General features: G+C 42.5%; 6 protein-coding genes, 1 long non-coding RNA gene and 1 other non-coding gene across 8 annotated transcripts in view; 2 read left to right on the forward strand and 6 right to left on the reverse strand.

Moving 5' to 3' along the window:
* Window positions 1–3526: 3526 nt before the first annotated feature.
* Window positions 3527–3633, forward strand: LOC131226552 (small nucleolar RNA R71). Its single transcript, XR_009161926.1, has one exon. It is a non-coding gene; the product is annotated as a small nucleolar RNA R71 (small nucleolar RNA).
* Window positions 3634–11613: 7980 nt separating this feature from the next.
* Window positions 11614–12880, reverse strand: LOC131225982 (peroxidase 5-like). The gene is made up of 2 exons (XM_058221611.1): window positions 12671–12880; window positions 11614–12581 (listed from the first exon to the last, which is right to left on the reverse strand). The coding sequence occupies exons 1-2, from the start codon at window positions 12878–12880 to the stop codon at window positions 11805–11807; spliced, it is 987 nt and encodes a 328-aa protein (XP_058077594.1). The 3' UTR covers window positions 11614–11804.
* Window positions 12881–18313: 5433 nt separating this feature from the next.
* Window positions 18314–19402, reverse strand: LOC131225985 (peroxidase 5-like). The gene is made up of 2 exons (XM_058221617.1): window positions 19180–19402; window positions 18314–19090 (listed from the first exon to the last, which is right to left on the reverse strand). The coding sequence occupies exons 1-2, from the start codon at window positions 19387–19389 to the stop codon at window positions 18314–18316; spliced, it is 987 nt and encodes a 328-aa protein (XP_058077600.1). The 5' UTR covers window positions 19390–19402.
* Window positions 19403–30041: 10639 nt separating this feature from the next.
* LOC131225986 (serine/arginine-rich splicing factor SC35-like) lies at window positions 30042–30554 on the reverse strand. The gene has a single exon (XM_058221618.1). It carries the CDS (start codon window positions 30552–30554, stop codon window positions 30042–30044), a length of 513 nt encoding a protein of 170 aa, XP_058077601.1.
* A 1891-nt stretch (window positions 30555–32445) lies between these two features.
* Window positions 32446–33601, reverse strand: LOC131225987 (peroxidase 5-like). The gene is made up of 2 exons (XM_058221619.1): window positions 33392–33601; window positions 32446–33302 (listed from the first exon to the last, which is right to left on the reverse strand). The coding sequence occupies exons 1-2, from the start codon at window positions 33599–33601 to the stop codon at window positions 32526–32528; spliced, it is 987 nt and encodes a 328-aa protein (XP_058077602.1). The 3' UTR covers window positions 32446–32525.
* A 16181-nt stretch (window positions 33602–49782) lies between these two features.
* LOC131225988 (peroxidase 5-like) lies at window positions 49783–50858 on the reverse strand. Its single transcript, XM_058221621.1, has 2 exons — window positions 50649–50858; window positions 49783–50559 (listed from the first exon to the last, which is right to left on the reverse strand). Exons 1-2 carry the CDS (start codon window positions 50856–50858, stop codon window positions 49783–49785), a joined length of 987 nt encoding a protein of 328 aa, XP_058077604.1.
* Window positions 50859–59935: 9077 nt separating this feature from the next.
* LOC131225431 (ubiquitin-ribosomal protein eS31 fusion protein-like) lies at window positions 59936–60711 on the forward strand. Its single transcript, XM_058220966.1, has one exon. It carries the CDS (start codon window positions 60017–60019, stop codon window positions 60485–60487), a length of 471 nt encoding a protein of 156 aa, XP_058076949.1. The 5' UTR covers window positions 59936–60016; the 3' UTR covers window positions 60488–60711.
* A 4912-nt stretch (window positions 60712–65623) lies between these two features.
* The window catches only part of LOC131226250 (uncharacterized), a 9079-nt gene continuing 3366 nt past the window's right edge, over window positions 65624–71336 (reverse strand). The window contains exon 2 of the long non-coding RNA XR_009161699.1: window positions 65624–67159. This is a non-coding gene — a long non-coding RNA (uncharacterized LOC131226250). The remainder of the gene's footprint in view (window positions 67160–71336) is intronic.

The following is a 71336-nucleotide window of genomic DNA, read 5'->3' on the forward strand; positions in this document are numbered from 1 at the left end:
CAATATTTAAATAAGTAAGGATCATCCTGAAAAGTTGCGCACCTCGGTGAAAAATTTCTTCTTATCTTCCACAGTCCAATGTGTCGGTGTGGCCCTGTGACAAGATAATTAGCAATATCAAGAACCAAGGTGAATGGGAGACTCGAAACAATTGCTCATCGTGGAACATGTCATTGATATGGGTCGCCTCAAGGAAATCGAGGTATTAAGGCGAGAAAGGTGATCACCACTACGTTCTCTACTCCCTTTTTATCTTTAATTTCCAAATCAAATTCTTGGAGTAGAAGGATCCATCTTATCAATCGGGGCTTAGAATCATTCTTAGAAAGAAGATACTTCAGTGCCGCATGATCTGTATATATAATGATCTTGGATCCGATCGGTAGGACCTAAATTTGTCCAAGGCGAACACTACGGCTAAGAGTTCCTTTTCCGTAGTCGAGTAGTTCACTTGGGCAGATTTAGAGTCCTACTTGCGTAGTGAATGACGTAGGGCTTCTTGTCTTGTCTCTGGCTAAGACCGCCCCAAGAGCATAATCAAGCGTCGCACATAAGCTCAAAAGGAAGGTTCCAATGGGTGGTCGCATGATAGGTGCAGAGGGGTTAATGTGCCTTTAAGCTTGGTGAAAGCTTCCTCGCATTGCTCAGTCCACTCATACGGAACATCCTTTTGAAGAAGATTACATAATGGACGAGAGAGGAGACTAAAGTCCTTTATGAATCGCCTGTAAAATCCTGCGTGTCCTAAGAAGGATCGCACGTCTCTGATGTTCTTGGGTGGAGGTAGGTTAGAGATAAGATCGATTTTTGCCTTATCTACCGCGATTCCTTTGGACGAGATGATATGCCCAAGGACAATTCCCTTCTGAACCATGAAATGGCACTTCTCCCAATTAAGTACCATGTTCTTTTCTTCACATCTTTTCAGCACACATTTAAGACTTTCCAAGCACTTGCTGAAAGATGGACCGTAAACAGAGAAATCGTCCATGAAGACCTCTAGATATTGCCCCACCATATTAGAAAAGATACTAAGCATACATCGCTGAAAGGTGGCAGGGGCATTACATAGTCCGAATGGCATCCTTCGATAGGCAAAGGTGCCGTAGGGACATGTAAATGTGGTCTTTTCCTGGTCTTCAGGGGCTATCTCTATCTGGTTGTAGCCTGAGTACCCGTCAAGGAAACTGTAATAGGAATGACCAGCTAACCTTTCAAGGATCTGATCAATGAATGGTAAAGGAAAGTGGTCTTTCCTCGTGACGGTATTCAACTTCCTGTAGTCAATGCACATTCTCCAACCAGTAGTGACTCTAGTTGGCACGAGTTCATTATTAGCATTGGCTACGATGGTGATTCCAGACTTCTTAGGAACCACTTGAGTTGCACTCACCCATTGACTATCAGATATAGGGTATATAATACCCACATCCAATAGTTTAAGAACCTCGGCCTTAACCACTTCCTTCATGTTGGGATTTAGTCTACGTTGTGGTTGCCGAGCGGTTTTTGCATTATCCTCAAGGTATATGTGATGAGTACAAATCGAGGGATCGATTCCTTTGAGGTCCGCTATCGTCCATCCCAGGGCTCCTTTATGCTCAATGAGAGTAGATATAAGCATACTCTCCTGTTCTTTCTCCAGGTGGGCAGAGATCACCACCGGGTATGTCTCATCTTGACCTAAATATGCATATTTCAAATCAGAGGGCAAAGGTTTTAGGTCAAGCTTCGGCGGCTTGAGGTTAGACGGTAAAGGCACTACATCAGTTTGTGGTAATTCTTCAAATTGTGGCCTCCATCGGTTAACTTCAAGTACCGGTGCAGTATCAAGCAAGGCGCACGTCTCCCTAATCATGTCATCATCAAAGTCATGGGAGTGGGCCAGGCACGTCTCTAGATGGTCAGAGGATAAGGTCAGAGGTGTCGTATCTTCCACGAAAGAGTCAATCATGTTAATGTCGTGGAAATCGTCATCATCCTCTGAGTTGCTGCCGTTATTGAAAAAATGTTTGACTCCAATGTCAAATTTCCAAAAGACATAGTCATGATACCATTCCTGCAATTGATAATTGCATTTGACGTGGCAAGGAATGGGCGACCAAGAATGACAGGAATCTGAGTGCTCATGTTATTGATGGATTCAGTGTCCAGGATGATAAAGTCTACAGGGTAGTAAAATCTATCAACTTGGACCAACACATCCTCAATTATCCCTCTTGGTACACGAACAGAGCGATCAGCAAGTTGTAGTGTGGTTAGGGTGGGTTTTAATTCACCCAAACCTAACTGTTTGTATACCGAGTAGGGAATCAAATTGACGCTCGCTCCTAAGTCAAGAAGTGCGTGATCAATTCGATGGTTCCCGATTACACATGATATGGTTGGGCTACCGGGATCCTTGAATTTCTGCGGCACGTCTTGCTTCAGGATGGCACTCACTTTCTCAGTCAAGAAGATTTTCTTTTGAATAATTTTCCGTCGCTTGGTCGTGCATAAGTCTTTTAGGAATTTGGCATATGAAGGTATCTGTTTAATGACATCAAGCAGAGGAATGTTGACTTTCACCTGTTTCAACACCTCTAGAATATCCTGAGAGTTAGAGAGAGGTTTTGGTGAAACCAACCGTTGGGGGAATGGAGCAAATGGCTTCTCTAGAAGTTCCGGTTCCACTTTTTGTGGGACATCACTGGATCCATCATTGTTGTCCTCTTTTGGTTCTTGAGGCTTTTCGGGCCTAACCGGAAGAGTTTTATCAATGATCTTCCCACTCCTAAGAGTGGTGATAGATTTAGCATGTCCCATCTGATTTGAAGAGCTGGGATCATTATTCTCGTACTGCGGTTTAGGATTGGGGAGAGGTTGTGCAGGAAGCATCCCCTTTTCTATAACCGTCATACGAGAATCTATTTTTTGCATAAAATCTGTGATTCCCCGCATTGCCTGAGCCAGCTCTTGTATGGGATTTTGAACCGGTTCCTCTTGAGGTTTCACTTGATTTGGATTTTGATTGAAGAAACCTGGAGGAGTCGCCGTTTGTCCATTCCTCCAACTAAAGTTTGGATGATTTTTCCAGCCAGGATTGTATGTGTTGGAGTTAGGTCCAGTAAAAGGTCTTTGATAGTTATTTACGGCATTGGCTTGTTCATTCAACACTCCTCGAAAGGCAGGTATTGTAGGATAGTTTTCAGTTGTGTGAATGTTGCAATCACAGATGCCGCAAACACTTTCATTGACCTTATCCTTCTTTCCTTCCATGGCCTCAACTTTCCTTATGAGCGTAGTCACTTTACACTTGAGATCATCCTATAATCCACCTTTCTCCTTTAATTGAGTCGGCCTAGACGTGGTGTTTGATTTTGGGTAATAGTCCCAAGATTGTGTTTTTTCAGCCAAACTGTCGAGGTAGTCCCATACCTCGTCGATATCTTTATTAATGAACTCTCCATTACACATTGTCTCGACCATTTGGCGCATGGAAGATGTCAGTCCATCATAGAAAAAATTTGTAATGCGCCACGTTTCAAATCCGTGTTGTGGGCATGAACTGACCAAATCTTTGAACCTTTCCCAACATTGGAAGAATGTTTCATCTTCCTTTTGGGCAAAGTTCATGATCGCTTTTCTGAGGGTAATCGTTTTATGATGGGGGAAGAATTTTTTTATGAATTCCCTCTGCATATCGTTCCATGTGCCAATGGATCTAGGACGCAGTGAATGTAACCACGTCTTAGCTTTCTCTTTTAAGGAAAAGGGAAAGAGTTTCAGCCTAATTGTATCCTCAGATACATTAGGAAAACATAATGTAGCTATAATCTCATCGAACTCTTTCAAGTTAAATATGGACTTTCTGATTCAAGTCCATGGAATTTGGGAAGGAGTTGGATAACTCCTGGCTTGATGTCCATTTGTCCTGTATTTTCAGGAAAAATCATGCATGAGGGCATACTCACTCCCGCCGGTTGTAGATAATCTCGTAAAGTACGAGGCGGGGGTGCCTGTTGCACCTCATTCTCATCTTAGGTATCCTCCACCCTGGGTGGAAGTAGAGGAGGTTGGTCTTCAGCCATAACCTCAGTTAACTCAGGGGATTTCGAGCGGTGTCTAGTCCTGCGATGGATAGTCAACCCCTCAACCAATCCTCCTTCAGTCAAGAGACGTCGAGTGTCGTCACGGGCCCACTTGGGCATGAAAAACACTCGCAGCCCTCAATTAAAAACCTAATCCTAAGAAAGGAAAAGAAAATCTAGAAAGAAAGAGAGAGTTGGAAAGAAATTACCAAATTGGAGTCCTAAGTTAAAAACCTGCAAAATAAAACAAAAATAAGTTAGATTCTTAAAAAGAGAAGAATGATACTTTAAAAGAAAAATAACAGTAACTTAATTTCTAAAAGAAGGTATTCTTTAAAGAAAAGCAGAAATTTCTAAAGTAAACTAGGAAAGTCCTATACTAGAAAGCAAATTACTAAAAAAAACTGGAAAATAGAAAGTAGGGAAGGAGTGTACCGAATTAGAGATTTCTATCTTAAAGGCCTACAAAATAGGAAGGTTAGTTTCTAAACAAAAATTCTAAAAATAAATTAAGAAACAAAATTAAATTCTAAAAGTGTTAGAATTAGAAAGTTACTAAAATAAAACAAAAATAGAAAGTTGATTTCTAAGAAGTGAAAGAAATAACAAAAACTCTAAAAATAAACTATTTCCTACAGAAGGGAGGATACTAGAATTAGAAAATTTCTAAAATTTAAACCCTAATTCTAAAAATATGAAAAAGTAGAGAGATTAGGAAGGAATTACCAATTTAGAAACTTATGTCCAGATCCTATAAAACAGGAAACAAGTTAAGTTCTAAAAATAGAATAAAGTAAAATAAAAACTTCTATCCGAAAGTAAGTAAAATCCTAATCCTAACTTAATTCTAAAACTAATTAATTTCAAAAAAACGTAACCGTCAGTCCCCGGCAACGGCGCCAAAAACTTGTTCACTCCCCAAGTATAGGGTTGTGATGTAGTAATAACTCGGTAAGACCGAGGTCGAATCCACAGGGACTGATACCTGTACGTTATCTGAAACCAAGTAGAACTAGAACTAGACTAAGATGTGATCTAAACCAAATAGAATTTAAGAAATAATTGTGGAAGAATTATCTAAGACTTTAAGGAATTCAGAGAAAGGGACTAGGGATTCAGAGGATCCACTTGTAGGGATCAGGGAGATCGTATGCCAGGATCACAAATTATGGAAATTTACTGAACTGCCATTGATATAGGTTTCAAGAGATGAAAGGTGTATATGAATTAGAATGGATTCCATCACCAAACCATGCCCAGGAGACAAAGCAAACAACAGAATTAATCTAATTATCAATCAATCAACATGCCATGAAGGTCAGGAAAGTACTGTCATCCTACCATGCCCATGGGACAATGATGAACAACAGGGCTTCCTGACTTCATAAATATAAAAAGAGGAAAGGAATATTTAAAGCCATTGCAAGCCCATTGTAATTTCAGTCACAACATGCCATTAAAAACTAAAAATATTCCCATAAAATTAAGTCAAAAATAATCTCTTCAATCTTAATCAAAGGGCACCAGCAACATCTCTCCCATCAGGCTACAAGCTTCACCCCTTAGCCCTAGCTAAGAGGTTTAGCCGAGCATGATATGGGTTAAATTCCAACTAAAAAGAAGAAGAAGGAAAAAAAACATTAAAGGAAAATAAAAGAAAAAGGAAAACCTCTTTCTTCCACTCTCCTCAACCGGCTCCTCTTTTCCTCTCCCAAGCTCTCTCCGAAAAGCCAAGCTCCTCTCCACGCTGCTTCACGTCTCAGCCACGTCCAGCAGAAAATCCACAGCCGCTGTTTCTCTCCAGCAGCCTTAGCAAAGAGAACCAGCTGCTGCTGTCTAGCCTCAAAACTCAGCCTCCTTGAACGCTCCAACCTTCAAAACCGAGCATCCACGCTGCCAGCTCTCACGTCCCCAGCCGAAGAGACGTCCTCCCCCGTTTATAGAACTGTCCTCTCGCGAGCTCCTGCAGAGTCCTACCAGAAACAGGTTGCGGCGACAGTCCTCTCGCGGCCAGCTATTCAAATCGCGTTTGTATGCGTAGTGAAACGCAAAACATCTTGTGTTTGGATCGAGATTTTGGACGACTGATCGTCCAAAATCAGAATCGGACTCCTTGGAGGTGGTCACGGCTCCCTGTTGATGAGAATGAACGATTTGGATTGCTGATCCGATCACCGTCCTGATCACCGAACATCCTGGAAGTCCCGGTTGCGCATAACAGGGCATGCGCGGTTCTTGCACTGGGATGTTGGTGGAGGCCATGAACGATGCTGGAGAGCAAATCCACTCCGTCAGTTGAATTCGCCTCGGAATTCCGGTCGGAGATGGACGGTTTTGGTTGTCCGTTGATGCGGCCCATTGAATTGCAACTCAGCCGTCCATCCTGCGTTTAAACAGAGACCCACGCACATATGCGTGTATGGGTTTGAAGAAACCCCTCTTGTACGGTCGGTTGGCTCCTCTGGAATGACTGGACGGTCCGGATTATCGAAATGAGGCGCGAGTGGGGCCCACATCGAGCGCCCGTCGAAACAGTATCGGTCGATGTTTCCTTTCGCAACAGGGACTTCGGTCAGCGAGTGTTTTGACCGGACTCTCCGTCCGGTGCATGGCTCGTGCACCTGTACCCGATGTACATGCAATGTACATCTGGGTCCATCGTAATGTTCGAGAGACATCTGTACCGTCCATCCATTCTGTCATATTCTATAAACCGTCCATACCAATTTTGAAGTATATTCAGATATCAGGCGGGCCCCACATAATGATTAAAGGAGCTGATCTGTCCGTTGGGCTACTTCCACAGTGATCCAGGAGCTGAAATTTAACGTGTACGGTTCATTTATGGTCTTCAGGCCACGTATGAAGTTTCGAACTGATCAGATGGTGGGAACCCTATGATCTTGCATTCTGGACACTTTTCAGGCCACTTGAGCTTCACTTCCTTGATTTTCTTGGGTCCCTGATGTGTAATTCTTTTGATCTTGAGTCTCTGGAGTCCGTCCCACGTTTTGGTGTCATTAGAGCATTAAGTCCATGCTTTAAGTACCCATTTCGGTCCAGGTTCGTACATACACTCTGCATTATAAACACGATTAATCAGGCCATTAAGCAGTATCATGCGTGTAAATCTATGCAATAAATGGGTCTGATATGCAATATTTGACCCTCAACACCATCAACGGTTGGAAGTAAGAGCACCGGTTTCTGCCGATGATCATAGGAACGCCTAGATAAGAGAATGGGGCGGAGGAACCACGAATGCCGAGGATTCCTTCGATCTGTCTTGTTCTGCAAGGAGGGAGAGAGTGAGCATGGTAGAAGCAGCTCTTTGAGAGGTTTATCTTTTGGCCAGAAGTGGATTGGTAGGCTGAAAGGAAAGCATTTGTAGCCATAATAGAAGATCTACCCCCATTTAGGAAGAGCACCATATCGTCGGCATAAAGGAGATGTGTAACTTGTTTGCATCCTCGTTTCAGCTTGAAAGGGGAGCATGCGCTAGTAGAAACCAGATGGGAGAAACCTCTGCCAAGGACTTCCGCAACAATTATGAAGAGGTTGGGGGAAAAGGGGTCCCCCTGACGCAAACCCCTAGAAGATTTGAAGAACCCAACACCTTCCCCGTTAATCAAGACAGACATCCATACATTGTTCCAACATTTCTCCACCATCCTAATCTAAGAATTCCCGGACCCGAAACGTTTAAGGACCCAAATCAGGAAATCTCATTCAATTCTATCGTTTGCCTTTTCCATATCAAGTTTAAGGATGATGTTGCCTCCTCGAACTTTACGACCTATATCCCAGTAGATCTCCTGCCCCAATGCAATACTCTCTGCAGCGATCGATCTACCTTTAACGAAGGCCCCTTGTTCCGTCAAAATTAACCTTGGGAGCAGAGCGGCAAGTCTTGTGGCAATGACCTTGGCAAAGATTTTATAGACACAGTTGCATAAACTAATTGGTCTAAAATCTGAGAATCTCTTCGGGCCGCTACCTTTGGGATCAAGCAAATGAGAGTAGTGGTGAATGCTCAAGGGAAAAAGCCCCCCCTGAAACAGATCACTAATAGCTAGGAGAATGTCCTCACCCATACTATCCCAGCTACCAGCGAAAAAGGCACCAGAGATCCCATAGGACCAGGGGCGCCATCAGCCAGGATAGCCATGATGGCGTCCTTGACCTCTTCCAACGTGGGTAGGCTCATCAGGAAGTCGTTGTCTGTGGGAGTTAGCAAGGAAGGGATGTTTGCCAGGAGGTGATCATTGTGGGTGTGATACTCGAACTGAAAGAGCTTTGAGAAATGCTTAATTTCAGCGAACTTGATCACAGCAAGGTCTGACGCGGAAGACTGAGGATCGAGCAAGATGAAGGGACACACAGGTTTCAATGTTGTGTACATATCAACCAAGCAATTCATTAGGTGAGCCCCACTCGGGATGAAGGGACACACAGGTTTCAATTTTAGATATTATTAATGTACATAACTCCTCCTATTGTCCCAACTGAATTTTGGATCAAGATGCTTCTTAATCATTATGGTGTGTACATGAGAGGAGTCGCACCAAATTCGTGGTTTGGATTCCAAATACACATCACGTGTAGTCTCCACACATCTCGAACGCACAAGATCATTGACACCTTTTAAACATATCCAAGGCCAAGTTCTAAAGGCTATTGAGCATATCCTTGTTGAGGGTCGACTATTGCATATTAGACCCCAATTACTACCTGAATTTATGAACATAACATCGCTTAACGGTTTATTTTAATCGTGTTTGTGATGCAAGGTGAATTAAGGAGCGTGGACTGGAAAGGATGCTAAAAGCATGGATTTAACGCTTAGGCATCACCAAGGCATTGGACGGGCTCCATGGGACCAAGATCGAGGATTTACACGCCGTAGATTAGAGAAATTCCAGCCACTCATCTTAAACAGGCCTAAAAGACGTCCAGAATGTAAGATCATAGGGTTCCCACTATCTGATCGGCTTGAAACTCAATATGTGGCCTGAAGACCATAAATGAACCGTACAAGTCGAATTTCAGCTCCTAGATCACTGTGAAAGTGGCCCAACTGACAGATCAGCCACCAAAACAGTGATATGGGGCCCACCTGTTATCTGGATATGCTTCAAAGTTAGTCTTGACAGTTTAAATGATATGACAGAATGGATGGACGGAGCGGATTTCATGAAAACATCAAGGTGGGACCCAGTTCACGTGAGTGAGAGTGCAAACTGTCGGTGCACTCACATTGCACCGAGTCAACAAAGCAGTCGACCGAAATTTCCACCCGATCCCGTGTCCATTGCTGCAAACGGAGAACAGAGGATCGCTGTATGATCCCTGTGGGCCACCATGTGGACCTATAAGCTTAATCTGAGCCGTCCATCGAATCCCAACGGGTCGTCTGAGCCAAGAACAAGAGGAAAATCCAAAAGAAACGCAGAAGGAGAAAATCCAACTCTCCAAACGGAAGATTGACGGTTTTAAGAAAATCCTGTGGTCCTCATCAACAGAAGGCAAAAAAAAAATACATATTTCTAACCGAAATTCCGAGATGAATCTGGTGGCCGATGTGGATTTCCTAAAAGTCAGCTGAAGTGGGCCCCACCATCAACACAACGCAAGAAATTGCGCAAGCCTCTGCGTCCGTGAAAACTGACGTCGGTGGGGCATTATTCGATCTTGGCGGTGATCGGATTAGCAATCTAGACCGTCCATCATGCTACTGGGATGATTTCGATCAGATCCCCAGGCTTTCCACCGTGGAGCAGGTTGTATCTTCAACCATAAGACGGGTCGACAGGGGCTGGGGTAGATTTAACTCCACATTGTAAGATGGGTCGTAAATGGAGATTCAGGCCGATCAAGGCCGTTCAACCCTGAGCAAGGAGGGGACTGACCACTCCCAAGAAAGCTGATTAGTAGATTTAGTCGGCACAAGTATGGATTTCAGTTCGGGCGCAAGTTCCTTTCGGGAAATTACTGCGCCAAAAAAACGCAGTGCGTAGAGCGTTCTAGAAGGTGCGCTGCACCTTATAAAAAAGCCTGGCCAACCATAGAATAGGGGATTGAAAAGGAGGCATCAGATCGAAGCTGGGAACTTTCTGACGTGCATCAAAAGGAGGAGAGAGAGTAGAGGAGAGAGTTTGTTTCTGATTGCTTTCTTTTTGTTCAAGTTCTAGCCCTTTCATGGCTAGCTAAACCTCTTAGCTAGGGCTAAGAGGTGAAGCTTGTAGCATGATGGGAAGACTCTATGGCTTTGATTCATTACTAAACTGATGTTGATCTTGGTTTGATTTTAAGGAATACCTTTAGTTTTAATGGTTTGTTGTGACTGAAATTACAATAGATCTGCAACGGCTTTGAGTATTTCCTTTTCATTATTGTGATTATGCAGTTAGGAAACCTTGTTGTTCACCATCGCCCCTTGGACATGGTTGGATGATGGAACTCTTCCTAACATTCATACATCACTCAGATTGGCTGTGAATTGGTTTAATTCTGTTGTTTGCTTTGTCTCATGGGCATGGTTTTGTGATGGAATACATTCTAATTTACACCCGTTTGATCTCTTGAAACTTAGATCAAATAAAGTTAAGAATTGATTTTCAGGTTACACCTTCCAACTGGATGAAGATGGGACTCGAAGTCCAGTTGAGTTCATGAATCGACCGTAGATCTCCCTGATCTCTACAAGTGGATCCTCTGAATCCCTAGTTTCTTACCTCTGAATTCTTTAAGTTTTATATTAATCTTTCTCCATTATTCATCAATTTATATTTGATTTAGATTTCATCTTAGGCTAGTTCTATTTCTACCTAGTTTCAGATTACGTACAGGTATCAGTCCCTTGGGATTCGACCTCGGTCTCATCGAGTTTATTACTACATCACAACCACATACTTGGGGAGTGAACAATCCTTCGAATAGTCAAAGAGAGAGAAAGTCGGTCGCTAATTTGTTCATGGCTAAGATGGATCGAAAAAAAGAAGGCAAGAAGAATCAAATACACTTCCACCATGATTTTTAGAAATTTAGAATTTTCACTTGAAGTTTTCTGCCTGTTTCGACAGGTCCACAAGATCTGATCAACCGGTTGAAATCTAGTTCAACAAGTTGACAGATCGAAAATCACCAAATTTTCAGTTTAAATCTTTAAACACTTTTTAGTTGTTTCGACCTGTCAACTCGATTGGTCGACAACAAGTCAACTGAAGCAAAAAATTTACACGATTTTCTGAATTTATTTCCTAATTTGATTAACCCCTTGATTGCATTTTTAAGATTTGTTTAGAGTTATTTAAAGGTGTTAAACTCATTTTTATCAAAAATTCAATCAATAAACCTCTTAGAAATTATCTTATTTCTCTCTTGGATTCGAGAAATCTCTTATGGATTCAAGAGAGCCTTGCAGATTCAAGGCGTGTATCACTCGAGGAAGACAATGCTCGACCTCATCGCTTCCTCCCCTGAGAGAGAGAGAGAGAGAGAGAGAGAGAGAGAGAGAGAGAGAGAGAGAGATTTGCTTATAAAAATTCAATTCCATAGAAAAACAAGAAACAAGACACAACTTGGATTACATGAAAAACAAATGCTCCATGTGGATCTTACCAACTAATTTACACTTGGATTCTCTTTTAACAAATCAAAGATATATTCAAAAGAATGAAAGAATAGTAAACAATATTTCAATTCAAATTCAGCAATTCCAATCTTTGGAATGACTCAAAAGTTCACAGCCCTACAGTTCATCCTGATCTCTCCTTGGTAGCCGGTCAGCACGTCGATGGACCCCATGTGCACCATGGCCGCTGCAAATTTTGTAGCCCATGCTGACTGATGCTTCAAATTGTTCCTCACCATTCTCGATGTTGAGGGGCTAGTAAGTAGTGTTTGATCTGACTCCAATACTCCTCTATGGTGCTTCAAATTCTGGTAGTACTTGTTATCCAGGCGATTCGGTGTTGCCATGTCAAGCTGCACAGTAGGATCTTGACCGTTTCTAGTAGTTGAAGGGGGACACCTGGTTTTTAAGTAGGCTGCGAACTTGCGGTCCATTGAAGGATCTTGTGGGTGTGTTGCATTGAAGGAGTAGAGGCGATTCACGAAGGAAGAACAATGAGAAACACCGATGGAGTGGGCCCCAGAGAGTGTCACCATTTCATCCAGAGACAACCCTTTTCTCTCAAAATTCTCCTTGAGTTGCTGGGCATTGAAGGAAGGTGGGGGAACATTTTGACCGACTTCAGCTTCAATAGAGACTCTTCCATCGCGGCGGCCTGCTGGCACGGCATAGTCAATGCCACCAAGCTTGTAGGCACTATCACGAGCCGCAAAGGCAATGATGTCGGAGCAGGAGACAGTATGTGGGCATTGAGCCTCAATCCTAGCCTTTGCTTCATCGATCACTTCGAATCCACGTAGGCTTGGATTGTTGGCCGGATGCTGTTTCTCAGAAGGGTTTCCAGGCGTCGAATCGAGTAGGACCGAACCATCACAGCCCTGTAACAAATAGAGTACAAATACACAAGGTTGGTACCACCTCCATAACAGTAACAACAACATCTCTTAGCTCTGAAAAGAACACTTACCCTAACAAAGCAATCATGGAAATGCATCCTAATTAGGCCGGCGCCAAGTCCCGGGTTCTGCATAATGGCTTTGCTTACTGTTTGTCGGACGATCGCCTCCGCTGACGGGCATGTATATTGGTAGTGGTTCACTTTCAATGATGCTGATGAGATATGGGTCATGGCCAAGATAGCAAGGAAGAAGAAGAGGCAAGTATTCAACATGGCCATTTGGAGAGAGAGAGAGAGAGAGAGAGAGAGAGAGAGAGAGAGAGAGAGAGGTGTAGATGGCTCAAAAGCTCACGGGGAGAGAGAGAGACAGAGAGAGGTGTGGATGACTGTAGAGAGAGAGAGAGAAAGAGGTGTGGATGGCTCAAAAGCTCACGGGGGGTTCGGTTTTATAAGCAGTAGGAAATGAAGTGCGTCAAGGCTGACTTGGTAAATGACAAGCGGTCGCATTGCTTACTCGTTCTTCAGTATGCATTGCGGAGGTTTACTACTTCCGCACGCTTGTATATCCGTACATGAGGTTTGATAATTCCTCGTGCGTGTAGATCCATACACGTTCAAGCTACACTAAGCATGCAGATGTGAAATATATACGTGTATAAAATCTGAGCTTTCTTTGGGATTGGAAATAATTCTTTGATATTGTGATTTAAAAAATAAGATAATTTCACTCTTCTAGTGGGCCAGCCACGAATAAAAACCTTTTCTCAGCCATTCATTTGTTTTGATAAGATTTGGCCCACTGGAGGTGTGAAATGATTTGATTTTTACGCTAGATGAAATTTATAGCTCGCCTTGTGATACAGAATCTCGCGTGTGCATATGTTGGGCTCTACACGCGTGTAGTATTAAAAAACCCCGTATTCATGACCTTTTGGCATTAATACTTTAATGAATACTTTAATGTACTCAAGACTTCAGTGATAGTTTGAGTTTGTGACCATCTTTAGATGTGGGTCGCACGAGTCAATCCAGACCATCCAAGTTGTAGGGCCCATCGTAGATGGATTATTGCTTAAAAGTTACATTGATTAAACGAAACTGGCCTGACTATGGAAGGGGCTGTTAAAAACGTAATTGTTCATCCAAACTTATATCTAAAATTCAGATGGTTAAGCTCGTTAGATCAAGGATATTTTTGGCCTATGCTACACATGGAGTATATATAACTATTCCTGACGGTTTGGATTACTGGAAATGCATGCCACGTATCCGTTGGATGTATTACTTCTATTTCTTTTTAAAATGTGGTGAACCATATATCATCGAATTCCCACTGATTCAGAGACAGTGCGTTGCACACAGTCTGAATATTATAACAGTGTCGCAGAGGATAGCAAAGGCAGTTGAAAATGTCTCCATTGAGGGTAGCTAAATTTTGGTTTGCAATGCGAATGTTGCACGTTACCCATTCATTATAAGCGGGGTACACATATACATCAATCCAGGCCGTCCAAATCATACGTCCAGTTGTGGATGGAGGATGGCCCCAAAATCAGAATAATTTGATTTCTTAGCCATCTTATGCCTCCCATTGAATTTGGACTCTTTATGTTTTCCTCAATATTTGTCCACTTGAAGACCATAAATTGGACAGTGAGGATCAAAAGATCATTGAAATTTTGGTCTATGGTCATTTCATGGGTGGATCATGTTCTGAAAATAGCACTGTAGAAATAGACCAGCGTCTTTTCTCCCGTTGCACTTGCCACCAGCTTTTCCTATCTATTTCCTCATTTGCTAGTCTTCTATTAGACAGGACCACCATCACCATGTGGACCATACTTATGAGGGTGGATCTTCCATAGTCTGCGACATTTGTATGGAATCAAGCCCGTTTAAAAGGGTTGGTCAATTATGAAAGTAGGGCACACCAAACGTCAGATCAATCCAACAAGCACTTGCCCCACCACCAAAATTTGAAAGTTTTTGATGGTTATTCATTATTTTCTATAGTGTGGCCCACCTTATGATTTAATAGGCCTGATTATTGTCACAAGTCCTATTATCATGGTGGGGCTCACTCATTATAAAGATTGGATCATGTACGAATGACACATTGGGCAACACCACAGAAAACATTAATGAAAAGCTGCCCAGAAAACCTCTAATTAGAGCAGCTTGAGTTTTGAAGCATCTCAATTTCAATGGACAAAGATCCTTTCTGGATGTCATGAATATATCAAAGTCGGCCCATCCAATAGTTGTAAAATAAGCTTATTCCACAGACCTTCTACAATGCAAACCATAGTATGCAGACTGAGTCTTGTGCTCCAAAACAGTGATTGTATTTTATTACTAGAAAAACAGCAACAGGTAAACCTTATCATTGTCCATCAACATCGATGGTGATAGGGTGATGGCCCAACTTTGACTTTTAAAGTGTTCAGTTGAATCGAGTGGGGTGACTCAGTCATGTTGATTTCTCCGTTCGTTCAGCCTGGAAGTTACTAAGATATTCCTCCCCACCGACCCACTGAGCTAAATGGATCTAGCTTCACAACCTCCCTCCGAAATTCACCATCTTCATGCGGAGGGCCTTTCACAAGGCTTTATCCGTTGACACCAGAGTCCAAGAGAAAGGCATTGCCATGGCTTTTAGATGCAGATGCTATCTGCAAGGTATGAATGTGTATCCCCATCAGGAATCACTCCCCCACCTCTTCCTTTTTGGCCGTCATGCGTAGGCTCTATGGACGATATGCGGCTCGATGTGTGGAATCCCTCCCTTGATCCAAAGCTCGATTTTTGGCAAATTGTGCCATTGGAGGAATGCTTCAGCTCCTGGAGCAACATCCAGATCGTTCAGATGTCTGTTGCCCATCCTCATTCTGTGGGAGATATGGCGTGCCAGAAATGAAGCTGTCTATGAAAATTCCGCAATGATATTGACTACTTCAGTGGCCCGTGTCAGATGGTGGGGTAAACTAGTCCTGGGCACAGATTTAATGGTAGCTAGCAGCTGCAATTTCGGGGTGAGCTCCATAAAATCGTCTATTGGTCTTAATCGTTGTGACGTCACTCTGGTGAAGTGCAGTCAAATTAAATGTAGATGGGTCGGCGAGGGGTAATCCAGGTCATTCGGGAGGGGGTGGCATTTGCAGGAATGAAAACGGTTCCTTTGTGTTCAGCTTCTCCATAGGCTACGGGGTTAGATCTAATAACTTGGCTGAACTCCGCGCTATTCATGACGGGATGGTGCTCTGCTTGGGAAAAGGCTTCGACATAGTTATGGTTGAATCTGACTCAAAATTGGCTATTCAAAGTCTCACTAATCCCGCCAAGATCCCTTGGAAATGGAATCTTTGGCTGGCTCGTATTAATCATCTACGTCAGCTCGGTAATTTTGTATTCTCCCACATTCTCAGAGAAGGCAATGGGCCGGCTGATAGTTTGGCTCGGGAAGGGAGTCTCCTCCAACAGCCTGCGATCTATCTCTAATCCAGGCGTCTTCCTCCTACTGTCCGTGGTTTGATCTTTTTGGATAAGGTCGGATTAGGTGCGCTTAGACCGAATGCTTAACGTCAGATTTTTTTTTCTTCTTCTTTCTGGCACTGCGTGTAGATATGAGGTCGTTGTTCCTCTGTTTCATTCGGTCCTCACGTCCTTTTTGCCATGTGGGGCTGTTATAGCATGTGCAGATCGCTGTATAGCCTTTTCTTTTGAGAAATGAAAGTTCAGTTTTTAAAAAAAAAAAAAAAGCTGAGAATGAACCAAGTCTTGTGATATCACACAACTTCTGAAACCATACCACCTTTGCTTAGGTTTTCTTAGTCCAGATGTATGTATCAGTCATCTCATCTATAGTCCGGCTCATGCGCTAGAATGCAACACGTGCTTGAGAACCATGCCATCCTTCCAGCGGTTCTCATTGATTCAATGCTCTGGCCCGATCAAAAATCAGGCCGTCAACTCATCTCGTGGGACACAATCTAAAAGAGAAATTGACAGATGAAAAAACTTTGACCATGTTTTTTTTTTTTTTTTCCTGATTCTCATAGCTTCGGCTTAACATAGTGGCACACCTGTCGATCAAACCAACTTGATTTGCAGGTCAGGGAATCTGCACGGTGGGACCCACATGGTAGAGAGCTTAGATCCAACATGAGGTCAGGTTGTACCAATTTGTGAGGTGGGCCGCAAACGTACATTTAAGTCAAATCTTGATTAAGATGGTGTAGTCCGCCAGAAAATGCACATCTCAGTTTTCGCCCTAGGTCATGATCTATATGATGCATCCTACCCATTTTGCATGGCTCAGACGCCATTTGCAAGTGATGCACCGTCAAGAAAGGAGATGTTGTATCATGAGAATTGTGAAAGTTCAAATGCAACGCTGCATAGTTAAATGGATCCGTTTTAAAAAGATTGACAACATTTGTTCCGACATGTGTGGGCCCAACCATATTGTATGAGTGCCATCCAACCCATCCATTTTATGATTGGCCTATATGGGAAAATTCTGCCTGATCCATAACCCAGGTGGGGCACACAAAAGGGAACGATGGGATAATAGGGAGGTGGATGCCCTCCATAGAAACGTCCAATGAAATGTGGGGTTCACCATGTTGTGTATATATCAACCAAGCAATTCATTAGGTGAGCCCCACCCGGGATGAAGGAACACGCAGGTTTCAATTTTAGCCATTATTGTACGTAACTCCTCGTGTTGTCCCAACTGAATTTTGGATCAAGATGCTTCTTAATCTTTATGGCATACACAAGAGGAGTCGCACCAAATTTGTGGTTTGGATTCCAAATACACATCACGTGTAGTCTCCACAAATCTCAAACACACAAGATCATTGACACCTTTTAAACATATCCAAGGCCAAGTTCTAGAGGCTATTGAGCATATCCTTCGAATAGTCAAAGAGAGAGAAAGCGGGTCGCTAATTTGTTCACGGCTAAGATGGATTGAAAAAAAGAAGGCAAGAAGAATCAAATACACTTCCACCATAATTTTCAGAAATTTAGAATTTTCACTTGAAGTTTTCTGCATATTTCGACTGGTCCACAAGATCTGATCGACCGGTCAAAATCTAGTTCAACAGGTTGACAGATCGAAAATCACCAAATTTTCAGTTTAAATCTATAAACACTTTTTAGTTGTTTAGACCTGTCAAATCGATTGGTCGACAACAAGTCAACTGAAGCAAAAAAATCTACACGATTTTCTGAATATATTTCCCAATTTGATTAACCCCTTGATTGCATTTTCTAAGATTTGTTTAGAGTTATTTAAAGGTGTTAAACTCATTTTTATCAAAAATTCAATCAATAAACTTCTTAGAAATTATCTTATTTCTCTCTTAGATTCGAGAAATCTCTTATGGATTCAAAAGAGCCTTGCAGATTCAAGGCTGTATCACTCAAGGAAGACAATGCTCGACCTCATTGCTTCCTCCCCTTCGTGAGAGAGAGAGAGAGAGAGAGAGAGAGAGAGAGAGATTTGCTTATAAAAATTAAATTCCATGGAAAAACAAGAAACAAGACACAACTTGGATTACTTGAAAAACAAATGCTCCATGTGGATCTTACCAACTAATGTACACTTGGATTCTCTTTTTACAAATCAAAGATATATTCAAAAGAATGAAAGAATAGTAAACAATATTTCAATTCAATTTCAGCAATTCCAATCTTTGGAATGACTCAAAAGTTCACAGCCCTACAGTTCATCCTGATCTCTCCTTGGTGGCCGGTCAGCACGTCGATGGACCCCATGTGCACCATGGCCGCTGCAAATTTTGCAGCCCATGCTGACTGATGCTTCACATTGTTCCTCACCATTCTCGATGTCGAGGAGCTAGTAAGTAGTGTTTGATCTGACTCCAATACTCCTCTATGGTGCTTCAAATTCTGGTAGTACTTGTTATCCAGGCGATTCGGTGTTGCCATGTCAAGCTGCACAGTAGGATCTTGACCGTTTCTAGTAGTTGAAGGGGGACACCTGGTTTTTAAGTAGGCTGCGAACTTGCTGTCCATTGAAGCATCTTGTGGGTGTGTTGCATTGAAGGAGTAGAGGCGATTCACGAAGGAAGAACAATGAGAAACGCCGATGGAGTGGGCCCCAGAGAGTGTCACCATTTCATCCAGAGACAACCCTTTTCGCTCAAAGTTCTCCTTGAGTTGCTGGGCATTGAAGGAAGGTGGGGGGAGATTTTGACCGACTTCAGCTTCAACAGAGACTCTTCCATCGCAGCGGCCCGCCGGCACGGCGTAGTCAATGCCACCAAGCTTGTAGGCACTATCACGAGCCGCGAAGGCAATGATGTCAGAGCAGGAGACAGTATGCGGGCATTGAGCTTCAATCCAAGCCTTCGCTTCGTCGATCACTTCAAAACCACGTAGGCTTGGATTGTTGGCCGGATGCTGTTTCTCAGAAGGGTTTCCAGGCGTCGAATCGAGTAGGACCGAACCATCACAGCCCTGTAACACATAGAATACAAATACACAAGGTTGGTACCACCTCCATAACAATAACAACAACATCTCTAAGCTCTTTAAAGAAAACTTACCCTAACAAAGCAATCATGGAAATGCATCCTAATTAGGCTGGCGCCAAGTCCCGGGTTCCGAGCAACAGCTTTGCTCACTGTCTGTCGTACAATCGCCTCCGCAGATGGGCATGTATATCGGTAGTGGCCCACTTTCAGTGATGCTGATGAGATATGGGTCATGGCCAAGATAGCAAGTAAGAAGAAGAGGCAAGTGTTCAACATGGCCATTTGGAGAGAGAGAGAGAGAGAGAGAGAGAGAGAGAGGTGTGGATGGCTCAAAAGATCATGGGGTTGGGTTTTATAAGCCATAGGAAATGAAATGCGTGAAGGTTTACTCGGTAAACCAAAAGCGGTCGCAATGTTTACTCGTTCTTCAGAGCATGCCGAAGTCTTCCACCATGCGAAGGACGAAAGAAGCAGACATTGCTGAGGTTTACTACTTCCGCACGCTTGTATATCCGTACATGAGGTTTGATAATTCCCATGCGTATAAACCCGTACACGTACGTTCAAGCTACATTACGCATGCATATGTGAAATACGTGTATAAAATCTGAGCTTTCTTTAGGGTTGGAAATAATTCTTTGATATTTTGATTTAAAAAATAAGATAATTTTACTGTTTTGTGGGCGACGGATAAAAGCCTTTTCCTAGCCATTCATTTGTTTTGATAAGATTTGGCCCACTTGGGGCGTGAAATGATTTAATTTTTAAGCTAGATTATCTAGAAATTTATAACTCACCTGATGGAAAGCTCCGATCTCTAAGACATGTCGCCTTGTGATACAGAATCCCTCGTGTGCATATATATAAGGAACCACACACGTGTAGTATTAGCAAACCCCTGTATTTCATGACTTTTTGGCATTAATACTTAAATGTACAGAAGGCTACAGTGATAGTTTGTGACCATCTTAGATGTGGGCCACACGAGTCAATCCAGACTATCCGAGTTGTAGGGCCCATCGTAGATGGAGTGTAGCTTAAAAATTATATTGATTAAACAAAACTGGCCCGACTATAGAAGGGGCTGTTAAAAACGTAATTGTTCATCTAAACTCATCTCTAAATTGCAGATGGTTAAGCTCGTTCGATCAAGTAGATTTTAGCTCTATGATACACCTGGAGTATATAGAACTATTCCGACGGTTTGGATTACTGGAAATGCGTGCCATGTATACGTTAGAAGTATTACTTTCATTTCTTTTTAAAATGTGGTGAACTATCATCGAAATCCCTCGGATTCGGAGACAGTGCATCGCACACTGTCTGAATAGAGGATCCCGACTCGTCTGAATATTATTTATACAATGTCGTGCGGAGGATAGCCAAGGTAGTTGAAAATGTCTCCGTTGAGGTTAGCTAGATTTTGGTTTGCAATGCAACTGTTGCACGCTATCCATTCATTATAAGTGAGGTACATATTTACATCAATCCAGACCGTCCAAATCATACCTCCAGCTGTGGATGGAGGATAGCCTCAAAATCAAAATAATTTGATTTCTTAGCCATCTGATGCCTTCCATTGAATTTGGACTCTTTATGTTTTCCTCAATAGCTGTCGACTTGAAGATGACAAATTGGACGGTGAGGATCCAAAGATTATTGCGATTTTGGTTTAAGTCCCATCTACATTGGTCTTTTGAGAATGAGATATAGGCATGCCAGGGTGGCTGAGTTGTCTTTCTGGTCGGGACGACCGGTTCTCTAGTGGTCCGGTCGAAACCGTGTAATTTTATTGAGAAATTTCCAACTGTACAACCAGTATATAGCGCACAACCTTTTTAACCCCACCTGCTTTTTACCTTCCAAGAATAATCCCCAGCTGTACGGCCCATTTATCAGGTCGAAAATGCCCCTGCTTTCCTTCCCGAGGCGGATCGCCTGGTGCTCGATGACGAGCGCTTACGCACCTCGAACTCCGAGTTGTACGAACGGTTCAAAAGATATCAAAGTTACATGGGCCCCACAGTTATGTATTTATTATATCCACAACGTTCATCCATATTTCGAGATCATTTCGGAGCATTATCAAAAAAAAAAAAATCATACCCAAAGATCAACTGGACCACACCACAGCGAGCAGCGGGAAAATTGATTTTCATCGTTAAAAATTTTGTAGGGCCCACCATAACATATATTCTCCATCCAATCTATTCAGAAGGTCACAAAGACCTGTACGAAGAGGAAAAACAAATTTCATAATGATCCAAAACTTCTATGACCCATGAAAGGATTTCAATGGTAGACGTTCAATCCTCCACTACCTTTTACGGTGTGGTCCACTTAGCTACATCAGACTTATTTTTCGTCTCAAGCCTTAATACGAGTTCGCCAAATAGATGGACGGTTTGGATATAACACATACATCATAATGGGACCATAAACAGCGATAGGATTGCAACAGGGAAAAAGAAAAATAACAACCTGACCCGGTCGACTCGCTGTTCCACCAACCCGTTCGACCCCAACTCACTGTTTCACCTTTGAACTTTTTTATATTTTTATTTTTTTTTTACAAGGAGAACATTTTCTCTCCTACATTTTTCTCTAATATACATTTATATAAATATGTGTATATAAGCATATAAAAAAAAAAAATTCTCTCTTTTTATTCATTTCGTTCTTTACTCATTTAATAAACATATCTCTTAAACCAGAATGAGTTACTTGACATACCATATAGGATTTGGGGGTAGGAGATGCTACTTTATCTAACCAACCTACTTATTTTCCAAGATTCCATTAGGTCAATGGTCGAAAATTCATTTCATTTACTTCGTGGCCAATTTCAATCAGTTCGTAGTCAATTTCATTCATTTCATTTCACGTTCAATTCCATGCATTTCACGGTCAACTCCCTTCACTTTCACGGTCAATTCGCTTCAGTTCACGATCAATTCCATTCATATCACAGTCAATTCACTTCACTTCACGGTCAATTCCATGCATTTCACGGTCAATTCCCTTCACTTCACAGTCATTTCCATGCATTTCACGGTCATTCCCATCGATTCCATGTTGATTCACGGTCATTTCCACGCATTTCACGGTCAATTCCCTTCGCTTCATGGTCATTTCCACGCATTTCACGGTCAATTCACTTCACTTCACGGTCATTTCCATGCATTTCACGATCATTCCCGTCAATTTCGTGTTGATTCACGATCATTTCCATGCATTTCACGGTCAATTCCCTTCACTTCACGGTCATTTCCACGTATTTCACGATCAATTCACTTCACTTCACGGTCATTTCCATGCATTTCACGGACATTCCCGGTGATTCCGTGTTAATTCACGATCATTTCCCTTCACTTCACGGTCAATTCTCTTCACTTCACGGTCAATTCGCTTCACTTCACGGTCATTTTCATGCATTTCACGGTCATTCCCGGCGATTCCGTGTTGATTCATGGTCATTTCCACGCATTTCACGGTCAATTCCCTTCACTTCATTGTCATTTCCATGCATTTCACGGTCAATTCGCTTCAATTTACGGTCATTTCAATGCATTTCACTGTCATTCCAAACAATTCCGTGTTGATTCATGGTCATTTCCACGCATTTCACGGTCAATTCCCTTCACTTCACGGTCATTTCCATGCATTTCACGGTCATTTCGCTTCAATTCACGGTCATTTCCATGCATTTCACGGTCATTCCAAACAATTTCGTATTGATTCACGGTCATTTCCACGCATTTCACGGTCATTTTCCTTCACTTCACGGTCATTTCCATGCATTTCATGGTCAATTCGCTTTAATTCACGGTCATTTCAATGCATTTCACGGTCATTCCAAACAATTTCATGTTGATTCATGGTCATTTTCACGCATTTCACGGTCAATTCCCTTCACTTCACGGTCATTTCCATGCATTTCATGGTCAATTCGCTTCAATTCACGGTCATTTCCATGCATTTCACGGTCATTCCAAACAATTCCATGTTGATTCACGGTCATTTCCACGCATTTCACGGTCAATTCCCTTCACTTCACGATCATTTCCATGCATTTCACGGTCATTTCGCTTCAATTCACAGTCATTCCAAACAATTATGTGTTGATTCACGGTCATTTCCATGCATTTCACGGTCAATTCCCTTCACTTCACGGTCATTTCCACGCATTTCACGGTCAATTCGCTTCACTTCATGGTCATTTCCATTAATTTCACGGTCATTCCGGTGATTCCATGTTGATTCACGGTCAATTCCCTTCGCTTCACGGTCATTTCCACGCATTTCACGGTCATTTCGCTTCACTTCACGATCCATTCCGTTGATTCCACGTCACTTCGCGGTTTGTGGTTTCTCCTTGCGACCCAAGTTCTTCGATCTGCAGATGATGGCCCACCTTATCGCGTACTCTCATCCATTAACATCTCCTGCACCCCCATCTATATGTAAATTAGGCTCCTTGCTAGGCAGATGATGGCCCACCTCTTCCACTTGGAATCCTTCACCAGAACATGATGGCGACTCTTTATCTTTGAATCGATGGAGTGACATACGCTCCAATACATTACCATTTTCTTCTGCCCCTTCAAGAAAATCAAGACTCTTAATTGGTGGAATAACATGTCCTCTAAATCACTACCGTCTCCCTCCCCCCTTCATGTAAATAGAGATTCTCAATTGGAAGATGGCAGCCTACCTCCTCTACTTCAGATCTTCCACCAGATGATGAAACTGGCCCTTTCTCTATTGATGAAAATGATGTCTCCAAATTGGCATGGAAATAAGAAGCTTAAGTGGGCTACATGATAGAAAACAGTGGAGATTGAATGCCATCACAATGGAAAACAGTCGAGGTTGACCGGGTATAACCCGGTCGACCAGGTTGTGACCCAGTTGACCCCATTTATGTGAATTTTATGTAAATGGGGTCGACCGGTAACTGTCCAGCGAGTTTGGGTCGACCGGGTCAGACCCGGTCGACCCCGACTGTTTTCCATGGTGATGGCATTCAATCTCTACTGTTTTCTATCATGTGGCCCATTGAGCTTTGGATCTACATCATTTTTGGGTACATAAGAGTGAAGTGAAGGGAATTGACCGCGAAATGCATTGAATTGGCCGTGAAGTGAAGCGAAATGACCGTGAAATGAAGCGAATTGATTCCTTAACCACTTTATCATAACATTCTTTTAGCTAAGCTTAGATTCTTTTAGCTAAGTTTAACCACAACATTCTGTGGCTAAGTTAAAGAAGTTTATGCTTTTAGCTAAGCATCCAAAATAGCTCACAAGAACCATCTATTCCACCTGACCTTGTATATTTATCGAAGTCATTAATACGGAGGAAACCATCATGAATGGGTCATGTCTGAGAAATCTCCCCAATTAGTCAATTCTAACCTCATTGTTGTGTTCATATAAAACAGCATGGTTAAGAATGATTTGGTGGCTAAGATCTTATAATTTAGGAGATTTAGAGGGCGTGATCCATCCATGGTGAGAACGTTCACATCAATGGCTTGGATAAACCAACCATGGCCCCAGTTCTACAATCTCGGTGACGAATTTTATCATTCACCACAATGACCGTGAAATGCATGGAATTAACCGTGAAGTGAAGAGACTTAACTGTTCAATTCACGGACATTTCCATTCACTTCACTTCACGATCATTTCCATGCATTTCACGGTCATTTCGCTTCAATTCACAGTCATTTCCATGCATTTCACGGTCATTCCAAACAACTCCATGTTGATTCACGGTCATTTCCACGCATTTCACGGTCAATTCCCTTCACTTCACGCTCATTTCCATGCATTTCACGGTCAATTCGCTTCAATTCACGGTCATTTTCATGCATTTCACGGTCATTCCAAACAATTCTGTGTTGACTCACGGTCATTTCCACGCATTTCACGGTAAATTCCCTTCACATCACGGTCATTTCCATGCATTTCACGGTCATTCCCGGCGATTCTGTGTTGATTCACGGTCATTTCCATGCATTTCACGGTCATTCCCGGTGATTCCGTGTTGATTCACGGTCATTTCCATGCATTTCACAGTCAATTCCCTTCACGATCATTTCACGGTCAATTCGCTTCACTTCACGGTCATTTTCATGCATTTCACGATCATTCCCGTCGATTCTGTGTTGATTCACGGTCATTTCCACGCATTTCACGGTCATTTCCCTTCACTTCACGGTCATTTCCACGAATTTCACGGTCAATTCGCTTCACTTCACGGTCATTTCCATGCATTTCATGGTCATTCCTTGTGATTCCGTGTTGATTCACGATCATTTCCATGCATTTCACGGTCATTCCTAGCGATTTCATGTTGATTCACGGTCATTTACATGCATTTCACGGTCAATTCCCTTCACTTCACGGTCATTTCCATGCATTTCACGGTCATTCCCGGCAATGCCGTGTTAATTCACGGTCATTTCTACGCACTTCACGGTCAATTCCCTTCACTTCACGGTCAATTCGCTTCACTTCACGACCATTTCCATGCATTTCACGGTCATTCCCGGCGATTCTGTGTTGATTCACGGTCATTTCCACGCATTTCACGGTCAATTCCCTTCACTTCACGGTCATTTCCATGCATTTAATGGTCATTCCCGGTGATTTGATGTTGATTCATGGTCATTTCCACGCATTTCACGATCAATTCCCTTCACTTCACGGTCATTTCCATGCATTTCACGGTCATTCCCGGTGATTCCGTGTTGATTCACGGTCATTTCCATTAGGGCTGAAAGTTGGGCGGGTTCAACTCGACCAACCCGTGACCGACCCGACATTAGGTTAGACTCGGGCAGGATGTATCGGGTCCGATCTCAAGCTTGGGCTATACAAACACCAACCCGATAAAACTTGGGTCGGGCTCGGGTTGAGGTCTCGGGTTGCCCGACCCAACCCGAACCCAATCAATATATAAGTTACTTATAAATTATAATTGAGTGTGGATCATTTGTGTCAAAGGCACACTAGTAATGTCGGGTCTCATTTGTCCACGTCATTTCCAATGACTCAAGCGAATAAGATATGCCAGATTTCTCTTTTTCTAAATAGATTGCATGCTATGCTAGATGATTTTTAAAGGAGTAGTTGTCCTATATTGAAATACAATAAACTAATGTAATAAAGAAAATATTAGCACATATACACCCGACCAACCCGATCAACCCGACCGAGTCCACTTGGGTTGGGCTTGGGTTGAGAATTCCCAACCCGAGGTTGGGTTGGGTTGGGTTAGGGTTGAGTACCAACTCGACCGAACCCGCCCGACTTTCAGCCCTAATTTCAATGCATTTCACGATCAATTTCCTTCACTCACGGTCAATTCGCTTCACTTCACGGTCATTTCCATGCATTTCACAGTCATTCCCGGCGATTCCGTGTTGATTCACGGTCATTTTCACGCATTTCACGGTCAATTCCCTTCACTTCACAATCATTTCCACGCATTTCACGGTCAATTCGCTTCACTTCACGATCATTTCCATGCATTTCACAGTCATTCCCGACAATTCCGTGTTGATTCACGGTCATTTCCACGCATTTCACAGTCAATTCCCTTCACTTCACAGTCATTTCCACGCATCGCGGGGAATGACCGTGAAATGCATGGAAATGACCGTGAAGTGAAGGGAATTGACCGTGAAATGCGTGGAAATGATCGTGAATCAACACGAAATCGCCAAGAATGACCGTGAAATGCATGGAAATGACCGTGAAGTGAAGCGAATTGACCGTGAAATGCGTGGAAATGACCGTGAATCAACACAGAATCGCCGGGAATGACCGTGAAATGCATGGAAATGACCGTGAAGTGAAGCGAATTGACCGTGAAGTGAAGGGAATTGACCGTGAAATGCATGGAAATGACCGTGAATCAACACGGAATCGCCGGGAATGACCGTGAAATGCATGGAAATGACTGTGAAGTGAAGCGAATTGATCGTGAAATGCGTGGAAATGACCGTGAAGGGAATTGACCGTGAAATGCGTGGAAATGACCGTGAATCAACACGGAATGGCCAGGAATGACCGTGAAATGCATGGAAATGACCGTGAAGTGAAGCGAATTGACCGCGAAATGCATGGAAATGACCGTGAATCAACACAGAATCACCGGGAATGACCGTGAAGTAAAAGGAATTGACTGTGAAGTGAAGGGAATTAACCGTGAAATGCATGGAAATGACCGTGAATCAACACAGAATCGCCGGGAATGACCGTGAAATACATGAAAATGACCGTGAAGTGAAGGGAATTGACCGTGAAATGCATGGAAATGACTGTGAATCAACCCGAAATCACCGGGAATGACCATGAAATGCATGGAAATGACCGTGAAGTGAAGCAAATCGACCGTGAAGTGAAGGGAATTGACCGTGAATTGCATGGAATTGACCATGAAGTGAAGCGAATTAACCATGAAATGAATGGAATTGATCATGAACTGAAGCGAATTGACTGTGAAAGTGAAGGGAATTGACCCTGAAATGAAATGAATGAAATTGACCATGAACTGATTTAAATTGGCCACAAAGTGAATGAAATGAATGAAATTGACCACGAACTGATTTAAATTGGCCACGAAGTGAATGAAATGAATTTTTGACCATCAACCTGATGGAATCTTGGAAAATAAGTAGGTTGGTTAGCTAAAGTAGCATCTCCTACCCCCAAATCCTATGGAACGTCAAATAACTCATTCTGGTTTAAGAGATATGTTTATTAAATGAATAAAGAATGAAATGAATAAAAAGAGAGAAAAAAAAATTTATATGTTTATATATACATATTTATATAAATATGTATTAGAGAAAAATGTAGGAGAGAAAAAGTTCTCCTTGTAAAAAAAAAAATTTAAGTACAAAGGTGGAACAGCGAGTTGGGGTCGACTGGGTTAGGACCCGGTCGACCAGGTCAGTTGGACAGTGACTTGGGGTCGACCCCAACTCGCAGTCCACCCTTTTGCAATTGGCGGTTTATGGCTATGGCTATAGCTACGGTTATAATTTGTAGCCAAAGGTAGCCCCAGCTTTCACAAATCAAAAGGCTGAAAAAGCAGGGGTATTTTCGACCTGAGAAATGGGGCCGTACAGCTGGGGCTTATTCTTGGGAGGTAAAAAGCGAGTGGGCTTCAAAAGGTTGATGGGCCATATATGGGCCATACAGTTGGAAATTTCTCAATTTTATTTTATTGTTGGGAAATTTGGGGAGGGGATTGGGTAACGGTCCTGTTAGGGGCTCTCTGGGGGCCACCATGATGTATTTGTTTTATCCATTCCATCCATTCATTTTGAAAAATTATTTTATTTGATAAGACCAAAAATGATTAAGATTCAATTCTCAAATGGATCACATCATAAGAAGCTGTGAAGATTATATGCCTACAGCTCAAAACCTCTTAAGGACCCGGAAGTTTTAGATCAAGCTAATATTTATATTTTCCCTTCATCCAGGTCTATGTGACCTTAAGAATATGTTGGATGGCAAATAAATATCATGGTGGGGCCAAGGAAGGTCTCAACGTTAGGGTCACTGTCACCACTGTATGAGGAGCATAAGCCACTCGAGCTAAGCTTGGACAGCCCTCTACTTAAAACTTCAGAAGCAAGGATGAAAAAGCTCGGCGATAAAGGATCTCCTTGTCTTAGACCGTGCGTAGAATGGAAGAAACCGCAACTGACTCCGTTGACAAGAACCGAGAACTAGTTGTTCTCCCAACAAGATTGAACTAAATTCACCCAGGAAGCAGAAAAACCAAATTTCAGCAGGACGTGTCACAAAAAATTTCATTTCACCCTGTCGTACGCTTTCTCCATGTCGAGTTTCAGGACAATGTTCCCACCCCTCACTTTACGGTCCAAATCTCTAAAAAGTTTTTGAGCAAGCGCAATGTTCTCAACAATAGAATGGCCCTACACAAAGGCCCCCTGCTCCTGGGATATCACCTTTGGGAGGATAGAACTGAGCCGGCTCGAAATAATAGAGGAAAAAATCTTGTACACTACGTTACACAGACTGATCGGCCTGTAGTCTGAGAAGGATTTGGCTCCCAATTTTTTTGGCACAAGGAAGATCGGCGTGGCAGAGAAGGCCCTAGGAAGCTCGGACCCTTGAAAGAAAGCTTCCGCAGCCGCAAGAAGATCTTTCCCTATGGTGTTCCAACAACCCGAGAAGAAAGTCCAGAGAGGCCGTCAGGCCCAAGCGCGTTGTCTTTAGGGAGCTTGTTGACAACCAGTTTAACTTCCTTAAGAGAAGGCTTCTTCATGAGGGCCATGTTGTCCGCTTCTGTGATAATGTGGGGGATGCATTCCAGAAGTTCTTGATAGTCAGCTGAGGAAGGAGCTACATTCTCAGAGGAAAGCAAGGACTGCATAAACATCACAGCAACACTTTAAATGGCCAGTTGATCCATTAGGAGCGTGCCATCACCATATTAGATCTCCCGAATCCCCAACCTTCTGACCCGTTCAGTAGCCTGAAGATGAAAGTACTTTGTGTTTTTATCACCCTCCTCCAACCAGGAATTTCTGGACTTCTGCTTCCAAAAAATTTCTTCTGCAAGCTCTGTCTTGGCTAGGTGGTGAAGGGCCTACACTATCTCCGCTGCAGGGACCATAGGATCTGAGAATGCTCTAGATTCCAAAGAAGCTAATGACTGTTCAGCAAGCTGGATTTTCTGGAAAATATTACCAAAAACCTCTCGGTTGCAAGTGCGCAGAGCACGTTTGACTGCTTTTAGTTTCAACAGTAAATTAATCATGGGCTGGGTGGAGAGATCAATCACCCAGACACTATCAATCACTTGGGAAAAGGAGGCATCAAGCATCCACATCCGTTAAAACCTGAAAGGTTTTAGACCGGGGATGGGAACTGAGGGGAAAGTCAATAAAAGAGGGGCATGATCAGAGTTGAGTCTGGGGAGGTGCTTGACATGGAAACTGAAAGAGGGATGGGATGAGGAAGATGAGAGAAACCCTTATCTTTGATGTGCTCTGTTTGCTGAGGTTGAGAGATCTGTGGGCCGGAAGCATTGCTGATGGAGGAACGCGGAATGGGTTTCGAACGGGCATTCTTTACCGTGACCTCCCTGCCATCGATCCTTTTTCCATGGAGAACACCCATTGCAGCCTTTGCATCATCTTCATAGCAGAAGCGAACGAATCCATATCCCCTGGGCTTGGACGTGCCTGGGAAAAACGGAAGGTAAACCTCAACAACCCACCGGTATCTTTGAAAGATCTTTAGCACATCTTCCGTAGAACAGCTGAATGGCAGGTTACCAACAAATAAACATTTAGGGTCTGGGAGATTTCTCCGACGGACATCGATGGAGGATAGTTCCCCACTTCGGTAGGATTTCTCCCCTCTACGGGAGGGGCCGCGGCGCCCTCGCATGCCCACCGTTGTGAGCCAATCTATGTTGGGAATGAACCAAGTCATGATATCACACAACTTCTGAAACCATACCACCTTTGCTTAGGTTTTCTTAGTCCAGATGTATGTATCGGGCGTCTCATCTATAGTCCGGCACATGCGCTAGAATGCAACACGTGCTTGAGAACCATGCCATCCTTCCAGCGATTCTCATTGATTCAATGCTCTGGCCCGAAAATTAGGCCGTCTACTCATCTCGTGGGACACAATCTAAAAGAGAAATTGACAGATGAAAAAACTGAGCATGTTTTTTTTTTTTTTTTTTTCTGATTCTTATAGCTTCGGCTTAACATAGTGGCACACCTGTCGATCAAACCAACTTGATTTGCAGGTCAGGTAATCTGCATGGTGGGACCCACATGGTAGAGAGCTTTGATCCAACATGAGGTCAGGTTGTACCAATTTGTGAGGTGGGCCGCAAACGTACATTTAAGTCAAATCTTGATTAAGATGGTGTAGTCCGCCAGAAAATGCACATCTCAGTTTTCGCCCTAGGTGATGATCTATATGATGCATCCTACCCATTTTGCATGGCTCAGACGCCATTTGCAAGTGATGCACCGTCAAGAAAGGAGATGTTGTATCATGAGAATTGTGAAAGTTCAAATGCAACGCTGCATAGTTAAATGGATCCGTTTTAAAAAGATTGACAACATTTGTTCCGACATGTGTGGGCCCAACCATATTGTATGAGTGCCATCCAACCCATCCATTTTATGATTGGCCTGTATGGGAAAATTCTGCCTGATCCATAACCCAGGTGGGCCACACAAAAGGGAACGATGGGATAATGGGGAGGTGGATGCCCTCTATAGAAACGTCCAATGAAATGTGGGGTTCACCATGTTGTGTATATATCAACCAAGCAATTCATTAGGTGAGCCCCACCCGGGATGAAGGAACACGCAGGTTTCAATTTTAGCCATTATTGTACGTAACTCCTCGTGTTGTCCCAACTGAATTTTGGATCAAGATGCTTCTTAATCTTTATGGCATGCACAAGAGGAGTCGCACCAAATTTGTGGTTTGGATTCCAAATACACATCACGTGTAGTCTCCACACATCTCGAACGCACAAGATCATTGACACCTTTTAAACATATCCACGGCCAAGTTCTAGAGGCTATTGAGCATATCCTTCGAATAGTCAAAGAGAGAGAAAGCGGGTCGCTAATTTGTTCACGGCTAAGATGGATCGAAAAAAAGAAGGCAAGAAGAATCAAATACACTTCCACCATAATTTTCAGAAATTTAGAATTTTCACTTGCAGATTTCTGCCTATTTCGACAGGTCCACAAGATCTCATCGACCGGTTGAAATCTAGTTCAACAGGTTGACAGGTCAAAAATCACCAAATTTTCAATTTAAATCTCTAAACACTTTTTAGTTGTTTCGACCTGTCGACTCAATTGGTTGACAACAAGTCAACTGAAGCAAAAAATTTACATGATTTTCTGAATTTATTTCCTAATTTGATTAACCCCTTGATTGCATTTTTAAGATTTGTTTAGAGTTATTTAAAGCTGTTAAACTCATTTTTATCAAAAATTCAATCAACAAACTTCTTAGAAATTATCTTATTTCTCTCTTAGATTCGAGAAATCTCTTATGGATTCAAGAGAGCCTTGCATATTCAAGGCGTGTATCACTCGAGGAAGACAATGCTCGACCTCATCGCTTCCTCCCCTGAGAGAGAGAGAGAGAGAGAGAGAGAGAGAGAGAGAGAGATTTGCCTATAAAAATTCAATTCCATAGAAAAACAAGAAACATGACACAACTTGGATTACTTGAAAAACAAATGATCCATGTGGATCTTGCCAACTAATTTACACTCGGATTCTCTTTTAACAAATCAAAGATATATTCAAAAGAATGAAAGAATAGTAAACAATATTTCAATTCAATTTCAGCAATTCCAATCTTTGGAATGACTCAAAAGTTCACAGCCCTACAGTTCATCCTGATCTCTCCTTGGTAGCCGGTCAGCACATCGATGGACCCCATGTGCACCATGGCCGCTGCAAATTTTGCAGCCCATGCTGACTGATGCTTCACATTGTTCCTCACCATTCTCGATGTCGAGGGGCTAGTAAGTAGTGTTTGATCTGACTCCAATACTCCTCTATGGTGCTTCAAATTCTGGTAGTACTTGTTATCCAGGCGATTCGGTGTTGCCATGTCAAGCTGCACAGTAGGATCTTGACCGTTTCTAGTAGTTGAAGGGGGACACCTGGTTTTTAAGTAGGCTGCAAACTTGCGGTCCATTGAAGGATCTTGTGGGTGTGTTGCATTGAAGGAGTAGAGGCGATTCACGAAGGAAGAACAATGAGAAACGCCGATGGAGTGGGCCCCAGAGAGTGTCACCATTTCATCCAGAGACAACCCTTTTCGCTCAAAGTTCTCCTTGAGTTGCCGGGCATTGAAGGAAGGTGGGGGAACATTTTGACCGACTTCAGCTTCAATAGAGACTCTTCCATCGCGGCGGCCTGCTGGCACGGCGTAATCAATGCCACCAAGCTTGTAGGCACTATCACGAGCCGCAAAGGCAATGATGTCGGAGCAGGAGACAGTATGTGGGCATTGAGCCTCAATCCTAGCCTTTGCTTCATCGATCACTTCGAATCCACGTAAGCTTGGATTGTTGGCCGGATGCTGTTTCTCAGAAGGGTTTCCAGGCGTAGAATCGAGTAGGACCGAACCATCACAGCCCTGTAACAAATAGAGTACAAATACACAAGGTTGGTACCACCTCCATAACAGTAACAACAACATCTCTTAGCTCTGCAAAGAACACTTACCCTAACAAAGCAATCATGGAAATGCATCCTAATTAGGCCGGCGCCAAGTCCTGGGTTCCGCGTAACAGCTTTGCTTACTGTCTGTCGGACGATCGCCTCCGCTGACGGGCATGTATATTGGTAGTGGCCCACTTTCAATGATGCTGATGAGATATGGGTCATGGCCAAGATAGCAAGGAAGAAGAAGAGGCAAGTATTCAACATGGCCATTTGGAGAGAGAGAGAGAGAGAGAGAGAGAGAGAGAGAGAGAGAGAGAGGTGTGGATGGCTCAAAAGCTCACGGGGGGTTGGGTTTTATAAGCAATAGGAAATGAAGTGCGTGAAGGCTGACTTGGTAAATCACAAGCGGTCGCATTGCTTACTCGTTCTTCAGTATGCATTGCGGAGGTTTACTACTTCCGCACGCTTGTATATCCGCACATGAGGTTAGATAATTCCTCATGCGCGTAGATCCATACACGTTCAAGCTACATTAAGCATGCAGATGTGAAATACGTGTATAAAATCTGAGCTTTCTTTGGGGTTGGAAATAATTCTTTGATATTGTGATTTAAAAAATAAGATAATTTCACTCTTCTAGTGGGCCGGCCAAGAATAAAAGCCGTTTCTTAGCCATTCATTTGTTTTGATAAGATTTGGCCCACTGGAGGCGTGAAATGATTTGATTTTTAGGCTAGATGATCTAGAAATTTATAGCTCGCCTGATGGAAAGATCCGATCTCTAACACGTCACCATATGTTAGGCTCTACACGCGTATAGTATTAAAAAAACCCAGTATTCATGTTGTCGGGTCAATCGTAGATGGATTATTGCTTAAAAGTTACATTGATTAAACGAAACTGGCCCGACTATGGACGGGGCTGTTAAAAACGTAATTGTTCATCTAAACTTATATCTAAAATTCAGATGGTTAAGCTAGTTAGATCAAGGATATATTTGGCCTATGCTACACATGGAGTATATATAACTATTCCGACGGTTTGGATTACTGGAAATGCATGCCACGTATACGTTGGATGTGTTACTTCTATTTCTTTTTAAAATGTGGTGAACTATATACCATCGAATTCCCACTGATTCAGAGACAGTGCATTGCACACTGTCTGAATATTATAACAGTGTCGCAGAGGATCACGACTCCAGTTTTGAAAATGTGTCCATTGAGGTTAGCTAAATTTTGGTTTGCAATGCAAATGTTGCACGTTACCCATTCATTATAAGCGGGGTACACATATACATCAATCCAGGCCGTCCAAATCATATGTCTAGTTGTGGATGGAGGATGGCCCCGAAATCAGAATAATTTGATTTCTTAGCCATCTTATGCCTCCCATTGAATTTGGACTCTTTATGTTTTCCTCAATAGCTGTCCACTTGAAGACCATAAATTGGACAGTGAGGATCAAAAGATCATTGAAATTTTGGTCTATGGTCATTCCATGGGTGGATAATGTTCTGAAAATAGCACTGTAGTAATAGACCAGCGTCATTTCTCCTGTTGCACTTGCCACCAGCTTTTCCTATCTATTTCCTCATTTGCTGGTCTTCTATTAGACGGGACCAACCATCAGCATGTGGACCATACTTATGAGGGTGGATCTTCCATAGTCTGCGACATTTGTATGGAATCAAGCCCGTTTAAAAGGGTTGGTCAATTATGAAAGTAGGGCACACCAAACGTCAGATCAATCCAACAAGTACGTGCCCCACCACCAAAATTTGAAAGTTTTTGGTGGTTATCCATTATTTTCTATAGTGTGGCCTACCTTATGATTTAATAGGCCTGATTATTGTCACAAGTCCTATTATCATGGTGGGGCTCACTCGTTATAAAGATTGGATCATGTATGAATAACACAATGGGCAACACCACAGAAAACATTAATGAAAAGCTGCCCAGAAAACCTCTAATTAGAGCAGGTTGAGTTTTGAAGCATCTCAATTTCAATGGAGAAAGATCCTTTCTAGAAGTCATGAATATATAAAAGTGGGCCCATGCAATAGTTGTAAAATAAGCTTATTCCACAGACCTTCTACAATGCAAACCATAGTATGCAGACTGAGTCTTGTGCTCCAAACCAGTGATTGTATTTTATTACTAGAAAAACAGCAACAGGTAAACCTTATCATTGTCCATCAACATCGATGGTGATAGGGTGATGGCCCAACTCTGACTTTTAAAGTGTTCAGTTGGATCGAGTGGGGTGACTCAGTCATGTTGATTGTTTGTTTGTAAGCTGAGAATGAACCAAATCATGATATCACGCAACTTCTGAAACCATACCACCTTTGCTTAGGTTTTCTTAGTCCAGATGTATGTATCAGTCATCTCATCTATAGTCCGGCACATGCGCTAGAATGCAACACGTGCTTGAGAACCATGCCATCCTTCCAGCGGTTCTCATTGATTCAATGCTCTGGCCCGAAAATCAGGCCGTCTACTCATCTCGTGGGACACAATCTAAAAGAGAAATTGACAGATGAAAAAACTTTGACCATGTTTTTTTTTTTTTCTGATTCTTATAGCTTCGGCTTATTTCTAACATAGTGGCACACCTGTCGATCAAACCAACTTGATTTGCAGGTCAGGGAATCTGCATGGTGGGACCCACATGGTAGAGAGCTTTGATCCAACATGAGGTCAGGTTACCAACTTGTGAGGTGGGCCACACACGTACATTTAAGTCAAATCTTGATTAAGATGGTGTAGTCCGCCAGAAAATGCACATCTCAGTTTTTGCCCTAGGTCATGATCTATGTTGATGCAAAAATCTGGTCCACCCTCTTTAGACCTTCGAGTACCTGCACAGGAAGAAGACAAAGGAGACCCTGGCTAGAGCAAGGGACCCTCCGATGCCAAAGTCAGTGACTGGACAGTGTAGGAAAGGTTTTTTAGAAGGATTTTTCTACGTACCTTTGATCTTAGAGGCGTCCTTCTTTTATAGGAGTGGGAGGTCCTGCCGTGCAGGGATTCTCTCCTCAATCTTAGGAGATTTGATTTGATTGCAATCTGCTTACGGATGCTTCCCGATCCCAAGATTATCGGAGTCGGGAATCCTTTCACAAGATTTTCGGGACGGTATTCATGCTTACACCGTCTCTTCCTTGCTCGGCTCAGCCTTGACCGACTCTGGCAATAGATGAGTCTTGGCTGGCTGTAAGGACAGGACTTCTTATCTTCTATCGGATGAAACAGAGTCGGCTTATAACCGATACTCCTTATTCCGATAACCGACACTACAACCGACTTAATATGAGTCGGTCTTCTGATCGATCGGGCGACTTCTAGCCTTTGGACCTTAGTTGATCCCCTTTAGACGTTGCTGGCTCGTTATCCAAGACAACTTTATGTGTCTTATATATCCGGTATATGGCTCTTGACTCTTTATCTCTCAGTCGGAATTTATTTTCTGCGATCCGAGTTAAGTCTCTCCTTTAGGCTTTACTGTATTACCTCAGTCGGACCCGTTACCTCGGATCCTCAGGCTGTGTTAATAGAGATGGTCCATTCCATAACCGGGTTTCCGGACTTGTCGTATTTTTTCCCAACAATAAGCCCCCTTACTCCTTGTGTCAGCCGTGTTGACGCTAAGGAGTAACGAGTTTTTGAGTTGGTTTGCATCGAAGACCGAGGTTATGATGGAACATTTAATGCTTCTTATGTCATCCCTAACAGGCTTCGATTCGATGCTCGAGGTCGCACGAGCGGACAGTCGTCAGAACGTTTCGTCTGCTTATGAGCATCGGACGCGTGGCGACGGCGTTACTTGCGTTAGTCGGCATGCGCCACGTGTCGGGTGGGGTAATCGAAACAGGCATCGATTTGATTCCTCCTTAAATGCCTCTGCAACGTGGCAAGGCTTTAAAAGGAGGAACGGGATGCCTTTTCCCTATTTTTCCGCGTCTGCTCCTTCTTCTCACGTTTTCTCTTCTTCGTTGTTGCCGTTTTCTCCGTTATTTCCATTCTCCTTTCCCTTTTAGCTTCTCCGTCTGTGTGTTTCGCCTCTCCGGTGAGTCTTAACTCTCTCTCCCTTTCCTTTTCAATCTTAATGACAATGCGTGGTCCTTCAAGTCCCTGGGAAGGGATTTCCGGTGATGAGGACGAAGCGAGACATCTCTGGAATGTATCAAAATTACCCTCATTGCTGACGGAGATGACGATTGGTGCCAATGAAACTTTCCAGTTCTCTGAAAGAGTCTCTGGAACTTCAGCGGAACATCCTGCTTCGGTAGGTCCTTCCAGCAGTGGCGTGTCACTGTCGACTACCCCTAAGAGACCTAATCCTCCTGGGGATGACTTGGAGGAAGAGGATGAGGAATTTGAGGAAACCACTGAGTCGGTTCCTCTTAGGAGATCGGCTCGGGTCGTTGAGTTGGCAGACGAGGAAGGGGAGGCTGCCGAGGGAGGGGTGACTAAAGATGAACCGAGGGGTCCGGTCCCTTCAGTATTAACTGAGGCGGACTTGGACAGAATCCGAGTAGGGTATCATGTCCCCGACTCAGTTATTCTACGTCTTTCCCTCCCGAGTGAATTACCCGACCGTCCCCCTGCTGGGATGGTCGCGATTTTCCAAGTCACCATGCAATGCGGCTTACGTCTGCCCCTTCAACCCATTGCTCGAGATTTTCTTTCCCGACTCCAGATCACTCCCGGGCAGATAGTTCTGAATGGGTGGAGGAACTTGTTCGGGTGTTCGGTACTATGAGCTGAGACAGAACAGCCCTTACTGACTATCGACGAGTTCTTCTATCTGTACCAAGTATGTCCAAACCCTCAACAGCCTGGCTGGTACTTCCTATGCGCTTGGCGGAACAATGGCAGTCCTTTGATAACCGACCCTCCTACCTCTAACAAGCACTGGAGAGAGAGATGGTTTTGGGCATGCGGTCACTGAGAGACTGCCGAGTCTAGGCTCTTTGAATCTCGTGTTCCTCTGGTGTTCTCTGAAGCAGGTGACTCAGCATGTCCTTTCTCTGTATTTTCTTGCTGTGATACTTTTGAATCTAATCGCGTGCGCTTTGCAGATATCCCCAAGAAGAGACCAAAGCTAGACGCCGGCGCCCTAGCTCAGATCAAGGCTCTGTGGGCGCTAAGTAAAGAGGATCGGTCTTGGAAGACACTTCTTCAACCGGAGCATCTTCTTCTGTCGGGGTTAGACTCGGTCATGATAGGTACTCTCTAGTTGTTTTGGACACACTTCTTTTGACTTTTTATCTAATTTTGTACTTCTCCTGATGCAGATATGGCTAAGGCTCGGCCCCTTCTTAAGCCAGCTTCCAAGATGAAGGCTCCTCCGAGGTCGGCGCTTCTGTCGGAGACTCGGCCTTCGAAGAAGCCGAAGACAGCTTCAAAGGCTAGGGAGCCATCTGCCCCAGTCGCCTCTGCCCCGGTTGCTTCTGCCTCAACGTTGTCATACTCTCTGACCCATAAGAGAGGGCGGAAGAGGTGGACGCGGTTCCTGCCGAGTCTCAGGTGGCTCCCGAGTTAGGACCCGTTGCAGAGCGGGTGTCGGAACCAAGAGAGGAGACCTCGGGGGGGAGATGACTTAACAGGAGCCCTCTCCCCTTCTGCGAGATGTGTCGGCTATGGTCCCTGTTCACTCCCCAAGTATAGGGTTGTGATGTAGTAATAAACTCGGTAAGACCGAGGTCGAATCCACAAGGACTGATACCTGTACGTTTCCTGAAACTAGGTAGAAATAGAACTAGTCTAGGATGCGATCTAAACCAAATAGAATTTAAGAAATAATTGTGGAATAATTATCTAAAACTTTAAGAAATTCAGAGGAAGGAAACTAGGGATTCAGAGGATCCACTTGTAGAGATCAGGGAGAAATTATGCCTGCTTCAGAAATCATGGAATTTAACTCGACTTCCTTTGATATAGTTTTCAAGAGGTGAATGGTATATGAATTAGAATGGATTCCATCATCTAACCATGCCCAGGAGACAAAGCCAACAACAGGATTAAACTAATTACCAACCAATCAACAATGTATGAGGATCAGGAAGGGTACTGTCATCCTACCATGCCCATGGAGCAATGATGAACAACAGGGCTTCCTGACTTCATAAACATAAAAAGGGGAAAGAAATATTCAGAGCCATTGCAAACCCATTGTAATTTCAGTCACAACAGACCATTAAAGACTAAGAAAAATATTCCTTATAATCATCACTAAATCAAATTCAGTTTATGAAATTTAAAGGCACAAAGTAGAATCTCCCATCACGCCACAAGCTTCACCCCTTAGCCCTAGCTAAGGGGTTTAGCCACACATGAATGGGCTAAAATAAATAACTAAACAAAAGAAAAGGAAGCAAAGAATTTTAAAGAAAAAAAGCAGCAAGGAATTTAAAGAAAGAAAAAGAAAAAAAAAACTTCTCTTCAAACTTCTCTTCTCTTCCTCTCACGTTCCAGCTTCCAGCACTCCCTTTTTTCTCTTTCTTCTCTCTCTTTATAGGTGCCAGGGGCTGTGCAGGAGAGGCCTGGCCGGATTGCGAAATCCTTCGCGGCAGATTCCTTGCGGAACTCTGCTCCTGCAACAGGAAACGCTTAACTGATTACGTTTGGACTCAGTTTGAGAGGAGGAGTCTTCCCCTCTTTGAAATCTGCCAGCGTGGCGAGTGTAAGCACCCCTTGTATGATCAAATGGACGGCTTGGATCGCTGATCCGTTCACGGACGGCGGCCCACAACTTCCCGCAACTTCCGGTTTTCCCGGACGCGCGTAAGGCGTACGCAAAGGCGCTGACGTGTTCGGTGGGCCCCACAGAGATATTTTCGGAGAAATCCACCCCGTCCATTAGATTCAGGACGAAATTTCAGTCAAGAATGGGTGGTTTTGAACATCCATTGACGCGGCCCAGAGAAGAAATCACCTCAAAAATCGTTTTGAACGTCGCAGGACCGCCTGTTTGTGGCCTCTGTATCGCGCACGTGTGCTTGCATGGGTCTAAAAATTCAGCAAGGTTTTGTAGTAGTCGAGGCCCTCTACACGATGGACGGTTTGGATTATCCGGACAGGCCATGGGTGGGGCCCACTAGCGTCCGTAAAAACGGACAGCGTCCGTCCGTTATACAAGCTGAAACGGAAGCCTTTTTAGGAAGAAGGTGCGGGTCAGCAGCGCTGACCCGCCTTACACGGTTCGGTGCGGCTCGGGACATGTGTACCTCATGTACACACGTTGTATATACGGGGCCCATTGTGATGTTCTATCAAAATCCAAACCATCCATTTGTTTCCTCATCTTATTTACCCCGCCGAGACCAAAGTTGAGACAGTTCCAGATATCAGGTGGGCCCAGAATCAACGGTTTATGGGCTGATCTGTCAGTTGGGGCACTTGCATAGTGATCCGAGGGCTGAAATTTGATATGTACGGTTAATTTATGGCCCTCAGGCCATGTATGAAGTTTTGAGCCAATCAGATGGCGAGAACTATGTGATCTTGCATTCTTCACCAATTTCGGGCCTCTTTAACGTGAATAGCTTGATTTCCTCGGATCCTCGGCATGTAAATTCTTCAGTCTTGGTTCTCTGAAGTGCGTCCCTTGTTCTGGTAACTTTGGAGTGTCAAATCCACGCTTTTAGTGCTATTTTTCAGTCCACGCTCCTGATTACACTCTGCATCACAAACACGATTAAATCAGGCTATTAAACGGTATCAATGATTGTAAATCCATGCAATAACTGGGTCTGATATGCAATATTTGACCCTCAACAGTCCCATGGGCCATCTCTCATGAAGGGGAGAAGGACTATGCCGGCCTCTACGGCTCTCCTTCGAGGCGGCTTCTTGCTCATGCAGCGAAGGTGCTGCTCGAGGTAAGGTCTTTGATCTTTGTCATCTTAAGTGGTTTCCCTTTTGTCTCGGCGACTTAGTTCTGACCTCAAGTTTTCTTTTTGTAGTTTGCCCCTTGCACTCTCAGAGTAAGTTCGGAGTTTGCTGATACTGAGAAATGAGTTGCGAAGTTAGAGACGCAGCTCGAAGGCGCTCTGACTCGGGCTGGCATATTGTTGAGCGACTTGGGTCTTGCTAGAAAAGCTGCTGAGGATGCCAAGGTTGAGTGTGCCCGTGTAGCCTTGCTGCTGAAAGAGGTTCAGGATGAGAGTCGGCAACTTCGTATGGCTCATGCTCCTTGTGAAGATAGGCTGAAGCGGGTTAAGGCTGAGGCCAAGGCAGCCATTGAGCAGGCCAAAGATCAAGCCGTAAAGGCTTTCCTCGAGTCCCAAGAGTTTTCAAATGAGAGGGATCGCTTGTATCAGAGTGGGTACACAGCTTATATCCAGGTGATGAAGCAATCTTTTCCCAACCTTGATCTATTGGGATTCGATGATGGTGCCGCTAGTTCTGAAGGTCCGGAGGTCAAGGCTGCCGAGTCTGCTGATGCTACGGCTGGTATCGAGGTCGAGTTCGAGGCAGCTCCTGAGGTTGCTGAGGTTACTCCAAGCGGTGGTAGCTGAGTCTGAACCACCTCCTGAGTTAGCCCCTAATGATCATTGGAGCTTCATTTTTGGCACTCACACCAGCATCCCATTTTTGGCACTCACACTAGCACTTCGAACTCCGGGGTAGGCCCGAGGGTATCTACAACCGAGGAAGAAGCTTGCACGTTATTGCCGAACTTTCTTTTGTCCTTAACCTTTTTACTCCATCAATGTAATGCTGACGTAAAATGTAACTCGATGTAACAAACATACTGATGAATGAATATAACTTTAGTTTTCTTTTATTCATTTTGATTCAGTTTACATGCTTGTTATCTTTGAGTTTTCCCCAACGTTTAACTAATCCGAGCTAAGGGTAGTAGATTTTTAGATGCTCGGTATTCCAGGGACGAGGCAGTAACTGCCCATTTAGATTTTTCAACTGATACATTCTATGTCGGATGGTACTTGCTCTTTCCCTTTGTTCGTCCACAAGATCGAGTCTGAGGGATACGAGTTCTTCATTATCCTCCTCATTAAATGAACTAACTCGGGCTGAGGGCAATCCGATCTCGACTGGGGTGACGGCTTCCAAGCCATAAGCAAGGGAGAAGGGAGTCTCTCCCGTAGCAGTTCGAGCCATGGTTTGGTATGCCCACAAGATCTTCGGGAGCGCGTAAGCCCATGTTCCTTTGGCTCGGTCGAGCTTGGTTCGAAGATGCTGCTTGATGATCTTATTGACTGCCTCAACTTGTCCGTTGGTCTGAGGATGATGGGGCGATGAGTACATATTTCTAATCCCAAGATTATCACACATCTCTCGATAGTTCTTATTGTCGAACTGCTTACCGTTGTTAGTAATAATAGTCCGAAATATTCCGAACTGACAGACAATATTTTTCCATACAAAGTTTGTGATCTTCTATTCGATTATCTTCGCCAACGGCTCTGTCTCGGCCAACTTTGTGAAGTAGTCCACTACTACAACAGCAAACTTGGTCTAACCTTTTCCCCTAGGGAGTGGTTCAATGATGTCGATTTCCCATTGCGCAAAGAGCTAGGGACCGGTCATAGGAGTCAGCTCCTCCGGGGGTTGCCTTAGAATGGCCGTGAACCGTTGGCACTTGTCGCATCTCTAGACGAGCTTACAAGCATCGTGCTGGATGGTCGGCCAGTAGTACCCCTGACGTAAGATCTTGTGCGCAAGTGATCGTTCTCCTGAGTGATTTCCGCAAATACTTTCATGGATCTCCCGTGATACATAATTAGCTTCGTTGGGATTCAGGCATCGTAGAAGGGGAGTGAAAATTCCTTTTTTATACAATACTCCATTGAGTATGGTATAACGAGAGGTTCGGATCTTCAGCCGACGGGCTTCGTCACGATCGTCGGGCAACTCTCCACTGCTGAGATACAGAATGATCGGGTCAAGCCAATATGGTTCTGAATTGATTGCATGTACGGTCGAACAAACCAGCTCCTCGACACTCGGTTTCGCAACGTACTCGATCGGGATGGACCTGGGTATGTCGTCCTCGTCAGCAGAGGTAAGATTTGCAAGCAGATCAGCTTTAGCATTTTCTGTCCGAGGGATCTGAGTAACCACACACTATTGAAATCCACCGATTAATTCTTTGGCTTTCTCCATGTAAGCTTTCAATTGCTCTTTACGTGTCTGATATACATCGGTAACTTGATTGACGACCAATTGTGAATCGCTGAAAACGTTAAGATGAGTAACACCCAAACTGGTTGCAAGTCGAAGGCCGAGTAATAAAGCTTCATATTCCGCTGTATTGTTCAAGGCTTGAAATCCAAGTCTTAAGGCATACTGCATGTAGATTTGATCAGGAGTTTTCAAGACGACCCCTGCCCCGCTTACCTTAGAGTTGGAAAAGTCGTTGATATACGGCTTCCAGGGGATTGGGTCGGGCGATGACTCGGGAGAAACTGTCATCAATTCCTTAATAAGCTTAGTAGCATGCTCGGTCATTGGATCAACTTGTGGTGTTACTTCAACGATGAAGTCAGCCACAGCTTGCCCTTTGATTGATACTCTCGGCTTGTAGTGAATATCGAATTCGCTAAGTTCGATCACCGACTTCGTAAGTCGGCCTGATGCTTCTGGTTTTTGAAGCATCTGACGCAGTGGGAGGTCGGTCATAACGATAATGGTATGGGCTTGAAAGTATGGTCGAAGTCGTCGCGAAGATACTACTAGGACTAAGGCCACTTTTTTCAGGAGTGGATACCTTGTTTCCGCCGGTAAAAGTGTCTTGCTGACGTAATAAACTGGTAGCTGATTTCCTTCATGCTCCCGTATCAGAGCCGAGCTGACTGCTGCATCGGACACTACGAGATATAACAGCAGAGTTTTTCCTAATTCGGGCTTTGACAAGAGAGGTGGAGATCTGAGATAAGACTTCAATTGCTGGAACGCTGCTTCGCACTCTTCCGTCCAATTCATCGTTTATTGTCCCTTCAATTATTTGAAGAAAGATAGGCATTTATCGGTAGCTCGAGAGAGGAAGCGGTTAAGTGCGACTACTCGTCCGGTCAGCTTTGTATGTCTTTGATTATTTTCAGAGACTCCATGTCGAGCAATGTCTTAATCTTTTCCGGATTTGCCTCGATCCCTTATTGGCTGACCAGGAATCCGAGGAACTTTCCCGAGCTTACGCCAAAGGCACATTTGCTCGGATTCAACTTCATTTGGAACTTGCGTAAGATTAGAAACATTTCTTCTAAGTCGGCTATATGATCGGCCACATGTATACTTTTAACAAGCATGTCGTCAATATATACTTCCATGATTTGGCCGATTTGCAGAGCGAATATTTTGTTTACTAATCTTTGATAAGTCGCCCCAGCGTTTTCAAACCAAACGGCATCACTCGGTAACAATAAAGACCTTTGTCGGTGACAAAGGTAGTCTTAGATTTATCAGATTGATACATTATAATTTGATTATACCCTAAATAAACATCCATAAAACTAAGAAGTTCGTGCCCCGCAGTGCTATCCACCAACTGATCAATCCTCGAAAGATGAAAGTTGTCCTTTAGGCAGGCTTTGTTTAGGTCGGTATAGTCAATACAGACTCGTCACTTCCCACTGGCTTTCTTTACGAGTACAACATTAGCTACCCATTCCAGATAGTATATCTCTTCTATGAATTTGGCCTTGATGAGCTTACTGACCTCTTCTTCAATGATTACGTACCTTTCAGGGCTAAGCAGACGTCACTTCTGTCGGATCGACCGATAGGTCAGATTAATGTTGAATTAGTGAGTCATAACCGAAGGATTGATCCCTAGCATGTCCTCATGACTCCATGCAAATACATCAGCGTAGCGTCGGAGCAAGGCTATCAAATTATCTTTCAGAGGTGATTGTAGAGACGAGCCAATTTACACCGTTCTGGACTCATCCGTCTTGACCAAAAGTACCGAGATAAGGTCTTCCACCGGTTGTGACCCGAGGGTCCAGTGACTCGATCACGGATACCTCGACTGGAGCCTTTACGGCTGTCGCGTAGCAGCGTCATGCATCTTGCTGATCTCCTTTGACGACTCCCACTCCCGACTCAGTCGAAAATTTCATGGAAAGGTGGTATGTGGAAACCACAGCTTAGAGGAGACTCAGAGAGGGTCGACCGAGTATAGCATTATAGACGAATGACTGATCGACTATCAAAAAGTCGACCATTACTGTCGTCTGATACGGAGGGTTTCCATCAGTAAGTGGCAGTGAGATGATTCCTTTTGGGAGTATCTGTCCTCCTGAGAATCCGACCAGTGGGGTACGAACAGGCCGCAACGCCGATCGTTCAACACCCATTTTATCAAATGCCTAAGTGAACGGCACGTCAGCAAACGATCATGTGTCGACGAGTATGTGGAATACCTTACGGTTTGCAATGGTGAGAGTGATAACTAACGCTTCATCATGGGGATGGTGAATGCCTCGAGCATATTCATCGGTGAACGAGATACAGTACTTTTTCATCTTCTTTTCTTTCGACGGCCAGGCTATAATCAGGATCTCAGACTCAGGTCGACTGATGCTCTAATGTGATTTTTTCGAGCATTGTTTGAGTCACCTCCACCTTGGGGACCACCGACAATAGTCCGAATTTTCTCCATGGGTTAGTTGTTACCTAGGCATTCTTCCGTTGTCCCAGTTCTTTTGACGTGTTCTCTGAGTCGGCCTTCTCAGATAAGCCTTTCGATCTCTTCCTCCAAGTGATAAAAATCACTCGTACTGTGGCCATGATCACGATGGTAATGGCAATATTTATCCTTATTCAGCCAGTTCGGATTACTTCAAAGCTTATTCGGCCAACTGACAAATCCTTCACCCTTGATCTCCATCAACACCTGCTCCTGTGATTTATTTAGCGGAGTGTATACCAAGAACTTCCGGTTTGGTCATTTTCCTGGCTTACGTTCATCACGCGTTTAATCATCCTTGCGCTTCTTCCTTCTAGCCGAGTCAACTTTCTTTTTAGCTGACTTTGGCCGGGGTTTTTACATTCTGGGCGGCTTCAGGCAAGTTCCGTGTTTCCTCGGTGTCCCCGTATTTATTCAACCGAGTCATGAACTCAGCCAGAGTCATAGGCGGATTCTTGTCCAGGGATGCCAGAAACGGCTTGTCCCTGACGCCTTGCATGATTGAATTGAGTTTGTCTCCTCTGAATGTTTCTGAACCTGAAGCGACTCAAAATTGAAACGCTTGATGTAGTCTTTCAGTAGCTCTCCCTCCTTCTGAACTATGTTGTTCAGATGCGCAAGGAGCTTCAACTTCTTCTTCCCTCTAATGAAATTAGTAAGAAATGCATCACTGAGCTCTGCAAACTAGCTAATGGACTTTGGTTAATTTCAGCTATTTGAACCAAAGTCGAGCTACATCGGCTAAGGTGAGGGAAAAAGCTGGGCACATCACGGCATTCGAGACATCATGTAATTTCATGTATATTCGAAAGCATTCGATGTGTTCAATTGGGTCAGTTTTACCGGTGAAAGGTGTAATCTGTGGAAGACGAAACCGTTCCGGTAGCCGAGCCTGCATTACTTCCTCTACAAATGGGGATGCCTTTATCTCGGGCCTATTTTGATGTGCATCCCGACTCTGCTTCATGTCCGCAATCTCTTCCCGTACTTCTTTCCTGAAGTCTTGGAGGTCGGCTTTCCAAGGCTCGTCGCTTTTTGTCATCCCTTCAACTAGAAGCCGACTGCGCCTCCGCCGATCTATCTTGTGTCGGAGATTAGTGGGGGGCAGCACGGCAGTGGTGGAATGAGCGGGCGCTGGCTCGGACGGACCGTGGGGCTGACTTCGCTGAGGGACTGATCGCGGAGCGATAGGCTCAGGGTCAGCTACTTGTTGTGGGATGTTCGTTGTCTAACCATAGGGCTAAACTTGCTGCCGATGTATCTGTTCCAACATTTGTTTCATGACGTTTATGTCGGATTTGAGTTCCTGGACCTTTTTATCTAATCTCTCATTGCCTCGGTTCCGTTGGGTATTTCTTGTCACAGCAGAGGCCGCCGGATGAGCAGCGGAATCTCAGCGATTGTCGGGTTGATTTTAAGTTCCTTGGGCTACGCTCACACCCGGCGGTCCAGTGATAGCGGCTTCATTCGGCTCTTCTTGGACCGTTCTTCTAGTTATCACCATTATAACGCGTCCACAGTTTCTGGGTAGAGCATGAAAAATGACTTTTTATACAGTTTCCCACAGACGGCGCCAAACTGTTGATACAAAAATCCGGTCCACCCTCTTTAGACCTTCAAGTACCTGCACAGGAAGAAGACAAAGGAGACCCTGGCTAGAGTAAGGGACCCTCCGATGCCAAAGTCAGTGACTGGACAGTGTAGGAAGGGTTTTTTAGAAGAGTTTTTCTGCGTACCTTTGATCTTAGAGGCGTCCTTCTTTTATAGGAGTGAGAGGTCCTGCCGTGTAAGGATTCTCTCCCCAATCTTAGGAGATTTGATTTGATTGCAATCTGCTTACGGATGTTTCCCGATCCCGAGATTATCGGGGTTGGGAATCCTTTCACAAGATTTTCGGGACGGTATTCATGCTTACACCGTCTCTTCCTTGCTCGGCTTGGCCTTGACCGACTCTAGTAATAGATAAGTCTTGGCTGGCTACAAGGACAGGGCTTCTTATCTTCTATCGGATGAAACAGAGTCGGCTCATAACTAATACTCCTTATTCCGATAACCAACACTATAACCGACTTAATATGAGTCGGTCTTCTGATCGATCGGGCGACTTCTAGCCTTTGGACCTTAGTTGATACCTTTTAGACGTTGCTGGCTCGTTATCCGAGACAACTTTATATGGCTTATATATCCGGTATATGGTTCTTGACTCTTTATCTCTCGATCGGAATTTATTTTCTGCGATCCGAGTTAAGTCTCTCCTTTAGGCTTTACTGTCTTACCTTGGACGAACCCATTACCTCGGATCCTCGGGCTGTGTTAGTAGAGTTGGTCCATTCCATAACCAGGTTTCTGGACTTGTCGTATTTTTTCCCAACAATCTACATGATGCATCCTATCCATTTTGCATGGCTCAAACGCCATTGCAAGTGATGCACCAGCAAGAAAGGAGATGTTGCATGAGAATTGTGAAAGTTCAAATGCAACGCTGCATAGTTAAATGGATCCGTTTAAAAAAGATTGATAACATTTGTTCCGACATGTGTGGGCCCAACCATATTGTATGAGTGCCATCCAACCCATCCATTTTATGATTGGCCTGTATGGGAAAATTCTACTTGATCCATAAACCAGGTGGGCCACACAAAAGGGAATGATGGGATAATGGGGAGGTGGATGCCCTCCATAGAAACGCCCAATGAAATGTGGGGTTCACCATGTTGTGTATATATCAACCAAGCAATTCATTATGTGAGCCCCACCCGAGATGAAGGGACACACAGGTTTCAATTTTAGCTATTATTGTACATAACTCCTCGTGTTGTCCCAACTGAATTTTGGATCAAGATGCTTCTTAATCTCTATTGTATACACGAGAGGAGTCGCACCAAATTCGTGGTTTGGATTCCAAATACACATCATGTGTAGTCTCTACACATCCCGAACACACAAGATCATTGACACTTTTTAAACATATCCAAGGCCAAGTTCTAGAGGCTATTGAGCATATCCTTCGAATAGTCAAAGAGAGAGAAAGCGGGTCGCTAATTTGTTCATGGCTAAGATGGATCGAAAAAAAGAAGGCAAGAAGAATCAAATACACTTCCACCATAATTTTCAGAAATTTAGAATTTTCACTTGAAGTTTTCTGCCTATTTTGATAGGTCCACAAGATCTGATCGACCGGTCGAAATCTAGTTCAATAGGTTGACAGATCGAAAATCACCAAATTTTCAGTTTAAATCTCTAAATACTTTTTAGTTGTTTCAACCTGTCGACTCGATTGGTCGACAAGAAGTCAACTGAAGCAAAAATTTTACAAGATTTTCTGAATTTATTTCCTAATTTGATTAACCCCTTATTGCATTTTTAAGATTTGTTTAGAGTTATTTATAGGTGCTAAACTCATTTTTATCAAAAATTCAATCAATAAACTTCTTAGAAATTATCTTATTTCTCTCTTGGATTCGAGAAATCTCTTATGGATTCAAGAGAGCCTTGCAGATTCAAGGCGTGTATCACTCGAGGGAAGACAATGCTCGACCTCATCGCTTCCTACCCTTCGTGAGAGAGAGAGAGAGAGAGAGAGATTTGCTTATAAAAATTCAATTCCATGGAAAAACAAGAAACAAGACACAACTTGGATTACATGAAAAACAAATGCTCCATGTGGATCTTACCAACTAATTTACACTTGGATTCTCTTTTAACAAATCAAAGATATATTCAAAAGAATGAAAGAATAGTAAACAATATTTCAATTCAAATTCAGCAATTCCAATCTTTGGAATGACTCAAAAGTTCACAGCCCTACAGTTCATCCTGATCTCTCCTTGGTGGCCGGTCAGAACGTCGATGGACCCCATGTGCACCATGGCCGCTGCAAATTTTGCAGCCCATGCTGACTGATGCTTCACATTGTTCCTCACCATTCTCGATGTCGAGGAGCTAGTAAGTAGTGTTTGATCTGACTCCAATACTCCTCTATGGTGCTTCAAATTCTGGTAGTACTTGTTATCCAGGCGATTCGGTGTTGCCATGTCAAGCTGCACAGTAGGATCTTGACCGTTTCTAGTAGTTGAAGGGGGACACCTGGTTTTTAAGTAGGCTGCGAACTTGCTGTCCATTGAAGGATCTTGTGGGTGTGTTGCATTGAAGGAGTAGAGGCGATTCACGAAGGAAGAACAATGAGAAACGCCGATGGAGTGGGCCCCAGAGAGTGTCACCATTTCATCCAGAGACAACCCTTTTCGCTCAAAGTTCTCCTTGAGTTGCTGGGCATTGAAGGAAGGTGGGGGGAGATTTTGACCGACTTCAGCTTCAACAGAGACTCTTCCATCGCGGCGGCCCGCCGGCACGGCGTAGTCAATGCCACCAAGCTTGTAGGCACTATCACGAGCCGCGAAGGCAATGATGTCAGAGCAGGAGACAGTATGCGGGCATTGAGCTTCGATCCAAGCCTTCGCTTCGTCGATCACTTCAAATCCACGTAGGCTTGGATTGTTGGCCGGATGCTGTTTCTCAGAAGGGTTTCCAGGCGTCGAATCGAGTAGGACCGAACCATCACAGCCCTGTAACACATAGAATACAAATACACAAGGTTGGTACCACCTCCATAACAATAACAACAACATCTCTTAGGTCTGTAAAGAAAACTTACCCTAACAAAGCAATCATGGAAATGCATCCTAATTAGGCTAGCGCCAAGTCCCGGGTTCCGAGCAACAGCTTTGCTCACTGTCTGTCGTACAATCGCCTCCGCAGATGGGCATGTGTATCGGTAGTGGCCCACTTTCAGTGATGCTGATGAGATATGGGTCATGGCCAAGATAGCAAGTAAGAAGAAGAGGCAAGTGCTCAACATGGCCATTTGGAGAGAGAGAGAGAGGGGGGGGTGTGGATGGATCGAGAGAGAGAGAGAGAGAGAGAGAGAGAGAGAGAGGTGTGGATGGCTCAAAAGATCATGGGGTTGGGTTTTATAAGCAATAGGAAATGAAGTGCGTGAAGGTTTACTCGGTAAACCAAAAGCGGTCGCATTGTTTACTCGTTCTTCAGAGCATGCAGAAGTCTTCCACCATGCGAAGGACGAAAGAAGCATGCATTGCCGAGGTTAACTACTTCCGCACGCTTGCATATCCGTACATGAGGTTTGATAATTCCCATGCGTGTAAACCCGTACACGTACGTTCAAGCTACATTACGCATGCATATGTGAAACACGTGTATAAAATCTGAGCTTTCTTTAGAGTTGGAAATAATTCTTTGATGTTGTGATTTTAAAAAATAAGATAATTTTAATGTTTTTGTGGGCCACGGATAAAAGCCTTTTCCAAGCCATTCATTTGTTTTGATAAGATTTGGCCCAATTGGGGCGTGAAATGATTTGATTTTTAAGCTAGATGATCTAGAAATTTATAACTCGCCTGATGGAAAGCTCCGATCTCTATGACAAGTCGCCTTGTGATACAGAATCCCTCGTATGCATATGTAAGGAATTACACGCTTGTAGTATTAGCAAACCCCTGTATTTCATTAACTTTTGGCATTAATACTTAAATGTACAGAAGGCTACAGTGATAGTTTGTGACCATCTTAGATGTGGGCCACACGAGTCAATCCAGACTATCCGAGTTGTAGGGCCCATCTTAGATGGAGTGTAGCTTAAAAATTATATTGATTAAACGAAACTGGCCCAACTATGGAAGGGGCTGTTTAAAACGTAATTTCATCTAAACCCATCTCTAAATTTCAGATGGTTAAGCTCGTTCGATCAAGTAGATTTTAGCTCTATGATACACCTGGAGTATATAGAACTATTCCGACGGTTTGGATTACTGGAAATGCGTGCCATATATACGTTAGAAGTATTACTTCTATTTCTTTTTAAAATGTGGTGAACTATCATCGAATTCCCGCTGATTCAGAGACAGTGCATTGCACACTGTCTGAATATTATTTATACAGTGTCGTGCGGAGGATAGCAAAGTTAGTTGAAAATGTCTCCAATGACGTTAGCTAGATTTTGGTTTGCAATGCAACTGTTGCACGCTATCCATTCATTATAAGTGAGGTACACATCTACATCAATCCAGACCGTCCAAATCATACCTCCAGCTGTGGATGGAGGATAGCCTCAAAATCAAAATAATTTGATTTCTTAGCCATCTGATGCCTTCCATTGAATTTGGACTCTTTATGTTTTCCTCAATAGCTGTCGACTTGAAGATGACAAATTGGACGGTGAGGATCCAAAGATTATTGTGATTTTGGTTTAGGTCCCATCTACATTGGTCTCCACATTTTGAACTTTTGAGAATGAGATATAGGCATGCCAGGGTGGCTGAGTTGTCTTTGTGGTCGGCACGACCGGTTCTCTGGTGGTCCGGTCGAAACCGTGTAATTTTATTTTATTGTTGGGAAATTTGGGGAGGGAATTGGGTAACGGTCCTGTCAGGGCTCTCTCGGGGCCACCATGATGTATTTGTTTTATCCATTCCGTCCATCTATTTTGTAAAATTATTTCATTTGATAAGCCCAAAAATGATTAAGATTCAATTCTCAAATGGATCACATCATAAGAAGCTGTGAAGACTATATGCCTACATCTCAAAACCTCTCGAGGACCCGGAAGTTTTAGATCAAGCTAATATTTATATTTTCCCTTCATCAAGGTCTATGTGACCTTAAGAACAGGTTGGATGGCAAATAAATATCATGGTGGGCCCAAAGAAGGTCTCAACGTTAGGGTCACTGTCACCACTGCTTCCTTTGGTGTAGTCTACTCCGCCCTTCCATCTGTCTCCTTTCTTGGAATCATGCCCTAGAATAATCTTTCAAATGGATGGACGGCTTGGATAAACTACGTTTATCACAGTGGCCCCACAGAATCCCTAACAGGGTCGCCGGTGGCAATTTGGCTCCAATTTGCCAAAACGTCCGGTTGAGGAATGAGCTTGCCCAGGTTGGGACTTAGCTTTTAAAGACCAAATAGGGTGGTGTTTAGGGCTGTCAACGGTCCGGAGCAGATTAGTTGTGGTCCGGCCTCCCCCAAGATGGCGTGGTCTTTACAATGGGTCTCACCTTAATTATGTATTCCACATCAATGTTGTCCATCTGTTTTACCGTATCATCCCAAAATTGAGGCGGATAAAATTCCCAGGTGGACTATGTAGTAGGAAATAATGGTGACTAAATGCCCACCATTAAAGACTTCTTAGGTCCCACTGAATGTTTTTGTAACTTTTATTTGCCACCAATCTTTTGATAAGGCCATGTTTGATGAAGATAAAAAACAAATATCAGCTTGATCCAAAACTTTTGTAGCACACAAGAAGTTTTTAATGGTCAATCACTACTATTTCCTATGGTATGGTCCACCTTGGATCCTGACCTGTTTCATTTCTTTTACTCAAATCTCTTAAATGATCCGGAAAAACGGATGGACAACGTGGATGGAGAATTAATACATCAAGGCGGGCCACCTAATCTACTCCCCAACAGGGCTGCTTCGCGTAGATTTTGAATGGTTATTCCAATTTAGGATTTAGGGTTTAGGGTTTAGAATTTAGTATTCAAAATTGTATTTTTACCTGCCCAAGCTTGACTCATTGACAACCCTACAAGTGATTCATCTTGTTTGGCTAACAATGTGAAGTCTCGTGATTAATTTTTTAAGTCATTAACCCAAGTGAACCACTATTTGTAGATGTAAACGTGCATATAAACCTATTATGGAGTACTTGAGTTGCGGAATTTATAGTATTCATCAGGTAAGATTAGATGCACAACTTTGGCAGGTTAGGCGGAGTTGAGGGCCAACCCAAGCCTAAACCCAAGCCCAAGCCCACATCAAAAGGAGTTAGCCCAAGGTACAGCCCAAGCCCAAGCCTACATCAAGAGTAGTTAGCCCAAGGTATAGCCCAAGTCCAAGCCCACATCAAGAGGAGTTAGCCCAAGGTACAGCCCAACCCCACATGGAACAGGTTGCAGATTTCCCTCTTAAGCCCAACCCAATTTCAATCAACCTGACCCAACCTAAAGTTCGGGTTGAGCAAGTTGGGTTCTGCTGAGCCGGACCGGCAGGTTTGCTAATTAGCCACACATGTACCTTGAATGTGAGCGATGGTCATCCCTTGTGCCAGTCCAGTTCTTTTCACAAGCATGTTTGCTCATCTGATGAGTAGACCGGATTTTCGTGCTACATCCATTGTAGGCCCACCTGATGAGCAGCCAATATCTCACACATGTGCTCCATTGGCACGAGTGAGGCGCTCTTCATGTTATGTAGTTAGTTTGGGATGTCCTTCAATACACTAGTAGATTTTAGATCTGGCACATCGTTCACAAAAATCAGTGGCTTCTCAAAATCCTTGGTCAGGACTGCTCATTGGATGGGCCCACCACTGTAGATCAGATGAAATAGAAAAATCAGGTTGGATGGTTTTAACGGTTCCACAAATGGCCTTTTTGTGAAAAACATACAGCCACCGAGAGCAATTATAAAGGCCGGAAAGTCTTTTGTTTAAATACATTCACCGAAAATGGACTATTGTGAAAAAATTGTATCCCAACATATGCGTTCTTCTATCTTATTGCTTTTAAAGAAGCACTTCATACCTTGATATATTTTTCGTTAAATCATATAGGTCAGCAATTTTCATTCTAATAAACTTTTTATGGAGTTTGAATTTCAGACCATTCTAAGCTAATTGTACAAACTTAGCCTCAATCGTGACTGTTTTGCATTGGCTCTTTGCTCTTTTAAACTGAACAATATAGTTTTCGACGGACTCTCCTAAGAATTGTCAAAAATGAATAAGATCAATCATAGAAATTTATTTATCCCTGTAAAAGAATTGAGCATGAAATTTCTCATCTATTTCTTGCCATATTTGAACAGAGTTTGGCAACAAATTTGAGTACCAAGTAAAAATTATTGTAGTTAGCGAATGACCAAATAATTATAACTTATAATGATCATTGTTAACAAGTTTACCATATTGCATGATAAATCGACCTATATGTTTTATAGTCAATTGGCCAGCAGTACCAGTAAACAATATAGAATCGGGTCGGTATTTCATAGGTAAATGATATTATTGATCAATCTATTCAGGATATGGTTTGTGGTAGATGTAAGTGGCGATTTGGCTAAACACTTGGCCCACCACTTCTTGGACCATTTGAAGAATTTAGTCATGGTCAACTTGGTGAGGTTCAGCCACAAGAGATATCTCATGACTTATTAGATATTGTTCCCATCACAATGTTGATTTTTAGGGAAAGATAACCCCATGGGTACTTGATTCCTAGCATGTGTAATGAAATTCATGTTCTTCCACTCAAATCGTCTGGTCTCAGAAGGAGAAGGAACCATATATGCTTCATGTACCAGATTAGGAGATGTTTTCCATCGTAATATGGGTGCTACCGGTATTGGTTGTGCTAGAGTCAAAATTATAACAGAGCTTGCTTCAATAATGGGGTGATGCACAGTCTACTACGGCGCAACAGGCTGAGACATAGTCCACTAAAGAACAACAAGTTGAGACATAGTCTGCTGAAGGACAACAGGCTAATGCATGGTTTGCTAAGGAACACCACCCGTACTTTCAACAATGATGGTCATCATTCTATTTATACTCTCAACCGGACTAACTATTCATCTGTTGAAGGTTTTGGCCTGATTTTGTGATTGCTCAGCCTGAGCTTGTGACTAGTCTGCAAAGTGTTGAATCCCCGTTTGCATATCATGCAACCCCGCCGACATTTTCTCGAGAGGATCGGTCTGAGATGTAAATGCCATGTCTGAGTTTTTTTTTTTTTTTTTTTTTTTTTTAAATTTAAAGCTAGGTTTCGGGTTCAGCAACAACTCAGGTGTTAGTTGTGTTTACAATTCCCCCTCAACCAATGAAGGTTCATGAGTGGTAGAAGTACTGTAACCACTTCTTTAACTCATGTTTGGCAACACAATAAAAATGGATATATTCTTGACAGCCAAGTAGTTTTTAGTCCCATTGAGTGTGCCAAAACTTGTTTGACACTTTTTCTGGTTTGAATTTTGTGGTGACGTGTAGTGCCTGTGGGCATGCCAGAATCAACTGTTCATCTTGATTCCAACCGAACAACTTTATCGCAAGTGCTAATATAGGTGGATACGATGACCGTGATCGTATATGACCGAGATTTGAAAAGATTGGTCACCTATTTAGCCACTTACAAATTGTTTAAAAGATTGATCAGGCGATAGTCGAAAAATGGAGTTCTTTCTCCATAGATGAGTTCAGCTTTGCCTTGCATAACGAAATGACTTATTATACCTAGCTATCGTCAAACAAAAAAGAAATACCTATGGTCGGTTGAAATGCGATTGTATTGAGCCTTTCTGAATGAAGAATTGCTTGTATTGAGAACGGATAAAGTCTAACATATGAGCGTAGGCTTAGATTACAACTAAGAGATTACTCTTAAGATGAGGTAAGGCTGAAAGATTATGCTAAGATAAGATAAGATAAATTTAACTAGATTTGTTGGATTAGTGTGAGACCCCTTGCTTTGTATATTTCCTTTGTTGTTTATACACTTTTCTACTATATAGATATAGAAGTTAAATTGTTTCCATGTCCGTTTTCTAAATTCTTTTGTCTATTTGTATTCTTCTAATCATTCTACTTATCTCAACTGCTTTTTGCCCGATCATCAGTGATGACGTGTATTGACAGCTCAACTATACTTTCGTAAAATACTGTTCCAAATATCCTTCAAGATCTTTTTACATGTTATATTCTCTTATATGCAACCACACATATCATTTTCTGATTGGTTAATCAAAAAATGGTCAGAAATTAAGTAAAACAAATATGTGATTGGTGGGCATTTAATAGACAATTCAAAATGAAAAATAGCAACCGGTCGTGTTTCCGCAATGAAGAGTCTACGAATCACCGGTCAGGATCGTTCAAACAATATGATCTTGGTACTCTGAATCAGAGGTGGGTTACGCTACGTATACAATTTGTGAGTGCCTGAGTATCAAGCGTCATCCGCAGTCTGAGTATCATGTAACTCCTTGTGGGATGAAAATTAAAACAAAGGCAGTCATTTGATACTCTGGAAGACCGTGATGGTTGATATGCAAGCAATGGGGAACCGTACACGTGGCATTTTATTACTCAAACTGAACTGTCTAAGTTGTGAGCCCAATGGATCATCTTCCCATATCAGATTCGTTAAACATTGTTAACCTATTATTCTTATTTGATGAATTTTGGCCGTAGGAGTTTTCATATGGACCGTTCACTAAAATATCCATCAATCGACTATTTCACTAATCAAATTAATGTAACATTTTGTTTAAAATTCATCTAATTAGTGAGAAATCCACTCCATCCATCTCTCTTTCCAGTTCATGTTAGGACATTTGCTAAAAAATGAGGCAGAACCAAAACACAGGTGGCCCACACTACCAAAAAAATGAGGAGGGAAATACATATTGTTGAAATCTTTTCGGAGTCATGTGATGTTTGTATGCATCCAAACGGTTCATAAGGTCATTCCCAACTTGTGTTGCCCACGAATGTTTCAATGATGAGAGTTCAATCCCCACTTTCCTGTCATGTGATCCACTTGAGTTTGCAGTATGTGCTTTACATCCTAACATGATATCGAAAAACAGATGGATGGGTGTGGGGCCCACCCTGATGCATGTGTACTATATCCATGCCATCCATCTGTTTTGCAAGATCATTTTATATATGAATCCAAAATTGAAGCAAATCTAAATCTTAGGTGGACCACACTATAGGAAACAATGGCGATTGAAGACCCATCATTATAAACTTCCTAGCGTCCACTTTGAATATTTAATTTTCATCCAATGCATTGATAAGGTCACATGGACCAATATGAAGGGTAAAACCAAATATCGGCTTGATCCAAAACTTATGTGGTCCACTATAAAATTTTAATGGTCAATCACTACTTTTCTGTAGTGTGGTCCACCTGAGATTTGGATATACTTTATTATTATTTTTTTCTAATGCCATGAAATGATATGAAAAAAATGGATGAAGGGCGTTAATATACTACAAAGGCCGGTCCTAATTTGATCCCTGTACTATGTATCCACTTGGTTCATCTTAGGTTTTTATTTTTATTTTTATTATTATTTTAGGGCATGAGCCAAATAATGACGCATATCCAAGTCACATGTGGACCACACCATATGAAACAATAGCAATTGATCATTAATTTTTTTTTTTGGTGGGCCACACAAGTTTTGGATCAATTTAATTTTTTTTTAACCTCTTTATCCAAGCTCATGTGATGGCAAATAAACATTAAGTGGGCCTTAGGAAGTTTTTAATGATGGGTGTTTAATAACCATGTTTCCTATGGTATTGTCCACCTATGATTTGGATCTTCTTCATCTTTGGGGATGCAGTTTTCATGATTCTCTGTGAGGTTCACAATAATTTGCCTTACATCCATGTCGTCCACTGGTTTTGACATTTAAGGCACGATCCCCAAAAATAAAGTAAATTTGAATCTCGAGTGGATCATGCCATACAAAATAGCGATGATTGAATACCGACCATTAAAAGCTTTTTACGGTCATAAAAATGTTTATTTGCCGTCCAACCTATTGATAAGGTGGCAGGAACCGGGGATGAAAAGGTCAAAAAATTACCAGCTTAATTCAAAACTTTTGCCTCTCACAAGAAGTTATTTGGGATCAATCACCATTATTTCCAATGATATTGTCCACCTGAAGTTGGATGCTGCCTTAAAATGAGCTGTCACAACAGAACAACAGCATAGATGTAATGCAACTATATCATGGTGGGTCCATAGTCACTATTCACCCACCGACTTTGGTGGAAGCCACGTTTATTTTTCAGCCAGTGCCCTAAAAATGAGCTGGCAAAATGGATGGACGATATTAATCCAATGCACCCACCTAATCCACTCTCCTTCATGGATACAAATTGCTTACCAGCCACTACGTAGCGTACGGCCTGTGCCCTTCGTCCACTTTTTCGTATCATTTTAGTACATGAGCTGTAAAATAAAGCAGATCCAAATCTCTATTTTGACCACACCACAGGGAATATTGGTGATTGAATACAGCAGTTCAAAAAAATTCTGGGTCACAAAAGTTTTGCATGAAGCTGATATTTGTGTTTTCGCTTCATTCGGAACCTAATCAGCATGATGGATGGTGGAAAATAAACATTATAGAGAGCCATAAGAAGTTTTTAACTGTGGACGTTCACTCTTGTAATATGGTCTACTTGGGATTTGAATCTAACTCATTTTTAGAATCATAGCTTAAAAATAGATGGCCAGCCTGAATAAAACACATATACCATGGTTGCGTCACGCATTGGCAAACAAATTAGTGAGTTTTCAGATATAAGAACTCTTACGCGGGTGGTAGGCTCCTTGAGTTTCAACACCGCTTAAGGTTCGAGTACCCATGGTGGTGAAATCCCACGGCGTGCGTGTGTGGGTGTGTGTGCGTGTGGCGTGAGTGTACGGGGTATGTGTGCGTGTGTAAAAAAAAAAATAATAATAATAATAAATAAAAATATATAATAAAAAAAAATGTGAAACCCAAATTTTGATAGGGTCTGTTGTCAAAAGGTCAAAGCAAAGAAAATTTCCATCTACAACAGGCGAACATGGACCGTTGTTGTTTTATTTCCTCTATTTCTATTCCCATTCATTGATATTTTGGACATAAATATAAATTTTAATATTTTTAACCCTCCATTTAACACATCAACGGTTTGGATTAGTGAAAATGGGCCCCACCTGTCAGAACTAAAAGCCCGTGTACATTGTGAAAAGACGCAGGCCGCGTATGGTATGATTCCTAAATTTGTAAATTTATGAAAAGTCAGGGTCTTTTCCATCATTCGCCACTACAAAAGACAAAAACCCTAGAAATCGAAACCCTAACCCCATTACAGAGAGAGGGAGAGAAGAGGAAAACCCTAACCTTATCGTCGCCATCTGTATCTGAAGATGCAGATCTTCGTAAAAACCCTAACGGGTAAGACCATCACGTTGGAGGTTGAGTCCTCGGACTCGATCGACACCGTCAAATCCAAGATTCAGGACAAGGAAGGGATCCCGCCGGACCAGCAGCGCCTCATCTTCGCCGGCAAGCAGCTCGAGGACGGCCGCACGCTCGCGGACTACAACATCCAGAAGGAGTCGACGCTCCATCTTGTCCTCCGCCTGCGGGGCGGCGCCAAGAAGCGCAAGAAGAAGACGTACACAAAACCCAAGAAGATCAAGCACAAGAAGAAGAAGGTGAAGCTCGCAGTTCTTCAATTCTACAAAGTCGACGATTCCGGCAAGGTTCAACGGCTGAGGAAGGAGTGTCCCAACACCGAGTGTGGGGCCGGCACCTTCATGGCCAACCATTTCGATCGCCACTACTGCGGTAAATGCGGTCTCACTTACGTTTACCAGAAGGCTGGCGGCGAGTAGGCCGTCGCTGGATTTAGGGTTTTCGAATCTTTAATTTTGAATTCTAGGGCGGATGCTTTGGTAATGATAGAGTTTTGGACCTGTTTGGATGTCTTTTCTTTAATATAGTAGTGATGAAATGGAGCTTGATTTAAGACTTATGGTTGATTTTATGGAAATGAAGTAGAATTTTTTTTCTGCTCTTTCTTTTGAAGATCTATACTAGTTTTGAAAGCTTTGACTCATGTGCCTGATTTTAGGGTTTATATGGCTTTTTTTATTGGGGTGTGGATTGAATGGTTGCTTGTTTTGTTGACTGTGATTTGGTATTTCTGTTGTTGGATTATTTTTAATCAATACTTCAGATTGTTGTTGAGTGTATTATATGGCTGCAGATATGATAGATGTTATCAAGCTTTGCACTATATTGAATTCCATTAATACTATGGGGAGTTCTTTGATACTCAGGTAGAATGTCACTCTTGATGCTCAGACACTTGGAAATTGTACGTGTGGCATGCATTAACTCAAATTAAATCAACTAAATTGCAACCCACTGTTGCTTAGTCGACAGCTGCAAAATCAGATTGATTGAACAATCCTAACAGCTGATTTGTGAATACTCGTTTGTTGGAATAGGACTGTTTGTAATTTTCATTTTTAACTGTTCCAATAAATGTCCACCAATCTGATATAGAGATAATCACATAAGCATAAATGTTTGCTTCATCATGCATCTGAACTTGGACCCAATATTTGGACAATAATTGGAATTAATTTTGTGCCAGGGATGCAAATTCTAGGTAATTTCTATGTGCCAGCATATTGTTCATTACTCTTACAGAGTATTATGGTTATTCTCTAAAACTAATAGTTGAGGTCTGCGTGTATAATACATTTCCAATTGTGTTGTTTTATTAAGGGGATGTTTGGATTCCAAGTTACTTAGGATAAGCTGCTTATGGCTTAAGTAGCTTATCTACTTGTTAAGCTCAAGTGATTAAGTAACTTTTAAGTAAAAAAGTTACTTATAATTTATCATAAACCAAACTTATCTACTGCTGTAAGTAGAAAAAGTAACTTATTTGGTGGTATCCAAACGGACCCTGAATGGTAAAAAGTGTATGTTCTAATACACATTTGTATAGTGATACTAGCATTTGTACAATATTGCTGGATGCATTTGTAATGATATAGTGGGGATATGATGTGATAATTGCTGGTAATTGCTATACATTCGTTTTAATTTGATGGTGGATTGTTACCTACCGGTTTTGGAATATCTTAGGGTTTGGGGGTATTAGTAATGTGTTTAGAGTTGGGGTCTTTGATGCAGGGGCTGGTCTTTTAAAACTGATGAGCTACAGTCACTATATGCGAGCTTAGCAGGCAGGCCTGTTTTTCCTTCTGTATGCACTGGATATTTAATCTGTGCGGAAGTTGAGCAGCACCTCGAGGATTACCTCTCAAGAATCCAGCTGATATGCTCTTTAGGTGGATCAGCACCTCGAGGATTACCTCTCAAGAATTGCATTAGTCATGAGTCAGATTGTCAGCCATCCATTCATCTTAAATGGCCTCCCTGATGATTTTCTTGGTGGGGCCCCCTGTTTTCATTGCCTGTTGTCAATGGAACGGTAACTCTATCGGAGATTAGGGACAGTTTATTGTGTGCGGTGTCTCTGTACCTTTGTATCCCACAGAAGTGATGCATTGGTGGGAATAAAAAGGGGCGGGCGTGCTGCCAGCTGTTTAATTCTCCTGTCTTTTATGTTTTGGTTTGATTGTTAGTCATTTTTTGGTTTGGTTTTTTTTTCTTTTCTTTTCTTTTCATGTTTTAGTAATTTGGTGGTGTTTGTAGTTTTTAGGTAAGAAGTGCTTTCTTCTTCTTTTCACGTTGAAGAATTACGTGGATTTGATTGGAATAAGTAGTTTCTAGGTTAGAATTGGGTTAGGGATAGGAGAACATTAGATTTTACTTTTAATTTGTTTTGTTTTGTTTTGTTGTGTGTAGAACATGGTATAGTTTTGTTCGTAGTTTTGGGGTTATGATTTTTGAGTAATGGGTTTGCTTGATGTTTTGTATATAATTGGGGGCAGATAGGATTTAACTCTACTTAAATTTATATCTTTCGATTTTTTTATTTTTTATTTTTAAAAAGGTGATCTTACTTGATTTTCTATTATGTTTTTTCGTTAAATATGTTGGTAGGATGTCTGTTTTTATGCTTTAAATTGGACTTGGGTTCTTATTTATTGTGTTGTTTCCTATGATATGGTCTGTTGCATTTATTTTGTGGGGTTCTTATACTTGATTGAACATGTGTTTTTACTGGATGACGGGTTTCCTTTTACCCCCCTTATAGATAGATGTGGAGATGAACCTGCCCTTTCTTTTGGTTGAGAGTGAAATAAAGATTATGGTCTGTTAGAACTTAAAAGGCTTGTTTGGACACACTAAGAAATTGGCTTTGAAATCTTCCCCTGCTGTTCTTGCCAAGAGCCAAGTCTGGATCCAGACTAATTTGGACTGAACAGCCCAAACACCAAAAGGCCTCATCTTTTTGTGCCATGTGAACATTCTCAGTTGAATTATTTATTAGATTTTTGTGGGGGTTTCATAGGTTTGGTGCATGGAGAGACGTTTTCGACTTGTATCAAAGCCCAAGTGCTTGGAGAGACTTGTATTTAGCCTGACACTGCGAACTGACAGGCATGGTCAGGGATGAATTAAATTGAACGTGCCAAAATCAGTTTGGTCCAAAACAAAGGTGACCTACCCGTTGATCCTTTTGGTGTAGCCTCCGCTGCCCTAATGGAGTTTTCTATCGGGATGATATTCTTCAAACAAGTGCTGTGGATGATTCGTCTTGTTTTGGTTTAAGAATGGATGAAACGTAGATTGGGTACTAGTACTGCCTGGCCTTTGGCTAGGAATGGGCAGGGGCTCTGAGGGGCCACCATTTTTCCATATAATTTTGAGGTACAAGCCCAAAAATCAGGCAGATCCAAGGCTCAAGTGGAGACTATAGGAGGCAGCAGTGTTAATGACACCTGCCAGTGAAACCAACCAACCTGCTAAAAGGTCACATAGACCTGTATAAAGGGTAAACACAAATATCAGCTTTGATCGAGAACTTCTGTGGTCCCTAAGAAGAGTTTTAAACGCAATATGTTTAACCCTTGGTGTCTGGTCCACTTGAGCCTTCGATCTTCCTGTTTTTTGGGACTGTGTGGATAAAACCCATAATCACTGTGGCCCCTGAAAGCCCCTGCTCGTTCCTACCCACGGATGGGCAGGGGTGGTACCCAAATCCGCCTTTGAATGGATGAGGCATTCTTCGATGCTATATTGGATGAGATTCCACACCTTCCATCAGGTGCGCCACTGTTTTGACCGGGTCCTATAAATCATATCAATTCAAAGCTTCGGAGAAGCAATTAAATGGGAAGTTCCACCGTTAAATTCGTTTAAATTGTGTTTGGGATCCATGCTTGAATGAGTAGTTCCACATTAAAATTATTCAACTTGTGTATGGGATCTGCTGTATGATACACCTTCAGTACGAAGGGACCCACTGCTCTCGCTAGTGTGGCCCACCTTAGCATTTATTTTTAGGATCCATGGTGAAAATACATAATCCACTCTACATTTAACTATTCCTACGTCATGTGGCCCTTATTTTGTACAATCAATATACACCCTTGGAGATGCATTTTGAGTGTATTGGATCTTACTTTTCTTGTGTTGTGGTGCAATGCATAGATAAGTTTTGAGTGGCGAGATGGTGCATATGTGCTGCATCATGTTCACCTTCAACTGAAAAAATTAGGACAGTCGAAAAATCAGGTAAGCTGCACCGTAACGAAGAAGATTCGGGAAGAAATGGCAAGCATTAGTTCTTTACGGTCCCATCATGGTCACTATATACTGTCCAATCCGTTCATACCAATCTTCTCACTAAAGTGAAGGTCAAGGTACTGACTGTCCAAGGATCATGCTATTCTTTATATGTCAATTTAGAGCTTTTAAGCTGATTTTACAGTTGCCTATGGTAGGTCCCACCTAATTTTTGGGATCAAGGCCTATCATGGGGTGTCCACTCGATAAAGATCCAAGCTGAATCAGCAAATAGTCACAACCCCCATCCTTCTTTATAATGTCATCTGCTGCTAGCGCCGTGTTCACAACTGATGCCACCTTCTTGGGAGATGCCTATATCTAGGGGTGTACATCAAGTCAAACCGAGTCGAGTTGGCCTCAGCTCGACTCGGCTCAGCCACTGGCTGACCCAAGAGCAAGCCAAGTTCACCATTGAGGCATTTCCACGAACATCTGGACTGCACCTTCAAAATCCCTCTATATGTGAAACAGAAGTAATGGTTTTATAGGTATTTTATCAAACACATTTTAAGCAACATAAAAACCAATAAAACCAAGAAAAAAAAGGTATTTGTTTCATGTACATACCTTCCCTGCCACCAGCTATACTTCGTTGAGCCATTTTATCAAACACTTGGTGAGCAACATCAATGGCAAAGTAACCAAGTTACTGAACTGGTTCGATCCGAGTTCAATTCGAGTTGGATTCAATGCGAATCGAGTCGAGCTGAGGCCTGCTCGAACTTGGCTCGAACTCATTTTCGAGCTAAAAAAATCAGCTCGACTTGGGTCAAAGTCAGCTTCGAATCGAGCGAGCTAACCAATCTAGCTCGGTTCGTGTACACCCCTACCTATATAAAACCGTCCATATAGAGACAGTAGGGAGTTCTGAGGAGCCTGGGATGACAGCATTCTCAAGCGCCCTTTCTCTTTTTGATTTTGAAACATCTGAAAAGAGGCCCGGGGCCAAAGCCAAAACAGAATCTGAACAAGAACGGCCTCACCACTTCAAAATCCAGACCTGGCCTCGCAAGGCCTAACCATAGAGCAGCTCATCAAATGGTTAGGCAGTGGCAATCCTCTGCTGAGTAAATTGAAAATCGGGTGGACCATCTACCGTGTGGTGGGATTTGCTGCCACATTAGATCTCAATTAAGTCCCTAGTCCTAAAACAAACAGCTATCTACTCGGTCCAAATCTTTGTTAGCAAATTCAGCCCTATCCCTAGTTAGGGTTATGCCCAACCCACAAACTAGCAATAGGAGCATATCAGATGCAGCAAGTTGCAGATACTTTTTTATTTTTTTGAAAAAGTCATATTTATTGTAAGAATGCCAAAGCCAAATAATTACAAAAACAAAAACAAAACGGAAAGATTAATTACAAATCTGCCCAACTATCAGGAATTTGAGACCGCATCATGGCCAAAGATTCTGCCATCCATTCGCCGGATTACAAGCTTCCACGATATCTTTTCCGATTCCTGAAGCAGCTGAGATCCCTTTCCGACCACAGTGATCAAATTCCCACTGGCAAACATAGATGCCAGATCTTCTTCCCTCTCTTCTCTTTGCCCCCTCTGTGCCATATGCCAACAAGAGAGATTCGTTGGAACCTAGCAAGACCCATTGAATGCCAAACATAAGCAAGTTACAGATTTATTTATTTTTTTTCATGGTGATGAAAAAAGGCTGGACCAACAGAATGGCAACTGGATTGGGTTTGCCCCATTCAACAATCTATGGAGGGACAAAAGAGAAGCAATTTTAAACAACTACCCTTTTAATGCTGTGGCAGCTCCTTTCCCATGACAGGTTGAAGAAAATAAGCACATTTTCCTTGGGACTTCCATCGTCCAGGATAGAAATTCAAAATGTTTCTGATTTGCCTCTCATGCAAACAGGCCCCTTGATCCCATGGATGTTTCAGAAAAATAAAATAAAATTTGAGACCCCTTACAAACATATCACTGGTTGAATCGCAGTGCCTCAAGTATACAAAATAAGATGTTTTTTAACAGCCAGAAAATAAATATTAAATATTGACAGCAAGTTCGACAGATACCGATAGATGCGCCAGTGATATATTCCATTGAGCTAAACAGAGCAGCAACAAAATGCAATTGAACTTTGTCAGGCCTCAGTCGAGCAACAAAAGCCTCATGACAGTCTTCAGCCATTCACAGAACTGATTAATAGCAAAACAGCATAGTCCCTGCATCTGTAAATGCTTCCTGGATAGAAAACACTAGCATAGGCACAGTCACACATACAACACAACTGCATGGTTTTAAATATTGCCAGATATGACTTGGCATTGTCTGAGCCGTATTGGTATGCTGACTCATTTCGTTCTGGACCAGAATGAGTCAACATACCAATACGGGACCAAAACCAACCGAAACAGGTGTGATTTGTACTAGTTTCGGTCCACTAGTTAGTCACACTCCAAAACAGCCACTCAAATCCATGCCCACGAGATCTTGCAATGCGTGACAGAGTGACATAATCCACCATTTCTAAAGAAAAATCAGCACCTGGAATCATATAATGCAAGAAGATGGAAGAAATATTTACCTGAAAGGTGGTGAAGAATGCCATAAGCGGTGCAAACTAGTGACTAGTTTAGTTGGAGGTATTGTGTATTGCTACGCCAAAGGGCAGCATTTAAAAAGCTTTCTTCTTCTTACAAGAGTTGCTGATGATGCACGCGGCTTGCAACACCCATCAGTGAATTACATCAATTTTGCATGAGTGATCACAGTTCCGCATCCCCTCCACAATGCCACAATGCTGACTGGCCAATGCAAACTAGAATGACGACCGCACACACCCAACTCATTAGCTTCGCTTGTGTAAAACTGCATCTTTTCAGGCCAATTTGTGTTTACAGTACATTTCCTACCATCATCTTAAGAGAATGGTAAATTGCATGATGTGTCGACTTGGACGGACAACAGACATGTGTACATTACGGAGAGACGGGCATGGCGTGTTGGACACTGGCTTCTAAAACTCACATTCAGCGATTCAGTTGTACCACATGTAAGAGAATAGAATAATATATTTTAATATATAATAGTTATAATCCTTAAAACCAATTATTTTGTATGGCAGAAAATATTGAGCACTGATTGTCACTGCACATCTCCTACCATTAGAGACGGTGGCCATTCATCCAGCAACAGGCAAAATTTCAACTCCCATTTTGAAAAATGCCCATTAAGATTCTTCTCCAATTATTAGACGATGGGGAGTCAGTGTGCACTGGAAGGTGCTTGCTACCTGGTTTCTCCTGTCTATAAGCGTGTTACAGCATCACTGATATCACTGAAGATAACAGCAAACCTTGATTTACTGTTCTCAATTACACATCCAATGTGGAAAGTACTTGAATTGATTGTTTAACAAACTGAAAATTAAAATCAGAAGCTAAAGATCTAACAGAACTTCCTGAAGAGCTTTATCACCTCCAGGAGGATTGAGGAGATAAATAAAGCCATAAATATATCTAGAAATGGAAGAACTCCCTAGTCCTATTTTCATCATATTCTTCATCATCATCTAAGCAGAGATGCAGATTGCTTGCAACAAATTCCCGCCACACCTGACGTGGCCCAATGAAAAAGCACCATGTGCACCTATCAAATTCTGGGCCCACCCTGAAAACCAAAGATTTCCCTGCATGAAATGACAATTTTGCCCTTTCCACTGGGCCTCGTATTTGACAAGCGTACACAGCACTTTTTCATTAGGCCATGTCAGGGGTTGCACGAATACCCTAGGGTTGTAGGCAATCCACATCCATCTAAGCCTTATCCCAACTAATTGTGATTTACCTCTAGTACTGTTTTACACCATTACTGACTCAAATCAAGTTTCCTTGTGAAAGTGTTGGGGGTGGGATGGATAAATCTCAAAATCTGAAAGCACCTAAACCTCATAAGATTTGGTGTAATGCCTAAGTTTTTAAACATGAAAGCATATACTCCCATCTCTTCTATAAAGCTCCCACATCAGGTCTCTTAACTCTGTATCTATCTATCACTACAGATTTCTTAGGATATAATTGCAAGCTCCAGTCATGAGTTAGGAGTGGGATGGAAGAATCTCAAATTTTAAAGATGCACCAAAATCTCATAAATTTTGGCTAAACAAATGGTGATTTATACAAGACCCTTTTCATTTGGGCCAAATGCAAATAAAACTTGAGAACCTTTAGCTTTTAAAGATGAAGGCACACACCACCCCTTCCTCTACTATAGAGCTCCCAAATAAGTTCTTGCCTATATATCTATCATTGCTGCCCATACTTCTTGTACAGCCTATTTCGATTCACGGGAAAAAAAAATTGAGGAAAATATTGTTTTTCTAGAAATGCCATTTCTAGATAACATTAAGAACTGAGAAGTCGTTTCGCTTGATTGTTTTTCAACAAGATTTTCTTAAACAAAAAATTCTTCATTCCCAAATCTATTGTTTGGAACGAAGGAATTTTGACGAACATTTTGCTCGAAGATGGAAGGTGACACGTGTACGCAAGATGAATTGTGGCACAAGTATCGCATAGTCACACGTGACACACATGGAGTCCCATGTTGCACATGTGGCATCTTGACACTTGTGGCACATGTGAAGCATTTAAAGATGGATGGTGACACATGTGGCACAATAGCAAATGGTATGTCTACAATGTTGTCAAAAGCAATCACATATCGCATAAAGCAATCGCATACTTTCTTTTTTTTCATTTTTTTCATTTTTACAAAAAATAAAAAATAAAAAATTGGTGCAATCGCACAAGTGATCAAAGGCATGAGCAATCACATAGGATCGCTTATGCCATTTGACAACATTGTATGTTTGCACATGTGGGGTGCAAGATGAGGGTGGCATGTCTCACATATGGCATATTGGGGCGTGTGGCACGTTGACATGCTTGACGATGGGTAGTGGTACATGTCACATGTGGTACATTGGCACTTGTATGGTGCTTTAAGATGGATGGTGGCACATGTGACATATTGGCATGTGGTGCACTTGAGTAGACGTTTGCATATGTGGAGCACTTAAAGATAGTCGTTGGTTCAGGTTGCATATATTGTAAATTGACACATATTGCGCATATGAAGCGCTTAAAGATGGACAATCGCCATGTGGCACATGTGGGGCGTTTGAATATGAGGGTAGCATGTGTTGCACATGGCACAGATGAAAGTTGGTCAATAAAAGATTGGGCGCTTCAAGATGAATAGCAGTACATGTTGCACATATGGCACATTGGCAAATGTGGGACACTTAAAGATAGGTGGTTGCACATGTGGGACACTTAGAAGATGCGAGGTGGCACACGTGACTACCATATCATTTCTTCTCATTTCCCTCAATTTCTTGCAAATGAGGTTTCTTAAGTTTGAGTAAGGAAACAAAAAGAGGCAGTTTTCAGAAAAGAAGAGGGGAATGGAAATGGAGTTTTCAAGAAATTTACAAAAAAAAAACAATGAAAGTGCCACTTTCATAGAAATGACATTTCCTCAATTTATATTTCAGCGAATCCAAAGAGGCCCTTAATTGGTAAAAGGGTATGGCAATCATGTTGGCTGTTCTTCTCCATCTAAAAAGGAGTAACCAAATTGTCAAAACAAGTATAGAAGAAAAACTTGGAAGGGATAACATTATTGAAACCACCACACATTGTAAGAGTGCTTCAGAAAGCGGCAGACAGTTACATCCAAGGTACCAAAAAAGGGTTACATAACGACCATTACGTAATGATAACCGCGGGAACCATTATGCATTATGGGGCAGTAACAACTGTTATGGGACCGATACAAGTTTTTATCAAAATTAAAACCTTCTTTTTAGATATTAAGATGACAAATAATATTACAGAGCTACCTAATCTTAAAATTCTTTGAAGTCACATCTACCTCACCCTATTGAAATGAGATATATTATCAGCTTTGATTCACCACCAAGATATTTGTATCCTGGTATAGCTTGTAATGCGTACACATGCGCACACATATAGGCAAATGCAAAGATACCAATATTTGGGTTAGAATAACATCTAGAAAGCCAAGCGTAGGGCTTCCTAGAGAGAGAAGCCCAAGCGTAGTGCTTCGCAAGGCAAGCAAGCTCCAACAAGCAATGGCTGAGTCAGGTATATAGCTTTCTTTCTTTCTTTTTTATAAAGAAAATCAAATTTAAAAACTATACATAAACCTTGCTAACGAAGTGCTTTCATGGAGGAAAGCACTCCCAGGTCCAATAAGTGCATCGAAGGCGCTTCCTAATTACACACACACACACACACACACACACACCCAGGTCCACTAAGTGCATCGAAGGCGCTTCCTAATTACACACACACACACACACACACACACACACACACACACACACACATTTATAGTACGCACACATACACACACACACGTGATAAGCTTGCCAATTTTTTTGTCAAAAAAAATTGAATCCAAATACTGACATACACTATATGCATTTCAAGCTGATACCTGATACAAGTATCTTTTGTATCTGGTCTGAAGCCAGAACCCCATCCCGCTGAGGGAGCTCCCAAGCACGTTCTAAATCCATATCAGGAAGCGATGGCGGGTGTGCTCTCAGCCTATCTGAGCCAACATAACCAGGAGCCCTAGGTCATGGAACAATTGAGAACCAACACAACTCCACTAAACCAGGCTATATGGGCCTTCTATGGGGCAGAAAAACTTGCTCTCGCTAGTGTGATAAGGGAAGCAGTCGGCCCTTATCATTTCATTCTAAACTGGCGTGGTGCTACTGGATGTTGAATCTCAATTGAACAGGAAGAAGAGTTCAAAAAAATTTAAAAAAATTTAAAAAAAAAAAACAACACCAAATGTTGTTATTACGACAATCTATAAGGGTAGTTTTGTTGATGCATTATTTCCTTGCTGCAAAGTCATGGTCCTATTTTCTTTTTTCAACTCCGGATGAGTTACAA

The sequence above is a fragment of the Magnolia sinica genome, chromosome 14 (genome assembly GCF_029962835.1).
Source record: "Magnolia sinica isolate HGM2019 chromosome 14, MsV1, whole genome shotgun sequence".
In the NCBI taxonomy this organism is placed as follows: domain Eukaryota; kingdom Viridiplantae; phylum Streptophyta; class Magnoliopsida; order Magnoliales; family Magnoliaceae; genus Magnolia; species Magnolia sinica.

What these genes read in the sequence shown, in the direction of transcription:
- LOC131225982 (XM_058221611.1), bottom strand. Translation starts at nt 12,880, where the DNA reads ATGGCCATGTTGAATACTTGCCTCTTCTTCTTCCTTGCTATCTTGGCC. An exon ending in TCCATGATTGCTTTGTTAGG is followed by an intron (nt 12,582 to 12,670) that starts GTAAGTGTTCTT and finishes TATTTGTTACAG; the next exon opens with GGCTGTGATGGTTCGGTCCT.
- LOC131225985 (XM_058221617.1), bottom strand. Translation starts at nt 19,389, where the DNA reads ATGGCCATGTTGAACACTTGCCTCTTCTTCTTACTTGCTATCTTGGCC. An exon ending in TCCATGATTGCTTTGTTAGG is followed by an intron (nt 19,091 to 19,179) that starts GTAAGTTTTCTT and finishes TATGTGTTACAG; the next exon opens with GGCTGTGATGGTTCGGTCCT.
- LOC131225986 (XM_058221618.1), bottom strand. Translation starts at nt 30,554, where the DNA reads ATGCGAGGGCGCCGCGGCCCCTCCCGTAGAGGGGAGAAATCCTACCGA.
- LOC131225987 (XM_058221619.1), bottom strand. Translation starts at nt 33,601, where the DNA reads ATGGCCATGTTGAATACTTGCCTCTTCTTCTTCCTTGCTATCTTGGCC. An exon ending in TCCATGATTGCTTTGTTAGG is followed by an intron (nt 33,303 to 33,391) that starts GTAAGTGTTCTT and finishes TATTTGTTACAG; the next exon opens with GGCTGTGATGGTTCGGTCCT.
- LOC131225988 (XM_058221621.1), bottom strand. Translation starts at nt 50,858, where the DNA reads ATGGCCATGTTGAGCACTTGCCTCTTCTTCTTACTTGCTATCTTGGCC. An exon ending in TCCATGATTGCTTTGTTAGG is followed by an intron (nt 50,560 to 50,648) that starts GTAAGTTTTCTT and finishes TATGTGTTACAG; the next exon opens with GGCTGTGATGGTTCGGTCCT.
- LOC131225431 (XM_058220966.1), top strand. Translation starts at nt 60,017, where the DNA reads ATGCAGATCTTCGTAAAAACCCTAACGGGTAAGACCATCACGTTGGAG.